We start from the raw sequence: 72,089 nt of genomic DNA, 5'->3' as shown, positions 1-72,089 counted from the left end.
CGGGCGGGCGGCGGCGGCTGAGGCTCTCCCGGGGCCGGCGAAGCGGGTTGCCTGGTGGCAGCGGCCGCCCATCGCCTCAGCCGCCGCCGCTGCTGTGTCCTCCTCCGCCGCCAGCATCGGCGGCCCTGCTCGGGCCCCCCCGCGGGCTTCCTGCTGTCCCCCGTGGCTGTGCTGGACCCTTCCCGCAGGCTGCTGCCGCCGCTGTCAGCTGGAAGAGGAGGGCTACCTTTGGAGGCAAAGAACGAAGCATGTAGAACGCTCTTCTGTCACCGCGCTGTTGTCCCCGCGGTGATGACGCGCGGTGATGACGTCGCGACTTTAGTGACGCGATTTAATCTCCGCTATTTTGCGTAGCGCGGTTTTGTCGTGCCACGGTCTTCTCCAGCACCTAGTTCAAAGGTCTCAGTTCTTTGGCACTCAGCCTTTTTTATGGTCCAACCTTCACAGCCATACATTGCAACTGGGAAAACTATTTCCAAGATTATTTCCAATCTTTCAGAATTTGGAATTTCCAAGATTATTATTTATTATTTCCAAGACAGCTTGTTCCAAATAGAAGCTGCTCATCTAAGGTGTGTAGAGGGATCTTTTGACTATTCCCAATATTGCTGAAGGGCACGAAGAGCAGAGTTGGGGGTGAGCATTCTCAGCAAGAACTCTCCTCCTGTGGAATCTTTCAAACCAGAACTAAGAACTGCACCCTCCTTTCCAACATTCAGGAAGCTTTTAAAAACAATGCATTTGGGAACTGAGAGACACAGTCTCTCAGAGACTGAGAGGATGATGCTTGTAATTTGGTAATGTACTGTATTGTGTAATACTCATTGTTCTGTTATTATTATATACATTATTCATTAAACATGAAATTCAACCAACTGAACATTCAAAAATGCATTAAAAATACCAGTGACTAGTGCTAATGGTTGATACAGTTTTCTGCCAGCGTCCTAGGTATCAACTAAGTACTTTCTTAAAATATAAGATGTTCCGAGTAGCGCAGTTTTTTGCAGATCCGCTGTTGTTGTTGTTGTTGTTGTTGTTGTTGTTGTTGTTGTGTTAATCTTTGGTGAGATTCACAGCCTTTGGGGCTGGTTGGTAGCTCAACAGCTCGAGTCCTAACCAAGGACCTAGGAACTGTTAAGGTAACGTCGGAGGATATACGCTGTTCCAAGTAGGGCAGTTTTTTTGTAGAGTCAGAATGTTCAAGTCAGGTAAATTTAGAATTTTCAAATAACGAGGTAGCTCTTTGGGTATTGCTCCAAGGGCTCCAATTACAATCAGGACAACACACGATTTCTTTTTCCACAATGGTTCAACCTCAATTTGGAAGTCCAGGTATTTTGTGATTTTTTTCTTGCTGTTTATCTTCAATTCGTGCATCTCCAGGTATTGCAATGTCAATGCACCATACTTTTTTCTTTTTAACTATTGTTATGTCAGGTGTGTTGTGGGCCAAGTGCCTGTCAGTCTGAATTCTGAAGTCCCACAAGATCTTGACTTTCTCATTCTCTAAAACCTTCTGAACCTGATGTTCCCAGTGGTTTTTGCTGTACTCAAATCCAAACTGCATACCAATGTCTTGGCTAAATTATTTTGTGCTTTCAATTAATAAATTCAGTTCACCCACTGATCAAGTGGTTGACTGCCTCGTCTTTCTCATTACAGAGGCGACATTTGCTGTTGGTGGTAATATGTTGAATTTTTGCCTTCATGCAGTTTGTGGCTAAGGCTTGTTCTTGAGCTGCCAAAATAAAGCCTTCTGTTTCTTTTTCAGTGCTCCTGATCTTAACCAGTTCCAAGTTAGCTTTTGGTCAGCTTTGCCTTCAATATTTTTCAAGTATTGGCTATGCATAGCTTTGTTTTTCCAATTTTCAGCTCGCTTCTCAATTACTTCTTTCTTATATTCAGCTTTTGACTTAGTTGTCCTTAAAAGGCCTCCTTTATTTACTTCTTTAATCATTGGTTCATCACTTTTCTGGATGTAATCATTCAAGAAGTGTTTTTCTTCTTCTCCAGTCTGTTTTACTTGTAAGGAGTCTTCGACCACCCTCTGCTCTTGGTAGATATAATCGGTCAACAACACTTTTAGGGTGCATTCATTGTCATAAGCTTCCTTGTTTTTCTATCTAAATTGTCCAACTCCATTTGGGTCCAATCAATTATTCCTGCAGAGTATCGAATCACAGGTATAGGCCAGGGATTTATGGCTTTTATGATGTTTCTTCCATTCAATTTGGACTTTAATATCTTGCGAATTCGTTGGATGTACTTGGCTGCAAGTTAATTCCTTGACTTTATTATGCATTAAGTCAGAGGCCTCTAAAATCTCCAAGTACTTGTAGCTTTCTTCTGGTTTTACTGCCTTTATCATTTCTTCATTCTCAAGTTCTATTCCATCATCTTCTATGACCTTGCCTGCTTTGGTTGTCATTGTTGCACATTTGTCAATTCCAAACTGCATACCAATGTCTTGGCTAAATTCTTTTGTGCTTTCAATTAATAAATTCAGTTCAGCTTTTGTTTTACCAAAGAGCTTCAAATCGTCCATGTTCACGAAGTGCGAGATTATCAGTCCTTTCTTTGCAAGTTCGTATCCACAGTTCGTCTTCTTTAAAATGATTGTCACTGGTAGCATTGAGAGTATTAAAAGTAGGGGTGAAAGGGAATCACCCTGGAAACTGCCTCGTTTAATTTCAACTTCACAGTTCTTCTTCATTAGCTATAAGCTTCATTTTCCAGAGGTTCATTAAAGTTTCCATGAATTTTTATATGTTGCTGCTGATGCCAAATATTTTCAGGCATTTCTTGATCCAGCTATGGGGAATTGAATCAAACACTTTCTTATAGTCTATCCAAGCCATGAAAAGGTTGGTTCGTCTTTTCTTTGAATTCTTTAGGATGAGCTTGTCAATTAGCAGTTGGTCCTTTGTTCCTGTTGAATTTTTGCAGCATCCTTTCTGTTCTACAGGAAGCAAGTTATTTCTTTCCAAGTATCCATAAATTTGGTTTGCAATTATACCAGTAAGGAGCTTGTATGTTGTTGGCAAACAGGTGATTGGCCTATAGTTTCCAGGGTCCTTTCCTTTTTCTTTATCTTTTTGGATCAAAAATGTCCTTCCAGTTGTCATCCATTCATCATTTTCAGTGTTTTTAAGATCTGGTTCATTTGGGCTGCCAATCTTTTGTGCACACTTGTAAGTGCCTTTAACCAGAAGCGGTGTAACTCATCTGGTTCAGGTGCACTCCAGTCCTTCACTTTTCTTGACTGTCTTTGCACCATTTCTTTTGTTATTTTCACATCTTCCATTTTATGCACTTTAATAGAATTCTCAACCTGCTTGATCAATTTTGCATTTCTGTTGTGCTTTTTGTTGTTTTCCCACAAATTCTTCCAGAATTTCAGAGCTTTCTCTTTATCAGGCTTTTCACTTGTTGTTACTCCATCTCCACTTTCTAAGTTTTATAAAACTGGTGCTGATTTGCTCTGAACTGTGAGTTTTCCTTGAATTGAGTTACTCGGTTTTCATATCTTTTAATCTTTTCAGCAACAGCAACAACCCTCTGCTTCAGCTCTTCAATTACTACTGCAATCTCCTTATTCTCCAATTCATATCTTACTTCCAGGCTGCTTTTGACCTGCTTGTTCTTTAGCTGACCTTGCCTTAGGTTCTTCAAGTCTAAGTCTACTGCTATATTCAAGTTGCTCAAGTCTCCACAAAAAATTTTGATCTTCAATTCCCACTGAATTGTCCATTTAGGCTTCCTCTTCTTGCCTCTTTGGTTCTTTTGTATTTTCAAATCCAATTCTTTGGTGGTTATGAAGGCTGTTGCATACATCAGCTGGTTTGTTTCAGCTAATATAGTGGTTTAAATGGTTTGCACAGCCTCATTGACCTTTTGAAGTGCCTTTCTCAATTCTTGGCGCTAGTTGTCACTTATAAAGCCCTTCATGGTATTGGACCTGGGTACTTGAGAGACCGCCTGCTGCTAATCACCTCCAATAGACCGATTAGATCCCACAGATTAGGCCTCCTCCGTATTCCATCCGCTGGCCAATGCCGTCTGGCAACCACCCAGAGGAGGGCCTTCTCTGTGGCTGCTCCGGCCCTTTGGAACGAGCTCCCCATGGAGATTCGAACCCTCACCACTCTCTAGGCCTTCCGCAAAGCCCTTAAAACCTGGCTCTTCTGACAGGCCTGGGGCTAATGAGTCTTGTCCCTTCCTCGAATGGTATGGTTGTTGTGTGCTTTTAAAATATGGTATTGTTTTTGTCTGTCTTTTTATTCCTTATTCGTACCCTCCCCCTTGACTTGGGTTGTGAGCCGCCCTGAGTCCCCTTCGGGGAAAAGGGCGGCATACAAATGTAATAAATTCAAATTCAATTCAATTCTTTCCAATTCACTTGATTCAGCTTTGGCAAACGTGTTCTTTCAACATCTTTCATTTGATGCTTTATTTTCTCAGCTAATTGAGCAATATCTGTTGGTGTTTGTTCTTTAGTGCTTCCTTGTTCTTTATCTTCATCCATTTCAGCATTCTCTTCCTCCCTTTCTTCCTCAGTTTGCTTTTGAGTCTGCAAATCATTCTTGATGCTACTCTTCTTTGTTGGTATACTCAGACCATTAGTTGCTTTCTCTTCGATTCCTATTAATTCTGCTGTAGTGAAAAATTTGTGGCTTAGAATTACACATCGTTGGTCCATTAGCCTTTGTTCACTGATATTATTATTATTATTATTATTATTATTATTATTATTATTATTATTATTATTAATAATAATAATAATAATAAAAATTATTATTATTATTATTATTATTATTATTATTATTATTATTATTATTATTATTATTATTATTATTATTATTATTATTATCAGCATCAGTCAGCCAGATATTTAGACTGGATTTTTTATTTTTAATCTATCCTGTTTTCCTGAAAATAAGACCTTCCCAGATAATAAGCCCAATTGGGCTTTTGAGCACATGTGCTAAAATAAGCTCTCCCCTAAAAATAAGCCCTACCCAAAAATATTGCAACACAGCAGCAGCCATGAGATTCCACGTTCGCTGCCTCCTGCACCTCAAAAAGAATAAGACAACCCCCCCCCCCCAAAAATAAAGGCAAGTGCTTATTTTGGGGGTCAAAAGTGTCTTATTTTCGGGAAAACATGGTACTTATTGAGTCCTTCTCAAGAACTTGAGATAGTCAGACATTGCTTGATAGTGTTAAAGTATTGTTGCAGGATGTAAGCTGTTTCAAGCACTATTACTGGTATTCTGGCTTGTTGCACAATCAGCCAGATGTTCAGACTGGATTTGGCATGTTTATCTACTTATTGAGTCCTTCTGGAGGACTGTTATTAGTATTATTTGTTCCTTTAAATCAATGTTGACTCCAGGCAACTGCAAGATTTTGGAAGCAGATTCCTTTTGCCTCCTTTCAAGAGCGATGGACCAAAGGCACCTAGCTGGCCTTGGGCTTAAGGTGCAGCTCAGAGGTGGATTGCTCCTGGTTTGGCCTGGATCAGGCAAACCAGTAGTACCAGTGGCAAGATGTTCTGTCCACCCTACCAGACACTTCTGCGCATGCACAGAAGCATTACACATGTGGGAGCAAACCGGTAGTAAAAAAAATCAAGGTGTCCCAGTTTCTAGCCTAGTGCCTTAAACACTACAACTGTCAGATGTATCTCTCCAATATTATCATTATTGTTGACTGTAGACAAACAGACTGAGAGATAGATTTTAATAATTAGTGAATGTAGTGTATCATTATATATTTGCTGTTGCTTGGAAGCTGCTTAGCACCATAAAATCATGCACTATAAATTAGAGCAACAGAAAGGTACAGAGATAGAGAGACATGTGATTTTGAGTGAATCCAGCTGTTGTCTCCAAGGGTTTCTAACTTGCAATGTTTTCACAAGAGCTAATAAAAGGACAAGGATGACTTGGAATTATTTGTTCATCTCTCAGCCTCAGTTTTCTTCCTCAAAAGGAAGACCAATGCCAATTGATTGCTTTTGATTGGGTTTTTGTTTTGCTTTGTTGACCAGGTTAGAGTAGGTTTCCACCAACCCCTACCCACCCACTCTGATTTAGATGTAGATTGGGGTGTTGATGGCTGACTATTAAGTTGTTGGCTATTGTTTCCTTATGCTACCAAGCCCCCTGCCTCCTAAATATTTGATAAGCTGGAGGTAAATCAGGACTCCTACCAATTGATGAGGGGCCTGTTTCCCAGGCTTCAATCATATGCCTGGCTATTTTTGTATCTGTTCGTCCAACAATCTTAGTAGCTTAGAAGTTTAATAGCTGCTCTATGATTGATAGAGTTCAGTATTATAGTAGAAAACAAACCAGCTATCACTCTTATTCTAGGGTATCGATTTAGTTATCAAGAAATGAGTACAATGCATGTTACCTGCTTTTGAGAGGCAAAAAGAGGAAGAGAATGGGAGAGGGCAGTCAGAGGAAGAGAGATAGCACTTCCATTGGCTTTCCTGGCAAAGCAAAATGGCTCTGCTTGCACATACCTGGACATGTCTGTTTCAATGCTTTGAGGAGCCCTGTTTGAGTTGGGCCTCTTTCAAATGCTTTGCATAGCCTGTCTTCAATATCTATATCTATTTCACTGTATGTGCACACAGAGACACACACATACTGTATATTCTAGAGAAAATTAGAGAAAAGTCCATACAAAAAATATCCAAAACCAACACTAAGTTGCAAAGCTAGGGAAAATTGAGTATAAAATAAAGATTAATTTCTGCCCTTTGCGTATGAGTAAAAAAAATATATTGCTGCATTAATGTGATTGCCCAGATTTATATGTAAAAAATAGCAAAAAAAAATTGTCCTCAGTGGCAGGTGCAATAAAAATAAAATACCCTTCCAGTGCCTTTTTTCCCATTTTATACTATGTCACAGTACATGCAGTATTCAGTACACCCAGTACACTACACAGTATGGTAGTAGCCATTGCTAGTTTTGATCCGTCTCATGCTGTCTCTCTGAAGATTGTCAAAAAAACAGCCAGGCGTATGTGTGTGTGTGTTGAAGTCTGGCACAATGTATGACTGGCGGGTTTCTTTCAGCTGGATGTCTTGCAGATGGTGAATGACTGTTTTGTAGAAGGCGATAGTTTGGGATTGGCTCTTTCAATTTCCAGACTAGAGAAATCCCTGATTATAGCATCAATCATATTGCTGGAGCTTTCTGTGGTTTCCCCCTGCAGTTCCTGGCCCAGTGATTGAGAAATCTTTGCCTGATCTCCAGGGTTATCAGGCTAACCCTAGACAGATTTGCCAGCTCATGAACAAGAATTACATTCCACCACCAGGTCATTACAGAGTGGAAAACTAGACTGTAAACATTTATTTTTCAGATTTGGCTTGTAATTAAGAACCTGGATAATAAAACCTTGCATCTTCCACCCCAGACGTGCCTGAAATTACACTGTATAAACAGTAATCACTTCATCCACCATTAAATAAACGACTGCCTTCGCCTTTGTCTGATGACAAGGCATGCGCCGAACAACAATCCTCAAAGCGAGGAAGAGATCCTACTACAGGGCCTCTTCCATCCATTTAGCACCAACAAAATCAGAAATTTGCAAGCATGGCAAATGCATCCAGTGCACGCCGTCTGCTTTGATATCCAGTGTGAATAATCTGGGCAGAAAGTTAAAGTATGTAAATTAGCTGTGTAGAGAAGAGGAAAAGCCAACAGAAAAAGGTGATAAGATGTAGTCATGATGAAAAAGGCAAGATAGGGAAAAAATAGTGATGCCTGTTCGTTGAAGAATTCTGGGAGCTGAAGTCCACGCTTCTTTAAGTTGTCAAGTTTGAAAAAATGCTGCCGCAGAGTGAAATGCAAAACTGAAGCAAACGTGACTTCACCTGCATAACTCCCAAATGAATAAGCCCTTTTACAAATGTAAAAGTTGTCTGGGCCAAGTGAGGCAGGGCATAGTTTTAAATCGGTGTCTTATTGCTGTTTACAAGATATTACTCTGAAAACAGCTTCAGTTATTTGCACAGATGTACTTTCCCTTGTAGAGTTATCTTGTTCGTGTATCAGTCTGGATACATGCAAGATTTCTTCCCTCAAGACGTCTTCCCATATGGTTTGGCTCTCTGGAAGGTATCCATATCCTATGTTAATGTATTATGCATTCATGTATTAATATATTAATCTTTGAGACAGATCAGTTACGGTTACAGAGTTTGTGGGTATGCCAGGAAGATGAACAACAAGGGCAGAAGTCTGTATGCACATCACCAATGCCAGGGGTGGTTGTGGGACCTCAGGCTTTCATTAAAATGATGAAAACAGCATCACAGTGTTGCAGTGCAAGCTTGCCTTCTGCACATGTCACACATGAAGGTGATTATACATGTCCCAGGATAACGTGGCAGGATTCAATCTGGTTCAGTCACCAGAAATTTAGTCTTCCAAGCTTTTGGACTCCTGCTGGAGCCCATCTTCAGGGAATGTCTCTCTAGCAGAGTGTGTGGAGGAGAAGGAGTGAGAAAGAGATGGTCTTAGAGCATCAAAAATCCCTCGCTTCTCTTCCACATAAAAATAAAAGAAAGGAAGATAAACTATGAACCTTCCATACCAGGCAACAAACAACCAAACAGATGCTTTGTCCATTGATGGTTGCCTTCTGTAGATTCTGGTCCATTTCAGGCCTTCATGTGGGTTGCAGAGTTTAAAAGAACACTTGCAGACAGTCATGATGGTACAGATAAATCCTGACTGCTTTTTATATTTTGCATGGCAACATGACTTTGCTTAGCTATAGTCTAAAAAATTCCAAAGTGTTGCTAAAAGAGAGATCTATCACGCTGTCATGCCAACTTCCCCTTGAAGAACCTGTGATTGGAAGAGACATGGTTAGCTGAAACCCAGGAGCCACTAGGTGGGTTGGACAGCAGTTTTGTCAAATGCGAATGCAGATTGCCTAGAACAAGCCTTTTTGTAAAGTGTGCCAAAATTGTGCGCGGGCGCCCATACCAACTCAATACCCATCTGTGCATGCACACGTGACCCCTCCGCACAGAGGGGGGTGAGTTTTCTCCCTTTTCAGGCTCTGGAGGCTTTCCTGAAGTATGGGGAGGGCGAAAAAGGAGCCCAACAGGCCAACCGGAAGTTCGGAAACAATTTGTTTCCGGCTTCCAGATGGCCTCTGTGGGACCGGGAGAGGCAGTTTTCGCCCTCCCCAGGCTTCATGAAAGAATGTAGAACTTCAGCATTGGTTATGGTGAAAAAATTTATTTTCTTTGTTTGGGTTATGTTAATCAACTCAGTTGTCCAACATGCAAGATGTTATGACATCACTGAGGATCAAAGAACTGATTCTGAGTCTGGAGTATGCAAAGAACTTATAAGAATATGCTACCACACAAGTAAGACTAAAGGTAATTAAACTATTTGTCTCTCATGCTGATGCTGGCTCAAAATGAAACTGGCACAAGAGACTGCTGTCTAGATGTCAAGTTTTGCTCATGTGTTCTGTTCAGATGAGAATTACCCCAGTCCACAAGTGGAAGGGAGTGGGAGATGTCTCCTATTTTTTTAGCCCTACTCCGTATGCCAGGAAAGTGTGATCCAATCACTTTTCTTTTGTGGGTAGGTCTAGGGGGACATATGGTTTCCCTCTGAGTGAGCAAGGAACATCCAACAGAATTATAGGATGACAAAGGTGAAAATAGCTTAAAGTAATCTGGTTCAACGCTCTGTTCAAACTGAGTTTTTTACCAGTCTACATATGAACCAACGGGAGCAATCAAATATACAGATTTTCTCCATGACAATCTATCCCTAATCTCTTCTTTCAAGTCTCCCAATGTCCATGGCCAATCTAATTGAATCCATTCACTTTGCTACCGGTCATCCTTTTCTTCTCTTTCCTTCCACCTTTCCAGTGTTGGAACCTTTTCCAGAGAGCTAGGTCTCCGCATTATGTGTCCAAGGTAGGGTAATTTAAGCCTGGTCATTTTTGCCTTGAGTGAAAAGGCACAATCTGGATTTGGTTTGTTTCTTTGGCTGTCCTTGGTGTTCTCAGAAGTCTTCTCTGGTGCCAAAGTTCAAAGGCATCAATAGTCTCCCTATTCTGCTTCTTTAAAGTCCAATTTTCATTCCAGAGAGTGCCACTGGGAATAGCACAGCTTGCACGATTCTGACCTTTGTGGGTATAGACCAGGGATGGCTAACCTTTTTGTCATCGCATCCCATAATGCAATGTGTGCGCAACCCTGCCCCACTGTGCAAGCACACATGGCCCCCTGTATGTGCCCCACCCCTGTGCAAGTGTATGTGACCCCCCCACCGCTCCACCTCCCCTCCCCCATGCATGGACCCCACCCCACCCGTCACCCATATTTTGCTTCCAGGTTGGTGCAGGAGGCTTTCCAGGCCCAAAAAAGGGTGCATGGCACTGCGTGTGCCCTCCCGTACCCCATTTTGTGCCTGGAAGGCCTCCTAAAACAACCTGGAAGCCAAAATGGAGTGCGGGGGAACGTGCTCCCCCTGGGCCCCATTTTGGACCTGGAAGGTCTCCTGCACCAACCTGGAAGCTATAACAGGGCATGGGGGAGTGCATGCACCCCCCTCCACCCCATTTTGAGCCTGGAAGGCTTCCTGCACCAACCTGGAAGCCAAAACGGGATACAGGGGTATTGCATGAAGCCCTAAAATGCAATCCAAACACCCCCTTGCATGTGCCCTGCTCCCCACGCATGCATGCACCCCTCCCCCAGTGGTGGGTTTCAAAATTTTTCAGAACCTCTTCTGTAGGTGTGACCTGCTTTGTGGGAGTGGCTTGCTGGCCATGTGACCAGGTGGGAGTGGCTTGGCAGTCATGACACTGGGTAGGTGTGGCCAACTGGTAAAATATGGTGAAACTCACTTAACAACGCTCTTGCTTAGCAACCAAAATGTGGGCTCAGAAACTGGCATTTGAAGCACGCAAGTCTTAAAGCTGTCAAGTTACAAGACCCTTGCACCCCTAACCCTTTAGAAAAAAAAACCAGGGATGTTCAAACTTGACAGCTTTAAGACTTTAAGGTTTAGATAGGACTCTTAGAGATGGGTGGGGTGATTGGTGAGCCAGCCAATCAGTGAGCAGTGGGCAGGGCAAGCGTGGTACGAATGGGTGGGGGGAGGGAGCTGGAACCGGTTCTAAACGGCACTGTAGATTTGTGGAACCTCTTCAATAGAAGAGGTTAGAACTGGCAGGAATCCATCCTTGCCCTCCCCCCATGCATGCACTGCAGAGACCCGGAGACCAGCTGGCCAGCGGGAGGCATATACACATGGAGCTGGGCTGGGGCAACAGCTGTCATGCCTGCAGAGAGGATTCTGAGCGCCACCTGTGGCACACTGCCATAGGTTCACCATCACGGGTAAATATTTCCAAGGTCTTCACAGCTACTGTGCCAAGTGCTGGTCTGTGGTATATTTCACGGCTGTTTGTTCCTTTCAGGAACCATTCCCCCACCCCCCATTTTGAGTAGAGGGAAAGGCTGGAGCATCTGGGTCTCTGTGTATGTGAAAATGTACATAGATCCCTTTAAAGGGATCTATGTGTAAAGTACAGCATCTCTATTGAATTGGATTGCAAGCATCTTACATTGGAATTACATGATGGGGGAATAAAGATCACCAATCACCTCTCTGTCAGCTCCTGAAGACTGTTTGTCTTCCATTAAGAGCTGTCAGCTTCTGATTCTGCTCGCATCTCAGCTATCTCACCTATGAACTGTGGCAAGAAATATAGCCACTTGATTGCCATTGATAGAGGCCCCTGTGTTTAGATTAATGAAACATTTTATCAGAAAGGAGGAAGAGAATTTTAAATGGTCATGCATAGGCAGTCAGAGAATTAAACAAGCCACAAGAGTCAAGAATGAAATCCTGGCCTTAGAAATGGAGGGAAACTAGCAATAAAAAGAGTGAATCATTTGGGCAATATATTCTTTTCATCCCAAAAGCTAAGTAAATATCTGTGTCACAAGATCGTATCCCAGTGCTATTTTTTTTTCTGTCCAGAAGCTTAGGATATCTAGAAATAATGCATGTTTACAGCTTTTATCTTTTACTTTCTACAAAAAGCTTCAGTCTTTTTAATATGTACCCTATCCATATCTATCCTACTCAAAGCCAAGCTAAATTCCAGTTCTACAAAAAAAAAAATATGAGGCATGAAACCATCTACAAACAGTCTCTGAAATACTACAATTCCCATCCACTTGTATCATCTCCTACAAAGTCTGGTTAGTCACAGCTAGGAACTTTTCTCTCATCTTCTGCTCTTTTCAACCCTGATGCCCGTCTTTCATCCAATGCATGTTCTTCTGAAACCTAGTTTTTGAGAGTCATCCTTTATTTTCCTTAGCCATCCTCAAAGTTGATATTTTTCTATAAGATGCATAAGCTGATTATTTTCCAGGAAAAAAGCCTTTCCATTTCTATAGCCTGTTTTGAATGGCTTCATCTTTTGCACACTTCCATTCATGGTACACACAAATGTATGCGGCAAGATACATAATATGAATAGGAATGAAATTACTTCCTTTGTCTTGATTGCTGATACCCATGGGTCCAGGAAGTAAGTCAAGAATGCTATTCGATTTTTAGTATTTAGGGTAGTCAATAATGCAGCTATGTTTCTGGATACCTATTATTTTTTTAGTAAATGGGTTTATATATTAATGGGTATAGAGTGTGATCTCCAAATAATTTGTCTCCAATTCAGAATATTACAGATATGCAGTCAGTTGATCAAGACGCCAGCAAATTTCTGTAACTTCTCTCCAGCTTGCTTTCCATCACATTCCTGCTGATTGCTTTGCAATTACAATCAGTTTTCAAATCAACTGGCTTGGAGATAAATATACCATAATATAGAAATATGAATTTCTTCCTGTTGATGACTATTTTACTACTTACTGTGTTATCCAATCAATCAGGTTTTTGTTTGATGAATATCTTCAAGTTTCTATCTTCTCAATTGTTTCTTTCCAGTGTTTTTGTCTCCTTTTCAGACTTAAAAAGCTCCTAGTTTTACCAAATCACAAAATATTGCATTATTGTATTGCTTACCAGAATACAATTAGCCAATAATAAGATGGTGGGTTCTTTTCGCTTGATATGTTTCTTTTCTTGGGTGTGTTCCCATGGGATGCATATAAAGTCTTCTCATCGTTGTGTTAGGCTATTAAATAACAAATTATCAAAGTGGAGAATGTCAGACTATGGATATGAGCAAATAGCTGCTCTCATCTGCATATACCTCCTCTTTGGAAAATACTTATGCATCCTTGAAAGACTTCAGAGAAGGCTTAGGCAGCTGAAATAAGAGATGGGAAGATTAATGTGCATGTAAGGAAAAGGATGCAGTTCTGACTGCATTTTAAGAAAAAAAAACACAGAATGGAAATTCTTCAAATGGAAGCCACTTCAAAGCTTTTGTGCGGGAGCTCAACAAGGCTGATTTGAGATGCTCTATCTCAGTGATGGCTAACCTTTTTGTTGCTGTGTACCAAAAGTGCATGCATGCATGACAATGCACACACACACACACCCATAATGCAATGCGCACATGACACACACACCCTGCGTGCCCCGTTTTGGGCTTAGCAGATCTCCCTACAGCCGCCTCGGACCAAAAATGGGCCACAGGGGGGCACACCGCACCCCCGTGCCCCATTTTGGACCTAGAAGGCCTCCCTCCTGGGACCAAAAATGGCCGCAGGGGGGCATGCTATACCCCCCTGCCCTCCCCCCCATGCATGAGCATGAGAGCCCACACCTGCATGTGCCCTGCCCCCAGTGCATGCATGGCAGAGACCTGAAAATCAGCTGTCTGGCGGGAGGCACACACACATGCGTGGTGGAGCTCAGCTGGGGCAACGGCTCACGTGTCTACAGAGCAGGCTCTGCATGCCACCTGTGGCACACATGCCATAGGTTCGCCATCACAGCATACACAGAATCAAATATTTCTCTTATTTCATACTAAGTTCCTTTTAGATATGAGGCGAGGCGTGAGGTGATTTCCAGAAACTTTATTTAACAGGTTTAACAGCAACAACTATTCAGGACTCACACGGGGACAGCGCCGCCTGACAGCTATTTATATGGATAGCTGTCAGGCGGCCAGCCAATGGCAGAGGCGCAATTCTCCCGCCGGCAGCCAACCGCGCCTGGACCAATCAGGTTGCAGCATGGCGTGGCTTGGCTGCCGGCTGCGTCAGGAGGATGCAACAGTTCCCCTCACACATATGTGCTAGTCATTCCCGACTCTAGGGGGTGGTGCTCATCTCCGTTTCAAATCCGAAGAGTCAGCACTGTTCGAAGACCTCTCCGTGGTCATGTGGCCTGCATGACTAAATGACAAAGCGGCACGGAATGCTGTTACCTTCCCAGCAAAAGTGGTCCCTATTTTTCTACTTGCATTTTTACATGCTTTTGAACTGCTAGGTTGGCAGAAGCTGGGACAAGTAACGGGAGCTCACTCCATTACACGGCGCTAGGGATTCGAACCACCGAACTGCCAATCTTTCTGATAGACAAGCTCAGTGTCTTAGCCACTGAGCCACCACATTCCTCCCTTTTTTTAAATGGCCACGATACAAGTATAAAGATGAGAACTAAGGATCTGAGGAACCCCAACAGCAAAACCAGTAAAAACAAAACAAAAACCAAAAATGACATTTCACCGAAGCTCAGATCCCTCCAGATGAGGGTTGTTTTAGAAGTCTGTCCTGGAAGGGATGAGGTGACCAACTCCAGGTTCTAATGACATTGAATGAAAAGCCACCAAAACCATGTAGAATAGGACTAGAATGATAGTGTGTATGTTTGTCGGCCAGAGTCCTTGGTGGGTCTTGTGATAATCCCCGTATAGTTGAGCAAGAAAAAAGGCCTTTGAGTGGGTGAATCAGTGATGGGTTACGACCGGTGCACCCCAGTATGGTAAGGTGCCCCGGAGGGCCTGCCCGCTTGCACTCCTTACTGGTATTTCAGGTTTTCGGGGCTTCCATGCACGGAGTTTATGGTGCCTGCGCAAGCGTCGCGGGCAGTAAGTACGCATGTGTGTGCTGCGTGCATTCATGTGGTGGACGCCTGGCCCCATTGCACCATACCGATTGCAACAGGATCCGGAACCCACCACTGGGGTGAATCCAAGCTAAGCGGATGCCAGAAAAGACCGAGATTTCTTTCCAGCAAGGTAGACTCAGAAGAACTTAAGAGAGACTGTTGTAGAATTCAGTCACAATTTATGGCAAGCTCAGCAAGTACAAGTCAAGCTATATGATCTATACTGTTTGGTCTTTCCCCGCAGGACTTAATATCTGAAGCAGCTTCTTTACTCTGCCCAACAGAAGCTTTATTGTTAGTCGTGTTCAAGGGAGGGCTGTGGGGGTTCGCAGGAGTTCAGGAGAACCTCTAGCTAAGATTCTGTGCAGTTTGGAGAACCCCCAAATCCCACTCCTGGCTGGCCCTGCCCACCCTGCCCCTCCCCTCCCAGGAGTCTCCGCATAGCCCATTTAGGATGCAGTTAAGTGCAGAGCACGCACGGAGGCTAGGGGAGGGCAAAAAATGGGCCTCCCGGAAGTTTGAGAAGGCTGGAAATAGGCCCATTTCTGGCCTCCAGGGGGGCCTCCAGAGCCTGGGTAGCCCATTTAAAGCCTCCAGAGCCCAGGAAGAGCAAAAACGCCCCCCCCCCATGTTGGTGCAATAGCAATAGCAATAGCAGTTAGACTTATATACCGCTTCATAGGGCTTTCAGCCCTCTCTAAGCGGTTTACAGAGTCAGCATATTGCCCCCAACAACAATCCTGGGTCCTCATTTTACCCACCTCGGAAGGATCGAAGGCTGAGTCAACCCTGAGCCGGTGAGATTTGAACAGCCGAACTGCAGAACTGCAGTCAGCTGAAGTAGCCTGCAGTGCTGCATTTAACCACTTCGCCACCTCGGCGCAGAAGGCAGATTAGGCCACGCCCACCATAGCCATGCCTACCCAGCAATCAGAACCTCTTGCTAAATTTTTTGAAGCCCACCCCTTGGTCGTGTTGGTTACTTACTGCTGTATTTTAGGGGAAAGTATTGTTCCAAATCTAACCACTTTTCTCCCACTTTCTAATTGAATCCATCTACTTGAAAAATATACTACACAAACAAACAGGTTTATTTTAATGAATATTATTTTATAGATTGCTTTTGAATAGCATATATGACCTTGCATAACACTAAGCATCTGCAAGTGGCATTTATTTTATAAAACCATGACATAGATTGTTTCAATCAGTCTATATGTCATCTGATACTTTTACTTATGCCAACTTGGGGCTTTTTTCCCCCATCTTTTATATCTTTTCTAGTTCAACATCCATTTTCTTCAATGGATGGAAACTAATCAAGGAGAGAAGCAACCTAGAACTAAGAAGAAATTTCCTGACAGTTAGAACAATTAATCAGTGGAACAATTTGCCTCCAGATGTTGTGAATGCTCCAACACTGGAAGTTTTTAAGAAGAGATTGGACGACCATTTGTGTGAAATGATATAGGGTTTCCTACCTGAGCAGGGGGTTGGACTAGAAGACCTCCAAGGTCCCTTCTAACTCTGTTATTCTGTTATTCAAGATGACTATTACCCCTGTCTGAAAGCCTTTTAATAAGGTAGGAGTTCTCCTTTTCATGTACCCTTCTCTCTATTCCCCCACCTCCAATTGTATTCTGTATTTAAATAAATAAAAAGACTGCTGGAAACAATGAAGGTTGAGAAAGGCAGAAATCTGGAAAGAAAAGCAATATTAAGCCCTCTTCCTCTGGACAAGACAAATATAAGGTAGTCCTTGACTTACAACCACAACTGAGGCCAAATTTTATGTTGCTAAGCTAGACAGTCATTAATTTTGAGTTTTGCCTCATTTTATGATTGTCAGCTCCTCTCCATTAATTAATTAGGAAAGAAAGACCACGAGACTCCATGTGTGGAAATCAAGTGTACTTTTACTAATTAAGAATGATTAAAGGCGTAGCGTAGCGAAGTCTGATTATTTAGGCGCGAAAGCGATTGATATATAGAATAGCCCATTCCCCACCCTCTTGGCATCATAGTCCCAGTCCAATCATAATTCTTCCAAGTGTCAGGTGTGAGATAACTTCAAAAGGCATCACGAAGATGGAATGTCGGTGCCGTTAGTCCTGGTGGGAAACACCCACGCATGCGTAGTCGGATCAGTCGGTGAACTCCAGAACCTTCCTCCAGCACAATGAGTAACCCCTCCCAAATACCATGCCCTCCCTCCCCGTTTCATGGCAGCTGAAGCGAGAGCAAAGCAGAAGCTGACAACGATCTTCCTTGCCACAGCCGTAAAGTGAATCACTGCACTTGTTGTTAACACGGTTGTTAGATGAATCTGGCTTCCCCATTGATTTTGCTTGTCAGTAGGTCAGTGATCACATGACTCTGGGACACTGTGACCGTCATAAATATGAACCAGTTGCCAAGCATCCGAATTTTTATCACGTGACCACAGGGATGCTGCAATGGTTTTAAAAAGCAGTCGTGTCACTTTTTTCAGGGTCATCGTGACTTTGAACTGTCGCTAAACAAATAGTTGTAAGTTGAGGACTACATGCAAACATGTACTTTGGGGGTTGAATTATTAGATCTCACAATATAAGCTGAAACTTGATTTCCAGTTATTTTGGACTACAAATCCTATCTAATCCAACCAGCTTAGACAATAGTGAGCTAAGTCTAAATAGATTGCTTACCTCCTGTAGGAAGTTAAAACCCACCCCTCTCCTAGAAAATGAAATATTTTAGGAAATATTAAAAGGGAAGAATATTTCCTGTAAAAGGGAGGCAGAAACTCAGCTCCCCCACCCCACACCTTTGTCAATGGGCCATTAAGGCCTGAGCCAGTCTATTCTACATAACAAAGATCTACCCACTTCAGGGAGAGCCATCATAACAAAGATCTACCCCCTTCAGGCAGAGCCATCTAGCAAACAGAAACTCACCACAGGGCACCTAGGAAAATCACATCAGCCAGCAAGGCAAAACAAGCTTGGGACAGCCTACAAAGTTAGCTAAGACCCCACCCCCCCCACCCCCCGTCCCCTGGCAGTCTGACAACCAATCAGAATGCATTTCTTACACAGGAATGGAAATATCTGGGGTGGGACCCAGAGAGGGCATAAAACCAGGACACTCTCAGTATCTCCTCCCTTTTTCTGCTCAGGAGCTCAAGCCATGTGATCCTGTCCACCATTAAACCATCATTCCAAGCAGCCTCCGTGTTTCCGGTGTCTTTTTCCCCACTTGGAAGTGAACCGAGAAGGACATTTCTTCCAACAATTCCTTACACACCACAGGCAGTTCTCTCTTGATGATAGTAATTGAGACTGGAATTTCAGTCACTAAAAACTGCAGTCGTAAACTAGGACATCATGTGACTACATTGTTTAGTAGCAGCAATCCCAGCAGTCTTCCATTGCTGTTGTTAAGCGAAGAGCTCTTTGCAATTTCCTGACGGCTTCCAACAAGCAGAGTCAATGTAGGAGCTGGCAGGAAATTGTATGCCCTAGGTGGCTTGCAAATTTCAAAGAAAAAACAGAACGTCCATTTGCATCTTGAAAAATCACATTTTGGGAGGCCAGTGGATAAATTCACACAACTCCCTAGTTTAACAAACTAATGTGGCTAATTTGTGGTTCAGTGTGGTGTGCAAAATGACAACTTGCAGTGTGGTGTGCAAAATGACAAATGATTTCCTGCTTTCTAGCTAATTTAAATCGCGTGGCACAGCGGATTCCCCTCCTTTGCTGTTCTACTTATCTTTCAAGCTCCGCCCACCCGCCCGGATGTCATCACGTCCGTTTTTGGCTCTCAGCACATGCGCGGAAGGTCCTGCGCATATGCGGAGGTGGCGTGCTCTCATATTTGCGAACCGGTAGCGAAGGTAAGTAGATTCCACCCCTGCAGAAAATTGCTTATTTTCCAAAGCAACATAAATTAGCCTACTCTGTCACTATGAAAAGTGCTTTAAAATGATATTATTTATGTCCTCTTCCTTCAATATTTCTCTCTTTTTTAATAACTGTGGGAGTCTTACATCTCTACACAAGGCAGCAGTTAATCAAAGTGTTTGAAATTTGAGAGGTAGGGTGAACTATTTTACATCCTACTTTCTTTGGGTATTCCACTGGGGCCCTTTTGTGGGGGGAATAACTTCCCTGCTGCCATTCACCAGTGGCTAAAATGCCAGTAGAAGCAGAGTCTGATCCAGCCCTGAGCATATCCATTTCTTTGCTGCAGTTCTGCTTCTAATGAAATTGAGTTTTATGGCTAGAAGGTGGATTTTTGACAACATCTCCCTCTTGTGACTAAAAGGGTACACTGCAATGGGCTTTAAGGGATAATAAATATGTATGTCTGTTCTACAAAGGGAGAAAAATGGCTTGTGCGCTTCCTGCTTCCTATTTTGAGTTACTCATCCATGGGCAAATTCAAAATTAGCATTTTTGTCCTTCAGGATGAAACTGACAAGATTTGGGAACTTAATCCTAGAAAACATGGGTTTGTCAAAAACAGATCATGCCAGACTAATCAGAGAAGAGCAACAAAGATGATTAGGGGACTGGAGGCTAAAACATACGAAGAACAGTTGCAGGAACTGGGTATGTCTAGTTTAATAGAAAGAAAGACTAGGGGAGACATGATAGCAGTGTTCCAATATCTCAGTGTTCCACAAAGAAGATGGAGTCAAACTATTCTCCAAGGCACCTGAGTGTAGAACAAGAAGCAATGGGTGGAAACTAATCAAGGAGAGAAGCAACATAGAACTGAGGAGAAATTTCCTGACAGTTAGAACAATTAATCAGTGGAACAGCTTGCCTCCAGAAGTTGTGAATGCCCCAACACTGGAAGTCTTTAAGAAGATGTTGGATAGCCATTTGTCTGAAACAGTATAGGGTTTCCTGCTTAGGCAGGGGGTTGGACTAGAAGACCTCCAAGGTCCCTTTCAACTCTGCTATTGTATTATTGTATTATTGTAAAAACTAAATACTGTGTGTAAGTCACATTGTCATGCTGGTTGGTACTAATATGAATATTGATTGAATATAATATGAAAATTGCAGAAGGTACCAAGTTACCTATCCAGGTTTCAGCTTTATTTGCAGACGCCCTTCAAGAGTTTCTCCATGGCATAACTGAAAATGGAAGAGAATTAAAGATGGACATTCTGTATATAGATGTGATTCTTCCCATTGATTATAATAAAAATGAAATGTATCATGCATTGATTATATGCCATCATATTGGTGTTGATTCATAGTGATCAGACAGCTAGACATCCTCCATGATTATTTGTCTTCAACCTTTGGTCCTTTGGATCATCCAAAGGGCTACCCATCAACACTGCAATCGAATCTAGCTACCTTATATCATACATGCATTGCATATAGATACATATATCATGTAAAAAAAGGAATTTTTAAAAATCAAGCTCCATATTCCACTGATGTGCACAAAGGTCAGACTTTCCATCTGGGCATTCGTGGACTCTGTGAAAGGGACCAACTTGTGTTAGGCTTTTCAATGCAAAAAAGCAAGCCTTGTGCTGAATTAGGGTTTACTTATGTTTGAAGTTCTTTGTAAAGCTAGTTATTAATTCTACTGAAAGCTCAACACAAATTTGCTGAATTATGCGCCTTAAGTGAGAGTATGCTGGATTGTATAGTCTTATGACCTCATTCTCATGTTTTGTCAATGGTTAGAGAGGTTAGATAACTCTGCCCAACATCAGACTTAGGGAGGGAGGGAGGGAGGGAGAAAGGGAGGGAGGGAGGGAGGGAGGGAGGGAGGGAGGGAGGGAGGGAGGAAGGGAGGAAGGAAGGAAGGAAGGAAGGAAGTTTTTTTCTGAACATTATCATCACAAAATATATTGTGTTTCCCCAAGAATAAGACAGTGTCCTTTTTTCTTTTGATCCCCAAAATAAGCAGTTGGCCTTATTTTTGGGGAGATCTTATTATTTTTGAGGTGCAGGAAGCTGCGAGTGTGGTCACCTCATAGCTGCTGCTGTGTTGCAATATTTTTGGGGAGGGCTTATTATCTGGGAAGGTCTTATTTTCAGGAAAACAGGGTAGTTTCAAGTTGAGATACCCATGTAAACTTTTAGAGGAGGGAGACTTAACAAGTAATGTCAGGCCAAGTTAGCAATTGGAAAATTCCAGGATGGCATAGTAGACTCTCTTGAATGGAAGACCAGTAATGTAGAGAATATAAACAAGCATTCCTCAATAAACAATATAGAGGTTAGAAATGAGGAAATCTTAGTTTCCTGCCCTGAAAGAATGATGCAGCAAACATACTGAAGAAGGACAATGGTCTTGAAGGACAAGGAAGATCCACTACCAAGGCAACAATGGAACAAACTTCAATCCAGATCAAGAAAGAAATTTGTGAAAAACAGTTCAGACAAACCCCCCTTGGATTTATGGCTGTTCATCTAACGGCTGTTTGAATTAACAATGGCCTTGGAAAGGATGCTTTACAACTCATAAAGCACATTCCATCATTAAAATGTCACACACATTCCCCTCACGGTCAAGGGATTGTGATCTGGGCTCTTGGCAATTCATACCCCATACAAACATATGATCACCATTTGCAATCTTCCATGTCAGCTTGACTAGAAAGCCAATGCTTGGATTTTGACAGGGTGGATTTGCAGCCCTGAGCAGAGAGACATTTGCTTGCAGCTTCTACCAGGCCTCTCCCTACCCACCCCCAACTCCCCCACCCCCGGACTCTGTATTGCTTACCTTACTGCTTACGATCTTAAAATCCTGCTTGGATTTTGGCAGGGAGCATTTTCAGCCCAAGTGGAGGAGATTTGCACATGGCCAGCTCTGGGCTTCTCAGGATTGCCCCCTCCCACCTCTGAGGACCCCACAAGATTGCTTAGCAACCACAACCAGGAGTGTCAGGACTGTGGTCATTGAATGTAGCAGCCATGTGGTATCTCACTTAACAACCATTTCACTAAATGACTTGAGATTCAGGTCCCAGTTATGGTCATAAGCTGCAGAGTACCTATAATTTTCCTGAAGATAAAAGAGGAAAGAAAAGTAGATAGCAAATTCCGATTTACAAGTTCTATCACTATAGCTAGTAATGGCTAGTATTACTGTAGTTATATTAGTAATGTTATAATAATACTATAGTTACTACTATCATGGATAATAAGCCCGATCGGGCTTTTGAGCACATGCGCTAAAATAAGCCCCCCCCCAAAATAAACCCTCCCCTAAAATATTGCAACACAGCAGCAGCCATGAGGTGACCATGCTTGCCACCTCCTGTACCTCAACAATAATAAGACTTCCCTGAAAATAAAGCCAAGTGCTTATTTCGGAGGTCAAAAGAAAATAAAGTCCCTGTCTTATTTTCAGGGAAACACAGAATAGTTTCAAAAAAGTACCTTTTGCTCTGTTCAGCCAGACTTGCCTTACAACCACAATTGAGTCAAAAATTTATGTTGCTAAGTGATATGGTTTTTAAGTAGGTTTTGCCCCGTTTAACAATCTTTCTTGCCATAGTTATTGATCACTGCAGTTGTTAAGTTAGTAACACGGTTACTAACTCTGGCTTCCCCGTTGTCTTTGCTTGTCAGAAAGTCGCCAAAGATGATCACATGACTTTGGGATACTGCAACCATCATAAATACATGCCAGTTGCTAAGCATCCAAATTTTGATCACATGACCATGGGAATGCAGCAACGATTGTATGAAAAAAGGTCAAAGGCGGTGGTGGGCTCCTGCCAGTTCGCACCGATTCTCCCAAACTATATGTTAGTTTTCTGAGCAGTTCGGAGAACTGGTTGTTGGAAGAAATATTTTCCCACTTTACAGGACTAATTCTGCAAGGAACGCAGGAAGGAAGGGTTCTAGTGTGCCTCTACTTCTAGACTAATCCTTATCTTAATTGCTGCCCCTGCTGCTTTAAGTGTTTTCAGAAACTGCCTCAGGGTTAAACTTTGTTACATTGTAACAGCCTTAATGGTTCTTAGCAGTATACCAAGACTTTCTGTCTGTAGCTGATTTTCTCTGAAGTCCCCCGTGTCCCATCTCTCCCCCCCCCCCCCTGAGTTTTTTGTTATACTTTTATTCCTAGGGCTTGAACAGCTATTTACAGAAGGGTTGGCATAGCCATAGAAGAAATGGCTGAAAGGCAGGATGCAAGCTTGGCATTATGTCTGGTTTTTTTTAACTGTCTTTTCTTTAAATCTGGATGATTATTTTAGGATATCTTGTGAGGTGAGTGAGGACAGCTGGTATCTTTAAGTGGTGCAAATGGACCTAATGATTGCTTCTCCTGGGTGCTTTATCAGTTCACTGAGCATAGCAGTCTCTTGTCTATGGGGATTCTTTAGTCACCCAGGTCATGGTTGTCCCATAGGTGCTTTTTTCCAAGAGGCAACAGGACTTTCTTGGTTTCCAAAAAGTCCAGTTGCCTCTTGAAAAAGGACCTTTGGGACAGGAGTTTCTTACATTGCTTCAGAGTGGCCAAGCTACGTGATTGCTCACTGATAATAAGTGGATCCTCCTTCCAATTTGTTATAGTTTGCTCTCATGATATGGCATAGTAACAAGACACCAATTGTAGAGTTAGTACCCACTAACCCGCTCCTAGAAGAATAAAATATTTTGAGAAATATGAAAAAGGAAGAATATATTTCCCTGGATGAGAAATGGAGAAACATGTTTTCTTAGAAGGAGAAAGCAGCCCCCACCTTCCCTTAATAGCCCACAGCAGATGTCAGCACTTGAGATAAAGAAATAGATAGCTATATTCATAGGCAAAAATTCCCTGCAGCAAAGTCTGAAGAAAGACACATGGGATAAGCCCTTATTCAAGATATTAATATGTTATTTTGTCTCTTTATCTCAGCATTTTGTAGCCCAAATATGCCCACCCACTTTCTGGAGAGCTTAAACGACCTCTCTGCTAAAGAGTTTCACTTTATGAGCAAGAGTTGGCTGTATTTTAACTATTTTAATTCCTCAATGTGCTCTAGCACCTTGCCTGATTTACAACTCTGGGTTGCAAGTATTGCTGAGGAAAAGCAAGTATCAGACAGAATGGTTTAGCTTTCCATCTTCAGTGTGTATTCCCCTACTTCTAATTAATGATTGGTATTTAGGGCAGCTTTTTGCAAGCAAAGAACCATTTTGTATTTTTCTACAGGTAATCCTTGACTTACAACAGTTCATTTAGTAACCATTCAAAGTTAGAATGGCACTGAAAAAAGTGCCATTATGACTGTTTTTCATACTTACAACCGTTGTTGCAGCATCCTCATAGTCACAAGAGGCCAGGCGAGGCTAAGCACCCCTCGACATGAGTGACATCAAGTTGGCCACACCCAGTGACATGACCACCCAGCCACGCCTACCCAGCCAGTCATTAGGGCAGAGAACTAGTTGTTAAATTATTGGAAGCCCAACACTGGTCGTAAATCACTTTTTTCAGTGTCTTTGTAATCTTGAATGGTTACTAAATGAATGGTTGTAAGCCAAGGACTACCTATCTAGCATTCCTTTCTTTGTCTGATTTACTGATAGGGTGGACAGCACTAATGTTTGAAGACTCATAAATTCCGAATTACTACCTTTGCTTTCTCAGAAACTGTGAATTATCTTACACGGCTTTTTTCCTAGACTGCAAAAAAATATAGTTTCTAGTGGTGTTTATCCCTGTCTCAGTGGGACTCTGACAATATGACAGTTTGACAGGCCAATAACAGAACACACATTTTGCAGAAATTTAAAAAAATGTTGTCTTGTAAAATATTTGGAGGGTAATACAGACTCCAAATATTTCCTTCAAAAGACTCCTCATTTCCAGCTAACTCTTCGCTGTGATCTGTAAGTAAGAGATGATGAGATTTATAGCTTAATTCATCTGGAAAGATCAGGTTAGGAAAAATCTGCCTTAAGGATATGCCATAGAAGAGAAACAACTCCGTTTTTTTTGTTAAAAAAAGGCTATTTAAATTTAATAGTTATCAATATTTTACAGGTATAATACAAAATTTGTTCGGTCTAAATATAAAAATAACACAACAAAACAACAACAACAAAAGAGAAGTTTGGAACCCATTATCGCTTACTTCAAAAAGGGAAAAAATGGTGCTCGTTCATAGCTCAAAATTCTGGCCCATTAATACATTTATTTTTTTCCCCCTCTACAGAACTTCTCCTTGCAATGTACATTTTTAATGTCTGCTTGTAACCCTGGAAAAGCAGAAGTTTACTCAAATCACCAATGCAGAGGATATGCGCCGTGCATCCTTGCTTCGAGGCACATAGTTTTCTCATTCCAAATCAAGTGACTTAATATGGAAGAAAAGTAGGTTTCATCCCATCCAGATGGAGACTCTTCACCCAGAACTCAAAAGAATAATTAGTTCACGCTTTGTACTTTTCATCCCCTTGCTTTAAAGCTTTGTGATAATGAGTATAATCGCGATAGAGTTCCTTGAAAACTTCTCTCACACCTGCTGGTAGAGAAACATTTAAGAATTTGATGTCCCGTTCCTTGCAGAGATCTATGATTTGATAGATCCCTTCTGTTAGATGTTTCTTTACAGCTGGATGCAAAGTCACCTAGAGGGAATATAAATGAGTTTATTAAAGCTTGTTACCAGTGATTAATGACACATATACACTCTCATTAGGGAAGGCACTGGAGAGAAGCATTCATTCATTATCCCACTTGCATTAAGACAAAGATTGTGGAGATATAAAGACTCCAACCTTAACATAATTAGAACAGAGGAAAAGATCTGTGGTGTCTTTACCAAACTGTAGCCTATTTTTATTGTCAGTTTCTTTTTTATGTATTTTTATTCCTCTGTGGGTATAATGAACAACTTCATTATTTAGCAGCCAAAATACAGAACAAAAATAAATATTGCTATAGGAATGCCTGGATGTATTTGTTTATCCATCTCTTTTGAGAAGACTGACATATTCAGATATGACAGCCATTTTTCTTCCAGTTTGATCAGGCTATACCAGGGGCGTCAAACTTGCGTTATCACATGACGTATCACAACTTCCCCCCCTTTGCTAAAATGGGGGCGGGGCTAGCACGTGACACATCTGGCCCGTATGCTGAGAATGACACCCTTGGGTTATTCCATGAGAGAATGACAGAAATGTCCACATCAAATGTATAAACAGTAAAAAAATATAACAGAAGAGATAAAGCAATAGTAAAACTTCTACAAGGATATACAGGTAGTTGCTGACTTACAACAGTTCGTTTAGTGAACGCTCGAAGCTACAACAGCGCTGAAAAAAAGTGACTTATGATCTTTTTGTCACACTTACTGTACGATGGTTGAAATATGCTCATGGTCTCATGATCAAAAGTCAGGCGCTTGGCAACGTTTATGACGGTTTTCAGTGTGCCGAGGTCATTTGCGCCCTTTCTGACAAGCAAAGTCAATGGGGAAGCCAAATTCATTTAACAGCTGTGTTACTAACTTAAGAACTGCAGTGATTCACTTAACAACTTTGGCAAGAAAGGTCATAAAATGGGGCAAAATTCACTTAAGAAATGCCTCGCTTAGCAACAGAAATATTGGGCTCAATTGTGGTCATAATTAGAGGACTACCTGTACAATAATCAAATGGTTCAGTGATTAAAGTGTACCCTAGATATATTGCAAATATACAGGAAGTAGATCAGGATCTAGTAGTAGACCCCCTGGGTGATGTCAGATCCCACAACTGAGAAATTTTGGCAGAGGTGGACCCATTCCTACTCTTCAAAACCATGGGTCCTTATGAGCAAATAAGATCGTATTGAGTCAATTACAATACTACATTCAAAACACGCCCAAATAAACCTTAAGTTAAGCACACTTTTTATTTTAAAAGACAACGTTAATCAGGATACTAAAACCTACTTGACCAATGTTCATTTTTTTCCTACGCAGGCATGGTTTAACCCTATTTGTATTATTGGATGAAACACTGAATAACGTGCATTAAATAATAACACTGCTATGGTCTTCCAAAGACATGGTTTTGCAGCATGAAAGATTGTTTTATAAAGATTTGCAGACTATTGAACAATGATGCATCCAAGTATATACTCAGTCCAGGAACTGATCACTTCGAGAACCAACCTCTCTTTTTCTTTTCCTGAATATAAATCATTACTGGCCTTTTCTATCCCTCTTGGCTCTTTTTTTTAATAAATGTAACTTTGAAAGCAACCATTAATTGCTATGTTTCTCACACAGGAAAGCCAAAAGCTCTAGTCAGCCTACTCAAATCAAAAGGATTTATCAAGCAATCTTTCAATATTAAAACCAAATTTTAAATCTATCTATCCATCCATCCATCCATCCATTCATCCATTTGTCCACACACACACACACACACCCTTCTCTCACTGCAGAAATGCCTGAAATGATACATTTTGAAAAGAGTAGTTTTCAATAAATTTCATTGTCACCCTTTAAGGTCTAGAAAATATGTACCAACAACAACACTTAGACTTATATACTCCTCCACTGTGCTTTACAGCTCTAAGTGGTTTACAGAGTCTGCATATTGTCTCCCAACAATCTGGGTCCTCATTTTACCAACCTCGGAAGGATGGAAGGCTGAATCAACCTTGAGTCAGTAAGAATCGAACTGCCGGCATCTGGCAGTTTGTGATATAGTCAACTAGTTAGGTCATCATCAAGATAGAAAATGTGCTTTCTGGTTGAGCTCTTTTAATTCCCCCTCCACCCTCTTGGCTTCTAATTCTCCTTGGGGTGGGGGGAGAGTTGGGGGATTCCTGAAAGTTTAGGGAAGAAGAGGAGGAATCTGCAATGTGTCATTTATGAACAAAATCTCTTTATCCATTCCTAGATTGTCAAGCTTGAAATCAAGATATTCAGTTGTGCCCTCATTTGTCTACCGAAGGACTCCTTCTAGATGGTTATATTGGGTCCATTACATTTTGTTTGATTAATTTTGGATTGGAAAAAAATATTCCCAAAACTAAGGCTGCACTCATGTGGTTAGCAATTATCTGGGAAAGAATCCTACTAAGTACTTATCTAAGTCTACAAAATTCAATCAGGGGTTTGGGGTTTTTTTTTTTGAACCGTCCGTTCCAGTACTAGTATTCCTCACCCCCTTTTATCTTTATCTGCTCAACTGAGAAATTCATTATGTATTTCTTTGTAATCCAAAATGTTCTCATGCAGTCCAAAAATTTATAACGGTAACATCACCAACACTAAAGATAACCCTGGGAATCAAACCTATTCTACATGACTCCTGGCCTGTTCCTTTTGAATTTTAGGACTGCAAGGCACTATCTGAGTAAAATGCCAGCTCTGGCAACATTTTCCTGCTGTGGCTGCCTCAAGAGGCAATCTTGCTATTTTTATCACCAAAAGTATTCCCTCCCTCCATGTGCCCAAACCCCGGATTAGTCTCATGCTGCCAGACATGTCATACTAACTTCCTAGGAACAGAAATTAAAGAAAGGGCTGTCATTAGCATTAAAGCTTTTTTTTTTCTTTTCTTCTTCAGGCGAGTAATAAAATGTTTTTCTGATGAATTGAATTTCTAATTACTATGACGGCACAGTACGGGGGGAAAAGGAATGTCAGTTTATCATCCAAGGTAGCTGTGAACCCATTCGTACTGTGAAAATGGTCCATTTTTCTTACAATTTTTAACAGTGATATCATCCATGTTAACATAAAACCATCTTTAAAACCAGCATAATGCTGGGTAAGGATTCTGTCGTTAAAGAGTCTTTAAAATAACGTATTTTACGGACTATAAGATGCACCGCTGTATAAGATGCACCAAGATTTCAAAGAGGTAAGTAAGAAAAAAAAGCTTTTGTCATCCCTGGCCCCCAGGAGCACTCTGTAAGCTTCAGCAGGGTTGGGGGAAGGCAAAAATGCCCTCGTTTTTGTGAAAAACAGGCGGAAAACAATGCCTCCGTTTTGGGGGGGGGTTGCAAAAATGGAGGCATTTTTGCCTTCCCCCAGCCCTGCTGAAGCCTGCAGTGTTGCTGTGGGCTGAGGGGAAGGACAAAATGCCTGTTTTTGCAAAAAAAAAAACACAAAAAAAACCAGCCTGTTTTTGCAAAAAAAACCAGCCTGTTTTTGCAAAAAAAAAGCCTGTTTTTCCCAAAAATGAGGTATGGGGGCGGGGCTTCAGGATGCCAAAAATGGCTGTATTCAGTGTATAAGATGCACCAACATTTCCACACCCTTTTAGATGCTCCTTATACTCTGAAAAATATGGTACTTGCAGGAAAGCTCAAATGGGTTTACCTAGGGTTTTTTTAAAAAGCTTTTCAAAAAGTAAACTAAAATTCTGCATGAACGACATGCTTTACTACAATTGTCTAATTAATAATACAGGTAAGGTAAAATGCATCTGATTTATATATATTGGTCTGAATGCACTGGTTTGCTTGCTTTATATAAACATTACAATAATAAAAGGGAAGTAGAAGCAGTGCTGAGAAACTGAACCGAGGTGGCGCAGTGGTTAAGGTGCAGTACTGCAGGCCACTTCAACTGACTGTTATCTGCAGTTCAGCAGTTCTAATCTCACCGGCTCAAGGTTGACTCAGCCTTCCATCCTTCCGAGGTGGGTGAAATGAGGACCCAGACTGTGGGGGCGATATGCTGACTCTGTAAACCGCTTAGAGAGGGCTGAAAGCCGTATGAAGCGGTATATAAGTCTAACTGCTATTGCTACTGCTAAACTAGAAAAAAATCAGATTTAGAATACAGGTCCTCTAAAAGAAGTGCAAAGACCCCAATATTGCATGCATGATTCTTTAACTAATGCTTATGCAGAAAAATCTCATTTATTTTCCAGCTCTTTTATATTTATGTAAATATTTAGTTTAAAATATATTAATATTTTATAAAATATATTCCATATGTTTCTTTTATATTTGGTCCAGGCTGCCTGATGAACCAATTCATCCCTCTAGGACAGTAATGGCTAACCTTTTCCGGACTGAGTCTCCAAAACATGCGCATGCCCAAACCACCAAAAGGCAATGCGCATGCAGGCCTCCTGCCCTCCCCCCATGCATGCAAGGCAGAAACCCGAAGACCAGCTGGCCAGTGGGAGGTGCGTGCGCAAGTGCGGCAGAGCAGAACTGGAGAAACGGCTCGTATTCCCACAAAGAGGGCGCTGCATGCCAACTCTGGCACGCATGCCATAGGTTCGCCATCATAGCTCTAGGACAAGCCCACCTTATTCATGCTAGCAGAGATGACCTACCACGGATCCCATTGGTCAAAGATCTCCAACTAGTGGGATCCAGAAGAACCTTCTCTTCCATAGCACCCACACTTTGGAACATCCTACTTGCCAACAGGAAATCTGCCTCCAGCCTCCTATCCTGAAGACCTGGCTTTGCTGGTTGTTGGCCTGGGAACCCAATGGGAGAGTATCCGTACTGGACGTAGCTACTAGGTTATTAGCAAACCCCACCTAGCCCCTGCTTCCTCACCCACTAATCTTTTATTCTCATATTGCTCTATCATGCTACATTATACAACAATATGGGGACAATTTAATTTTGTTGTAAGCCATTGAGGCAAATACATTCAAGAAACAAATAAATGTTTGCCTCAGGGGATGAGTGTTAGAAATTTGCCCTTGGTCAAGGAGACATTATACTGAATTTCCTTCTTCAATGTGACATCATGACGTGAATCCCCTTCTTCAATAGAAACATCATGAAACACTGAGCAAATGCAAAATGAGAAAATATGGGAATGAATCAGAGTGCCTGACGAAAGGAAACATGCTGATCTGAAGCACATTCCCTCAGGCCAAACTAATACTTGTCCTAGGTTAGCTCAACTGAGTCATTTTCTGAAATGCCAACTAAAGAAAAAAACAACAACTGAGCAATACAGTACAAACTATGTTAAAAACCAGAGTCACTTGCAGTGATTAATTTCTCATTGAAAGAAGAGCTTGCTACTCATTAAAAATAATGACTGAGAATTCTAATTACCATAAAAGGACAGAGGGCCAATCAGGAGGAACCCAGTGAGCAACTGAAATATATTTAGTGTCATGCCTCTATCGGAGCCTGAATCTGTGGGGGAAGATGAACAGGAACTGGAGCCAACAGAGATCGAGGGGGCAGCTTCGTTGGCTTTGGAGGAAAATGGGGAAGAGCAGGTCAAGTCAGGCCAGGGCTTTTCAGGAGTAGGACGGCTTATAGGCAAGGAGGAACAGAGGCAGGATGATGAGGAGAGGTTAAGCAGGGAACATGAGAGACAGAGCTCAAGTGATGAGAGGGACCGCCCCTTCCTGATCCTCAAGTATGAAGAGTGGAGAGAAGGCACAAACAGCTAAGACTGACTCAACTACTCAGGAGGAGAGTGCCCCACCCCTCTTCACAAGGCACACCTGGGGACTGAGACTTAAAGAGACACTGTAGGGAGGGGTATTTGTCAGGAACAAACGCTGAATTCCTGGAGTGTTGAGTGCTGTCTGTCTCAGCGAAGATCTCTCCTGGAAAATCAACACAACCCAGGTAGCCAGAAAGGCCCAACAGAGACTCCACTTCGTCAGGGTCTTTCGAAAAAATAAAGTGGAACGACAACTCATGACCTCCTTTTACCGGTCCACAATAGAGAGCATCCTCACTCACTGCATTATGGTGTGTTATACTGGCTTGACAGCCACAGACCAGTGGTGGGTTGCTCTTACCTTTGCTACAAGTATGCTGCTCGCGGTCCGTTTGTGCACGCGCCGGATGTGTGCTGTGCATGCACCAGACGTGCCCTGTGCATGCAAGCACACTCCATTGCCCCTTCGAAACCCAGCTGCTCGTCAGAGGTTGCGCAGGTGCCCAGTTGCCTTAAAAACCGGTAGGGAACTCGGGCGGGTGGGTGGGCCAAACAAGCCATCATACCAGTACCGTGGCCACTGCTCCCGACTTCTACCAGTATGGTTGTACTGGGCCATACTGGCCTGAACCCACTACTGCCGCAGATAGAAAGACACTACAGAGGGTGGTGAGCACAGCACAAAACATTGTGGGCTGTCCCCTGACACCACTAGACGAGATCGCTAGAGATCCCTGCCTTAGAAGAGTGAGGAAAATCATCAGGGATGACTCACATCCTGGTCAGCCCTTCTTTATTCTCCTACCATCTGGAAGGAGATCTAGAAGCATAGGCAGCCACACAAATGGGCTGAAGTTTTTATCCATGGGCTGTCAGACTCCTGAACGAAAAATAACTCCACAACAACGTAATACGATTGACTTGCAGGGTTGGCACCAGGGGTGGGTTCCTCCCGGTTCGCACCGGTTCTTGCGAACCTGTTCGTCAGTGAACCCGGAAGTAATTAACTTCCGGGTTCCTAGCTCCTAGCCCCTGTCGCTGGGTGCCTGCGGGGTTTTTCTTTTTAAAAAAACGCCTCTCCGGATGATCTTGAAATCCTGCAAGGTTGCTTTGGAAGGAGACAGATAGGCAGATTCCCCCTGCCCCCCTCCCAATTAAGAGAGAAGTTCTTAATTGCTTTTACTGTTAAGTTTCGGAAGCTTCCAAGGCTACAGGCAATCAGGAATGGGGTGGGGGAATCCCTCGCAGGTTTTCAAGATCGTCTGCAGAGGCATTTTTAAAAAGAAAAGGGTCTTCTTGGGAGGGGGAATGGGCTGCGCTCCTGGTTCTGGTAGCCCCCCCCCCCAAAAGACCAGCTTCCCATCTCTCCAAATCTTGTGGCTTTTCAGGATTTTCTTTTAAAAAAACGCCTCTCCGGATGATCTTGAAATCCTGAAAGGTTGCTTTGGAAGGGGACAGATAGGCAGATTCCCCCTGCCCCCCTCCCTGGGTGCCTGCAGCCTTAAAGCAAGCGTTTGCATAATAAAGAAAATCTCACGAGCGAGAGAAGTTCTTAATTGCTTTTACTGTTAAGTTTCGGAAGCTTCCAAGGCTACAGGCAATCAGGAATGGGGTGGGGGAATCCCTCGCAGGTTTTCAAGATCATCTGCAGAAGAGTTTTTAAAAAGAAAATGGTCTTCTTGGGAGGGGAAATGGGCTACACTCAGAGGAGCCAGCGCTTGGGGCACCCTGAAACAACGCATCCCCGCCGCCTCGTTCTACTCAGCAAGCGGGGACATCCCATCTGTGCCCACTTCTGCTGCCACCACCTCCGCTCCCAAACGCAACTGTCAGCTGCGAGCAGGTGACTGAAGCTGCTGCTTGCAGTCATTTACTGCTGCAGATAGATTGTCCCTGTAGCGGGAAGCTCTTCGCCCTGTGAGAGCTCCTCTTTGGTAACATCATCAGTGCTAGAAGGGAGTGGGGTTGGGGGGGGAGGAGGAGAAAGTTAGGACAAAAAAGAAAAAGATAAGGAGGGAGAGGACTGTGGGGTCCTTTGGTGTTCTCTGAACGTGGTGGTTTTTAATTAGTTTAGGGAATTTTTATTTATTTATTGTTTATTACAAGAAATGTTATTCCTTTTTGCAAATGTTTTATTTGTGATGCAATATGTTGCTTTTAAGTGTTTAGACCAGGTTTATGTGTTTCAAAGTGGCTGCTTTTCTATGGGCAGGCCAGGTTTCTTGCAAGGCAGTGTGTTTCACCCTCATTGTTTAGGTAATTCTGAGGTGGTTGATGGTTCTGTGAGTGCCTGTCCTTTATAATTTTCCACATTGCCTTGATGGTTTTTATTCCAGTGACTTTGTCTTTCCTGTTCTTAGGCTTAGGAAAAAAAAACTGGTTTCATTGGCAGTCTTTTTTTTTGGGGGGGGGGGGGATTTTTATTTTTTTGGTGTTTTCCTAGCACTGTCATAGTTTGTGGGTGTGGGTGGGTGTGTAATGTCCCACAGTTATCTATGCATTAATAATGATCTAGTAATATTAATAATATCTAGTAATTAGTAATATCTAGTAATAACATCGTCTTGGCCACTCCCACCAGGTCACATGGGTGGCAGACCACTCCCATCCGGTCACATGGGTGGCAAGCCACTCCCATCCGGTCACATGGGCAGCAAGCCACTCCCACAAAGGAGGCCACGCCCACAGAGTAGGTTCGAACAATTTTTGAAACCCACCCCTGGTTGGCACCATGCAATATGTTCACATGGTGCAATAGGACTGGGTGTTTGGTGGTAGGATTCACTGGGCTAGGGATTTTTTGTGAGTTGTGTTGGGAGGGGGATGCACAAAGGGAGGCTCAGCCAATCTCATTGTACACATGTTGTACTCTGACAATAAAGGTTTGAATTGAAGTGAAGTGAACTGATGTTTGAACTTCCCTGGATTCCTTCTTGATTTGGGATTCTTGCCTTGCTTCTTGGCTTTCTTTCTTTTTTGTATAAAGTTTTTTTTTTCCTTTCAAGCACATTCACAAATATACATTCTTGTAAATACTATTAACATTTATCTATTAACTATTAATATTTATCACTAACTTCTTACAAATATAGAAAACACAGTTGGGGTCACTTTCTTAACACCCCGTATCTCCATCTTATTTTGCAAGAACCCTACTCCTTCCTTCTTTTCAACCTTCTTATTTTCTCCTCTCCTTCCTCCCTTCCTTTTTTTCCTTCCTTCCTTTTCTTCTTCCCCTCTCTTTCCCCCACTCCTTCTCTCTTCTCCTCCTTCTTATCCTCTCCTAGTCTTACTTCCACTGTTTTGCCCTTCTTCTTGGCTTTCTGAACTCTTTTTGACTTGCCTGCTGATTTTGCTTGCAGCCTTGGTGCTCACAGTATTGGACTATTTGCAGCCACAGGCAACTGAGGTGTATGTATGTGTGTGTCATTCCTTGGCTCTGGGATTTGCCAGAAAGGTGGGAGCATATGAGGGGAATTTGGAGCAATAAAGGGGCGGTTTGAAATGCCAGCTGCCTGTGTTGCCCCTGTGCCGTGCCCTGGGTCATCACATTTTGTTTCTCACAGGGTGAGAAGGCTAAGGAGATTATTGCTCAACAGAAAAATAAGTAAGGTGGAGCAATCAGAAGTTTTACAAAAACAGAATTTTCTTTCTCAAAATAATATAGATTTTAGAATTAAAAAGGTGTTCAAGACAAATACTTATTGCACCTATCTTCATTGTGACTCTAGGTGCTCTTTACGAAAAACAAATTCTATTGGTTTTAGTAAACCTGATTTCCAAGCAATGGGGATGAGCATATTTAAGTTTCTCTCATCTAGTCTAAGTATCTTGGAAGTACCATAGACTCGGGTATCCTAATCATTTTCAAAACTGATTCAAAAGTCTTTCACTATTCTAAAATACAACCTCTTTAACTCTAATACACTTCAGATACGTAGAAATACAGTCACCAATATAACGAGCTAGTATCGTGGCTCCCAAAAGACTTACCAGTTGAGGATGATGGAAGCTGTAGTCCAACACTGCTGGATTTGGACCAGCTGTCTTATGACATGAGACTCAATAAAGAAACATGCCACTACATTTTTCTCATACATCGGTTTCAAGGTATTCCTCACTTCTCATTTTTTAAAACTAAGAACTATTTATTTGTCTTTTGACTGAATAGTGGGTTGTTACCTTTTGCAATTCTATCACATATTGGGCCACAATGAAGGCTGACATCACAGTGAAGTCTTCTGTTTTTGCAGCAATATAACTATACATCCGCTCCACCAACTGAGCACATTTCAATATATCTTCAAGTTCATCCACGGACCCTTGGAAAAGAAAATGAATTGAGATTTAATGTTGCATTGGATGGGAGGAGGAGAGGTAATTTGGTTTCACCCATCCCTCGGCAAATCATAGGAGCAAATATAGGTAGTTCCCAACTTACAAGTTTATTTTAGCGACTGTTCAAAGTTACGGCACTGAAAAGTGTCACTTATGTCCCCATGATCATGAGATCAAAATTCAGTTGCTTGGCAACTGACTCATATTTATGATGGTAGCAGTGTCCCAGGGTCATGTGATCACTGGGGAAGCCAAATTCACTTAACAACCATGGTACTAATTTAACAACAGCAGTGATTCACTTAGCAACTGTGACAAGTTAATAAAATGGGACAAAATTCACTTACTATCTCAGTTAGCAACACAAATTTTGGGCTCAATTGTGGTCATAAGTTGAGGACAACCTGTATACTGATGGTTATATGAAAGCTTTCTGTAAGCAGCTCCTCATAGTTCTGGGTCAGTTATAGGCTGCAGTAACACTTAATAATTAGTTCCCCAGCATGCTATTATGGGAAGGAAGAGTGTATACGTTTTAGGGTGATATATGTATATAATTAGATCCTCTGTATTTTGTTCTTGTTGCTGAATTTATCCTCTTACATGTGTGCCTCCTGAAATGATGCTAGTAAGACTCAACTCTGAAATGCAGAGGATGTAATAAAAAGCAATAATTCAACATGGAAATACTTTAATTGCATCTAGACTTCTATAAGCCTTACACAGCAAAAATTAAAACATAAGTAATAGGAAATGTTTAGGGAAAAATAATCACATTTACTGTTATGTTTATGCTTATTCTGTTGGGGGCAAATGGACTTCTGAGATGAAATAATTGGCATCCAAATAGTGTCTACGTTTTTCACCTTTCCCTAATGTATACCATTGACGGAAAGCACTGCATGGTCTAGATAACTGTTGACCCAATCCTATGGATATTCATTCAACATATTGAATGGGCTTTATTTCTAACGGGAGGTATTAAGATCACAGCTTTAGGTTCCAGTCATATACATGCTAAATAAGTGATGAATTCAATTCGAACCCAGTAAGACCTTCACACAGAACAACTCAAATTTGGCTAGGTAGAGTCTTCCTGTGATGCAAAATCATTTTACAGTCAGGAAAGGACAGGAGTGCAGAACAAGATGAAAATGGAATATCAAGACAATAGATGTCAAACCTTTGTCTCCTTTTTGTCTCCCTTCATGCATCACAGAAATAACCAATCGATGGAAACTGTTCAGAAAAGACGGAGCTGCTTTCAGCATCACCTGCATAATAAGTACATTGGTGTTAAAATGCAGAGATTCAAAAATCCATACTTAGAGTAAATAAGAGAGATTGAAGGCCAGGTTCAAAGCTATGTCTGGCTTTTGAAGTCTGGCTTTTGAGAATGCAGAAGGAATGGTCTTTTATTTAAGTATCTATAATCCATAATCATCTATCATCTATTCCAAACATCAGGACAGGGTCCTACCAATATGAAGCCACAATGGCAGCATCCACATACAGAAGGGGGGAAAAAACAGTTTGAAGAAATTCCAATACATTTTTTAAAAAAAATATTACAAGGGAGATAATACTCTAAAGCAGTGATGGCAAACCTTTTAGACATTGAGTGCTCAAACTGCGCTCGTGTGCATGTCCAAACTGAAAGATATGCATATGCAAACATGCATGTGGACATATGGACATTCGTGCATGCACAGCAGAGACCCAAATACCAGCTGACCAGGGGGAGGCGGGGCAACCCAACACCGACAGCACGGCAAGAGATAAGATCTTTTTCTTTTGTGAGCTTCTGTTTTGGCGCTTTCAGAGAAACAGCTCACGAAAGAAACACCATTGAGATCTAACCTGGGCAATGGCGCGCATGCCAGCAGAGAGGGCTCTGCATGCCATCTCTGGTACGCGTGCTGTAGGTTTGCCATCATGGCTCTAAAGAATGGAGCAGCAGTGATGAGGAACTGGAAAGCAGAGGAGATAAATACAAGATTGAGGCAGAAATGGAATCGACTTTATTGGTAGAAAAGGACAGAAATGATAAAAGGGTATGCAAAGAACCTTCTCTTGTTGGGTTATATCAATTTCTGGCTAACGTTGCAAACTATTTTAAAACATCCAAAAGATGGAAACAAGAGATTCCGACAGAAATGGATGAAAAGCACACAATATATTTAGATAGCTCTGACTCATTCTAAACTAATTCCTTAATAAGAATAGGAGGACCCCTTCTAAGTCGAATTTCAAAGCAAATGCAGTTTTTAAAGCAATTGTATTTTGGGATGAAGGGAAATGCCTTGAGAACTAGGTGATCATGTTTACAGCATCTTTTTTTTTCCTTCAGATCCAGGATTGCTTCTGGGTTTTTTGAAATGTGCCAGGAACCCTGGGCATGTGAGAAGCTGTAAAGAGCAGGTTTAAAAGAGAAAGTGGCTCTGGTCAGAGTAAAAACAGCCTTTGTCTTAATCCCCATCCAATAGTTTCCATTAAACTGATCCCCCCCACAGAGCCCCAACTTTATCCAACCTGAAAGCCACCAACCTTCATTTTCATTTATTTTTCCAAACTTGAGGTTTGGAATGAACAATAGCAGAAAAAGCCTAATGGGGAGGTATAAATTGTGTTTCCCCGAAAATAAGATAGGGTCTTATTTTCTTCTAACCCCCAAAATAAGCAATTGGCCTTATTTTCAGGGAGGTTTTATTATTTTTGAGGTGCAGGAGGCAGCAAGAATGGTTACCTCATGACTGCTGCTATGTTGCACCTGCTGCGGCAGCAAGGCCCGATGCTAGGCCTGGCGTTTTTTTTGCAGTGGCAATTAGCATGACAGAAGGGGTGCAGTGGCTAGGGTTGCGGGAGTGGCTGTTAGGTAAGGAAGTTTGGGGTGCGTGGGGCATGTTCCCCCTTGCCTTTCCCCTCCCCCTCTAGCCTCACCCTGTGTTATTTGCATGGCAAGCAACCAGAGGAACCAGCTGCGCGTGCGTTTAAACGTTTTCGGGGAGGGCTTATTTTAGCGCATGCGCTCAAAAGTCCGATTGGGCTTATAACCCGGGGAGGTCTTGTTTTCAGGAAAACAGGGTAGTTTTATCCCTCAAATACTAGGTTGCTTTCATGTTTTTCAAGCCTGCTCCTTACCTTAGGATGACACTGCAGAATGGAAAAGAGCACTTCATGAATTCCCAGAAAGACGCTGCTGTACACCCTCTGGTCAAGAGGGACAGTCAAAAGAATATTAAAAACAAGAGCAACATGATGTGGGTTGGAGAGAATCCCTTCCCCGCATCTAAGCAGAAGAGCTGCTGCTTCCAGGATAGGCACAGCAAGAACAGGGAGCAGGACTGGATCTTGAGAAGCCTCTTTGATTTGCATCTACATCAGGAGAAAGGAAACACAAACAGTAGGACACACACTCTATGTGTTGAGGCGTGCTTCTCCAGCCTCACAACCCCGTTTTCACATCACACGACTGCTAAGCCCTTTCCGGTATGGTTTTCTGCAAAGGCCGTAATGCCAATAAATCTGTGAATATCCACAATCTTTCCTTGCCACTGAAAATTTACTATACAGGTGGTCCTCAACTTATGATGTCATGCCTGCAAGCCATCTTTTATTTTGGACTTCAGGCCTGCCACGCTTTCTATTGTCTATGGGCCTATTGGGCTTGGGAGTGCTGGGGCAGGATCTTGAACTTTCAACTGGGCGGGAAAACCGGGAAGTTTTCAGATTTAGGTTTTCCCAGATATGACAATATGGTTCTTTTAATAGAAATAGCAGTTAGACTTATATACCGCTTCATAGGGCTTTCAGCCCTCTCTAAGTGGTTTACAGAGTCAGCATATCGCCCCCACAGTCTGGGTCCTCATTTTACCCACCTCGGAAGGATGGAAGGCTGAGTCAACCTTGAGCCGGTGAGATTAGAACCGCTGAACTGCAGATAACAGTCAACTGAAATGGCCTGCAGTACTGCACCCTAACTACTGCACCACCTCGGCTCTTAATAAATAATAAATTAATAAATTAATAAATTGGAACTTTGAAAAATCTTTTGCCTCGGACTCTGATTTTATATTGGATGCTATTTGGGACCCTGACATATGACTACAATTGAACCCAAAATTTATGTTACTAAGTGAGATATTTGTTAAGTGAGTTTTGCTCCGTTTTACGGCCTTTCTTGCCACAGTTGTTCAGTGAATCACCGCAGTTGATAAGTTAGTAACCCGATATTAAGTGAATCTGGCTTCCCCACTGACTTTGAGAAGGTCGCAAAAGGGGATCCATATGACCTTGGGATACAGCAATGATCATAAATTTGAAGCAGCTGCTAAGCCTCTGAATTTTGATCACAGGATCATGGGGATGCTGCAAAGGTCATAACTGTGAAAAATGGTCATAAGTCACATTTTTCAGTGCCATTAAAACTTTGAACGGTCAGTAAATGAATTGTTTTACGTTGAGGATTGTATTTTTGATTGCTCTGGCTCTGGCCTATGCCAAGGACATAAGACTATGTATTGGAATGAAATTTAGAACTCTTCCACACAATCAAGTATTTTTGTTATTTGTTCATTCACTAACTCATAACTGGTTTTCACAACTCCATGGACTGTGGCATGTCAGGCTCCCCTGTCTCCTGGAGTTTGCCCAAATTCATGTTCACTGCATCGATGATACTATCTAACCATTTCATTCTCTACTGTCCCCTTCTTTTGGCTTCAACCAAATCAGTTTTTACCCACATACAATTTATTCTTCAGCTGTTTCAAGACTGCACATTTGAGTCTAGGATTACTGGATGAGGGTTTTGTTTAGTTTTTAACCTGGACAAGCATCATGTTTCCCCAAAAAGTTGCTTTCGGGTTGAATGACTGAATGGGCTTCAGACGAAGCGAATCGAGTGGTATGATATCATTTAATGATGCCATTTAATGATGTAATTTAATTCTCATTTGTGTGTTATTTTGCAAAAAACCAAGTAAATAAATATAATTATAGACATAAATATAGTGTAACCATATACAACCCAAATAAGCTAATCTCACTTTAAAAATAAAACATTAAGGCAAGAAACAAGGCTTCTATTTTTTTTCATTCGTAGTTTTATTTCATAATGTAAGTTTCTTTTAACTAACCCTATTATGGGAATGACTTTAAAAAGACAAATTGGAATTGCAAAATAGGAAAGTAGTTCCATCCATAATATGCCTACATTCCATGCACATTATCTTATTATTTTCAGTTTCTTGGAGATTAATTGCTATCTCGTCTAGCAATATAACTACAACATAAACATACACAAAAAGAGTGTACAAAAAAAGAAGACATGCGTTAAAATCTCTGCTATAGTTTTCCACCTTCCATCTTCTGTGCATTAGGTCGGTGTTTTACATCTTTTAAGATGTATGGACTTCATCTCCCAGAATTCCTCAGCCAGCATTTCCCAGTCCACATATCTTAAAATTGTTTTGAAAATACTGTACAGTATTGAAACTTCTGACCCCAGAGTGAACTGCTCCAAATGTTCTGGAAGTGATCTGATCCATGTGTGTGTGTGAGAGAGAGAGAGGGGTGGGTGGATGGGAGGGAGGGAGAGACGGAGGAACGGGCGCACACATGCGCGCGGGCCCACACAGAGGCTAAAAAAACAGAAGACAATGAGTTCTAGTCTCACTTTAGCCATGAAAGGCAGCTGGGTGACTTTGGGCCAGTCACACTCTCTCAGCCCAATCCATCTCGCAGGATTGTCTTTGTGCAGAAATTAACAAAACAGCAGGAAGGACATGTGTGGGATACACTATATCGCCAAAAGTATTCGCTCACTCATCCACATAATCAGAATCAGTTGTGAGCGAATATTTTTGGCAATATAGTGTATGTTCTGTGCCTTGAGTTATTAGTTATAAAAATTAACAGACTTATATACAGCTTCATAGTGCTTTTACAGCCCTCTCTAAGTGGTTTACAGAGTCAGCCTATTGTCCCCAGCAATCTGGGTCCTCATTTTACCCACCTCGGAAGGATGGAAGGCTGAGTCAACCTTGAGCCGCTGAGATTTGAACTGCTGAACTACACCTAGCACTCAGCTGAAGTAACCTGCAGTACTGCACTCTAACCACTGCGCCCCCTCAGCTCTTAATAAATTGCCTTAATAAAGACAGGATACAAATAAATAAAAGAATGAATGAATGAATGAATGAATGAATGAATGAATGAATGAATGAATGAATGAATGAATAAATAAATAAATAAATAAATAAATATCCAAAAGTGTTTGCTTGCCACTAACCTGTATATTTTGAACCAGAAGTTCAAAACTGTCAGTGGTCTACAACATGTAATGGAGCACAGGATATCACTGCACTGCCAAGGAAGACAGGAAGTCTGGCCATACAGGAAGCTACAAACAGACAGTAGGAATAATACCCCATGTGCTCTTGAAGTAACTAGACTTAGAAAGCATGGAACACCGAGATAGGGGTTGATATCAGCTATGTAGTTTTTCATCCTCAGACTTAAGGCTGCAGTACAAAAACTCGAATGCTTCTTTTTATGTCTATGTCTTCTTGGGTGTGTTTGTGTGTGTCAATAGCATAAACATAAACAGTGGCCTCAATTCAGTAGCATATACCAAATCCAGCAGCAGAGGTACTTACAGCTAAAGCAGTCATTATCTGGGGAGTAGAAAACCAGAAAACTTTCTCTTTCTCTCCACTTAGAGGACAGTTGAGTAGCACTTTCAGTAAGGTAACAGCTGATAATACTATCTGTACGAAACATACCAAGGAAATAAGAATAATAAGAGTGGTGACTTCAAAAAAGATAAAAGATACAAGCAAAATGCAATGTTAAAAATAACAAGTTAACCAAGGTTTTATAAAAGTAAATGGAATTTAAGTACACAAAATACAGGTAGAAATGAGTCCATTAAGATGCCCATATACTGATCATATTTTTCAAAGAAATTTTCTGAAGCTTGCCAATACGTAGGCAATTGGATAGATAAGCACATTACTTAAGCATTAAATCAACAGATTAAGACTGCAGCACTAAAAATATATTCTTTTTCTGAATGGTGCTCTTTAAATTTGGTCATGCATGATAATTAGCTTATACAAAAATTCCTAAAAAAATAATCCTCATGTAACTCAGGAACTACCTATAATATAACATTTGGGGGCAGAGTACACATTTTGTATTCAGAAAGTTTCTGGGTTTATACCCAACTCCTTCATGTAGGGGGCATAATGGCTTGGACGCTGAGCTTGTCAGCTGGAACTGACAACCTGGGTTCAAGATCTGAGTGCCTAGCAATGGGATGAGCTTGAAAGCACGCAAATGCGAGTCGATAAATAGGTACCACTTTAGTGGGAAGGCAATAGCGTTCCATGCACTTTTGGCATATAGCCATGCTGGCCACATGAGCACAGACATTGTCTTCGGACAATGTTGGCTCCCTCCGCCAAAAAACAGAGATCAGCACCACATCCTAGAGTCAGATATGACTAGACAGGGACACCTTTAATTTTTATCTTCTTCATGTAAAAAAAATACTCCATGTAAAAAATACAAAACAGAAAACCTGTTCAGCAACAAACTAATTCAAAAGAATGGAACTATATGAAGGCAAATACTAAGCATTATTGATTCAAATACATTTTTAACCAAAAAAATAACATAGTTCCTACTTCAGAATTTTGTTTCCAAAGATTGCAAACATTCAGTCCCTCAATCAGCAGTCTCAACATGGTAGAAAAGTCATCAATGGTACCATTCTCCACCAGCTGGGCAATCAATTCAGTTAAGGGAACATCTAGATCTTGAATCAACTGGCCTTTGATTTCAGGACCTGCAAGAGAAATCATCACCCAAACTCTTAAGGCCCATAAACTACTGATAGATGCCAAACCATTATAGCACAAAACTTGCCCTTTACCTCTCTTTACTTCTCTCATTTATTTGTCACTTATTGAAATGACAAACCATCCCATTCTTTTTCTTTATAGTGCAATAGACTTAACAGCATTTCTCTCACACCACCAACATCTCCTTTTCTGCATCCAGAAGGCAGGAGCAGGATAGAAAATCTAGCTTCTCCTGTCCTGTGAATGTTTTGCCCAAAACTCAAATTATTTCTATCAATAGAACTTTCTGTAAATTATAAAATATAATAGCAAAATTTCACCCAGTGGAATAGTTGCGCCCGGCAGGAGACATCGCAATGCCACTAAAACTTCCTTTCCAAGATTAATAAAAGAAAAGGGTAATTCTACAGATACTGTTAAACTATCATGCTAAATATTCTTTATCATAAGCCATGATCGTAGAAGTGCCAAAAGCTGCAATTCATTTAGATAGCTTCTAAAATAGGCAGGCTACTACCATTATCAGGTAACTACTGTATTCCACACAACTCTCTGCTTCTATTCCTGCCAGTATGGCGGGTTTTGGGATACCGGGGTGGGGGGGGGGGAGAAGCAATATTTTTCATGCTCAGCAAAGAGATCTAACTAAATAATATCTCCAACCCAGTTAGCTATCAGGCAGCAGTGAAGAAGCCAATGAAATCCTACTGCAGTCAATCAACTGGCAGTGATCAACTATATTTTCAAAGAAATTAAAATCTATGATTTTAGGTAGGCGATTCATTTTGGTGACTTCAGTTCTTATTTCAATATAAGATTAAAATCCGCAGCACCTCACTTAGACTCCACCCCAAAACAGTTGGAAACCAACATTTCGGAAACATTTCTTTCTTTTTTTTTTTTTTGTCCTAAAGAGAGGGGATTAGGATTCCTTTTTAGGTGCCAAACAATATCCCCTAAAAATTCTAGGAACTGCCAGAAAACTAGGCAAATTGTCTTAAGCTCATAAAAAAAAAAAAAGATCTTCAGTGCACTATGTTAAATTCATATCACCGAATGTGTTTTCAGCAGGCTAGGAAGTACATAAAGGTGAAAAGGATATGATCAAGATTCTGAGCTCTGGAAGAGTCACTGGGTTCTCTTCTTCACTAACAATCTATTGGACTTTTAGGGTCATATCATAGTCATGATAGAAAAAGCATTTTTAGAGAGGCCATTAATCTGCCATTGGTGGCCATCCAGTAATAATTCTGACCTGTCACCTCTTTCCTGATCTCTATTATTCCTATGTGCTGATTTTTGATCCTTGCTCAACACTGGCTACCTGTAACTGTTTCTAATCTACATTCTCCTTTCAACATTTAGGAGAGAAGTGAAGAAATAAGAATTGCATTTCCTTACCTGCAAGTAATTTTCTGACCAAATTAAATACGGCAATAGAAGTCACATGTGGGGGATACAGTTCTGGCATGGAACAGAAAGCAGTCAAAAACTGCAAAGCAGAGTGAAGGAACTGGAGGTTACCATCTGCCACGTCAAGTTCTCTCAATATTTGAACACAAAAGCTTTGATATAATTCCTTGTGAAAAAGCTGCCTGTTTTTGTCGGGTTTCATTGGCTCTTGTAGTTCATTCTCACCAGCTGCAGGAAGCATAGATTGAAAACAAAATGAATCTGCTTTTAGAAGAGTAGTAATATGTGGTATAAAAGCCAAATGTAATGGCTGGCCTTTTGTCTTGTTTCTAAGGCAGAACTTGATAGTCGCTCCTGTTTGCAACACGGTCTGTTTAAGAAAAACAGGTAGCATTCCTGAAATATGTAGTTTTCCATTGGGTTGCTGTTGCAGGTACGTAGCCAAAACATGACACAATGAAATTAATGCCACTAGAAGAACCTGGTCAGCTGCAGGGCTCCAATGCTCAGGCTGTCCAGAACTTGTATCACATGGTTGGCAACTTGTTATAAAAGACAGGAACTTTTCCAGGTTCAGTTTCACACTCTGCCTCCTTTCTAGGGTTATCTGAAGATAGTGTTCCAAAAAGAGTTGGATCTTGTGAAGAAATTCATCCCAAGCATCAGTCTTCAAGACACAGCCAAAGGTCTTACAGACTGCAAACATAGAGTTGAGGAGAGCTTCGAGAACATCACTAGCATACAAAACCTTGAAGGATGAGTTTGCATGTCTTCCGGCCTGTAAGCATGCTAGAAGGTGGCAGCAGGTTGCCAAAAACTTTAAAGACAAGGCCTTGTTGCAAGAAATGCTTGCTCTGGTATTAACAGCCAAAGAAACCAACAGAAGAAAGCATCGTGTGAAATCCAAAGGAAAGAAGCCATCTACATTCAATGCTGAAATGACCTCTAGTATACTCAAGAGCTCTTTGATATGTTCTTCCTCCAAGGTAGCGTAAGAACTATCTTTCACTAATTGCAGTATATTGAAAGCAACTTTCTCCATAATTGCCCAGGAGACTGAAAAATCATTGCTAAACCTTACGCTGGCCGCATGACCCGAAGGGATAGCTTCACACCACGGAGTATCTCCTGCACACAGCAACTGAAGAGGCTGATTGGCAATATTTGGAAATGTAGACGAAAGAACACTAGCACAGTGCTGGATTATTTGGCTTAGGAAAAAACAGTGCAGCATCTGCAGTTCTGGGAAAAGGGAACTGTGCAATAAATCCCGAGACAGCTTCTCCATCGTGAATGAAAAATCGTCCTCATCAGCAAAAGTTGACTGCCTTTGCTTAACCAATAGTGTTTTCAGCAGCACCTCTGCAATGTACTCTGTATCATTCTCAGAAAGGTAAGGAAACAGGACAGGGAGATTTGAGACTACCAGGTGCCAATGTGCCACGGGATAAGTAAGAGCGGTGATACTACTTGCACTGCCATCCCAGGGTTCCGATTCTTCTTTGTTCATGGAAGCTCTTCCAGACTGAAGGATGAAAGCCCCAGCACTTTGCAAAGCCTGATGCGGTGCCTCTGTCCAACAGGTGGTATGCATTAGCATCTTCTTCATTTTTTGAAGCACCAGCCATTCGGTACAATAGCTGCTCATTGGGGAGGAACATTTTACCAGCTTATTTATCTTCTCCCAACATTCTGCATCTAAACCAGAAAATATGGTTGAGAAGTCCCAGTTTTCTTCAGAAGGATCATCAAGCAACGGGGCTAAGGGAGAGCTATACTGCTTGCAATTTAAGGCAAAAAGAGTATCACTTTCTATGCACACACAAGCCAGAAGGAGAGCTGAGTTGCTGACCTTCTCTGTCCAAAGCTCAAGTTCTGTTGCTTCTGCCTCAGAACTTTTCAGCAGGTCAAAGAGAACTTGGATGACATTCTTCTGCACTGTCTCCAGCAGGTTTTGAGTGCGATGCACAACAGACAATGGAGTGGAATCATTTAAGCTCTTCATGTGGAAGAGAACCGAATACAGCAATGTGCTTATGGACAGAAGCTTTGAGGCCACGTCGGCATCCCCCTTGACATGAGGAATGACAAAAGTCTGACATTTCTCCACCGCGAGAGCTACGATATCCAGCACCTGATTGGATGGCAGATCCAAAAGACACTCACATAGCTTGGCCCTGATACTAGCTGGCAACAGTGGCAGTCTTGATTCCTCTGCAGCAGGACGTAAAACGACTGATAAAACTTCTTGGAAGAGGTTTTGGAACTGGCGCAATTTGGCGTAAGTGGAGAAGACGGTGCTAATGAGGGCTGTCTGAGCCTTCTTTGTTCGTGGCTCAGAGACCTCTGCATCAACCCAAGCCAAGGCCACTAAGTCATCCAAATCGGGATCCACAATCAAATGATTTAATGAAATCAAGGCCTTGAGACATCTAAACCAGGCAGGTATGGTGGCCTGTGAATGATTCATCAGCAACTGGGCTAATTGACGGTAAAAATTAAACTGGACTGCCTTGTGCCGAATCTGATCAGCAGCCACGTTATAAATATTATTGCTCAGCACCAAATTGAGTAGCTGCTCCACCGCAAGCAGCTCTGGGCTCCATTCTGATGCTGGAAGCTGGTTGTCCCAAAGATTCCCTTGCAGGCAAGAAATCCGTAAGCAATCGTAAAGTTTGGTAAGCATGTGAAAGCAGACCAAATGGTCTTCGGGCTTATTGTAAGTCTCTAAAAAAAGCTTGAAGAGCAAAGGTACTGAATGCGCTACCACCTTTCCCCGAAGAGCTTGTTCGCAAAAGGCGGCGTCTCTTAAAGAATCTTGAACTGTATTGGCTGGGAGAAGCAGATTTTTCAAGCCTCGTTTCTTTGTGCCAACAGATTCCTTCTCTTGTAACAGCTCTTCTCTGTAGGACGACAAGAGCTCCTGTTGGAAAATGCCAGCCTTGAGCAACGTCTCTACGTGATTTCGGACTTCCTTGCTGAGTTGTGGATGAATGCGATCATCATCTGCATCAGTCCATACTTTCATTGTTAACAAATATCTAAGCAGTAGGCATGGCTGCAGCAGTTGCTGGATCACTTGTCCAAATACGCGATTTGCATTGGTTTGCTGCCGCTGAATTAGAAGGTACTGCCTGAGGGTCAGTTGAAGGACTTCAAACAACTGGAGGGACACAGCATTTTCTGATGATAACTGCCAACAGGTTAGCCAGGACAACTTACTCAAGAGATGTACCAGCAATTCAAATTTTGCAGTATAAACTATTGAAAGAGGAGGTTTGGAGAGGATGCCACTACAACAGCTTAGCACTGCCTTGACATTCTTCAGTGTTTTTTGATTGTAAGCAAGAGAAAGATTTTCATTTATGACCTAAACACGAGACAAGGGACAAAACAGAAGTTGTGTTCAAGGATCTGTATCAAAGTTAAACACAGTGTCTTCCTGTCTATTTATTATTATCTGATAAATCACGTGGTATAAACAATTTTCTTTCCCTCCTTTTACATTTTACTGCACTACCTAAACAATCTGTTCTGGCTCTTTATAATGACAGTAATTATGGAAATTCAGCCTCATCCTGAGGACCCAAAAGCAGACAGACAAAACATGCCTTACAAATGGATTATAGATAAGGAAGAGTCTATGAAAGTGAAAATCAAATCAGGCAATGACTTAGTAAACAATTTTTTTATCATTCTAGCACAATCTGATTTTTAAAGCAATGTGTATCTTAGTGGACTTTTACTCCAAAGAAGTATTTCTTATTGTCAAGCCCCACATAGTTGGCACTAAGAAGAAAGAACCATACCAGAATTCAGAGAGGCATATTCAGAGTAAAAATATAGGTGACCCTGAGGGCATAGATAAACCTCCAAGTGGCCTAAACAACTCTCAGAAAGAGTAATAATGACCAAATAACTGCAAGGAATATAAATCCTTCCATTGGAAAGATAAGAAGCAAAACATCTTCAAGCAAAAACAAAGGAAGTCCAGTTGCCTTCTGAAAAGTCATCTTTGGGACAACTGTGACCTGTATGACTGAGAATCTCCATAGACATTCATGTAAAAATATAATCTTGAAATCTTAAAAGTCCCTAAACCAGTGATGGCTAACATTTTTGCCATCGTGTGCCAAAAGCGGGGGGAGCGCAGGGGGATCATGCGCAGGCGTGCCCACACCCATAATTCTATGCATGAGACACACACAACCTGTGCATCCAGCGCGACCCTCCCCGTGCATGCGCGTGCAAACTCTGCTTTTTGAATGTGATGGTCTTTTTTTCGCCCTTCCTAGGCTCTAGCAGTTTTCTAGGAACCGGGGGAGGGCGAAAACACTCCCCCAGACCCTCTGGATGCTTCAGGCTTCCTTGAAGCCTCCGGAGGGCGAAACTATGGCCAACCCGGAAGTCCATTCCTGAACTTCCGGTTTGCGTGTTGGGTTGTCAGGGGAGCCTCCGGAGGGCAAAAAACGGCCGAAAATGAAGGCCAAAGTCAGCTGGCCAGAACGCGCATGCGCAATGGAGCTGACAGGGTGACACCTCGCATGCCCTAACGAATGGCCCAGCGTGCCACCTGTGGCATGCATGCCATAGGTTTGCCAGCACAGCCCTAGACAGTCTTTGGAGCATTTCTTTTATTTACCCTCCTCCCCATATCCAGATTGTGCTGCCTTCTTTCACATCAACCGAATCCTCCATCTGCTTCTCATAGTCTCTCATATTCTGTCACAAAAAAGCCAAACATCTTTTACCTATCCTCAGAAGACAAAAATGTTATGCTCTGTTAAAACTTCACAACAGTTAGTGGGATTCTGTTCTTGAATAACATGTAAGATGATCAAGTGTAACAAATCAAATCAAACCTTTATTGTCAATGCACAACATGTGTACAATGAAATTGAATTAGGCTCCCTTGGTGCAGCCCCCCCCTCCCAAAACACAAATTACATTTCAACAACTCAATAAATGAAAGAAATAGGCTCCCTAAACCCAAATAAATAATAACTAACACACATTCCTATATACCTATATGTATGTAACATTATATTATATTACATTGGTATGAACATGTTACATGTTGCGCTAGCCCTGCAATCAATATTATTTGTGTGGGAAGACATGGCATCTAGTATGAACATTTTAAAGCATAATGTTCTAAATTCTCATTCACTACTCTATCTTATGAAGATACATATTCTTTTAAAAAACACCCCTATCTATAGCTACAATGTACAATAGTGATACTAAGTTAAAATGTCCAGCTATTGGCTAGTTTGCCAATTTGCACTTCTCTGTGAACATATTAGTATCAGACAATATTCTTGCAAGTACTATGTTTCTATGTGCTAAACATACACACCCGCTTATAGATGTTTATAAATGACTGCTGGATCGTAATAGTATTGCCCAAGTTGGCATCTTCCAGATGTGTTGTAAGAGCAAACAAAGAATTCTCTTGCTGGAATTCTTTGAGTTGCCACCGAAACACAATTGGAGGCAATCAGATTATTATTGAAGAATTGCAGAAAAATTTGCAGCAGATATTGTGATGTAAAGAGAAAAGATTCAGGATAGTCAGCAAGAGCTCAAAGCAACCGGACACTATTCCCAGAGGAAGATGGATCTATGTAAAAGTTTGTTTATTTATAAACAGACCTGTGCAATTGTAAAGCGCAGAGTGACTGTTTTTTCATTCTTGAAGAGATCCTGCAGCTTTTTGCTGTGAATGATGCTGTCCAGGTAAATCCAAAGCTTCTCAATTATCTCATCTGGCAATTCAAGTTTCTTATTGTAGCAGGAAATCAAGCTATGACTTACCCAATCAAGTAAGACCTGTATCCCCCAAAAAACCCATGGAGACATATTAATCATGATTATTTTAGATAGGATAAGGACAGTTGGAACACAAAGCAGTTTGAGGCAAATAATATGATTCCTAAAAATAAGCAGTTCTGTTTCACTAATACAGGACATGGAAGGCCAACTCAATACTTGTGTGTAAACGCTAGGCTTCCAGTATTGTGATTAAAGATGACAGTGGCAATATGAAAATATAGAGATTCAGTCTACCTCGTTATTAGCAACTCCCTCATCACCTTGCACATCTGTTATATAACTTGCAACTAAAGCTGCCTTTACTTGTAGGACTATATCTGTTCTGTCCCAGGCTTTGTTAGAAAGCAAGAAGCAAAGTCTTGGTCCTGACAAAATCTCTTTTATTTACACGACTGTGAATTCCTTTCATTCACAGTCAGCAAGGCGTTAGCAGTCTTTCAGAGGAATGTTTATCCACACGCACCTTATCTCATTTGGAGCGCTGCCAGATCACTAGTTTCCAAACACATGGCAAAGCAAAACTTGGTACTTATAATGATTATAAGACTCTCATATAATCACAAACAGAACTTTCCAGACCGAATAAAGGAATTGTTTCCTGCAAAAGCCCACTCCCTGTTTGTTCCTCTTTTGTTCCTATGGGAGGGGCCAATTACCTCCAAGGTGTGGCTTTACTCTTAAGTCGACCCTGCTTTCTTTGTTGTTCTTGTCTTCTGGCAGTTCTGCACATGTGCACACCGGAAACAGGCTCCAACTGTTCCTCTGCTTCACTGTGTCTAACTCCCTCTCTGCCACCAAGGCAGAGCCCTCGTCTGAGCTTTCCTCAATTCCCAGAACTGGCCCATGTTCCTCCACAACCTCCTCACTGTCCAACTCTGCTGCCAGCTCTGCTGGTTGCCGATGGGCCACAACATTTGGGAACACATGTTCTTTTTCTTTTCTTTTCCTCACAATCAAAGAGACATTTCCCAATTTCCAAAATGCCCATAAAATATTATTTAAACGTATAATTTGGATTCTATGTTTATTAGATGTCCATGGGTGGGTGATGTGTCCCTTCCAAAAATATACTAAGGCTACATTTTCATACGGGTGCAGACATTAGGAACTTCAGTGGGATGGCAGAATACATTTAATTTTACATGAGAAACAAAAACATAAATAAGACCTACTAGCATAAAACCGTGTAAGTGATATCCACTCTTACATTCTAAACCATTTTGCAAAAGAGTAGATTTTACAAGTAGTCTGCCTGCTGACCAACTACTCTCTATGATAATTGGTTGCAACATTTCTTAGATTTTTCTAGATTAGCAACCAACCTGGAAAATAATGAATTATTCTCCCAAATTACAAAAGCTTTCCTGCTACTAACAGACCCTTAACTGTAGATAAGTTACTATGTACGGACTTAACAAAATCCAATCCTGTATAGCATACTAAATCACGTCTCTGGTTTTAGTCAATATTGGCCTTGTGTGCCCAGTGATATGTCCTATATTCCCAGGAATATCAGTGGTGCTATTAAGAATCCTACATAGTACCTTTACATTTTTTTTAGTTTGGTTTTGAAGGACAATGTACAAATTTTTAAAATAAAACAATAAGATCTACCCTGTTTCCCTGAAAATAAGACCTTCCTGGATAATAAGCCCAATCGGGCTTTTGAGTACATGCACTAAAAAAAGCCCTCAACCGAAAATAAGCCCTCCCCGAAAATATTGCAACCCAGCAGCAGCCATGGGGTGACCATGTTTGCCACCTCCTGCACCTCAAAAATAATAAGACCTCCCCAAAAATAAGGCCAAATGCTTATTTTGGGGGTAAAAAAAGACCCTGCCTTATTTTTGGGGAAACACAATACTGTATTTTTCAGAGTATAAGATGCTCCGGAGTATAAGATGCACCTTAGTTTTTGGGGAAGAAAATAGGGAGGGGAAGTCTGATTACCAGGTATTCATCTGGCTAGCGTTCTTAGCTTGGTCAGCTTCAGCAGATTAGTTTGCTGGTTCAGCACATTAGTCGCTTTGCTTGTTGGGGCTGAAAGGCAACTTCTAAAGCACAGCTGATCATCTCATGGAGCTCGAGTTAGTAAAGCAGGCGAACCACAGAAGCAGTAAGACAAGGCAGCAGCTGTTCCAATTTGCTGTTTTGGGCTCTGAGCCTCATGTTTTCAGCCTCCAAATGCTCCGTTTGAGACCCGTTCAAGGATGTGGGGATCGCCAAAGCATATCGCTGCTGATCACCACCTGAAACGTGATGCGCAGAGACCAAAAATGGGGCGTGCAGAGGCCTAAAACACGATGTGCAGAGGCCAAAAATGTAATGCGCTGAGGCGGAAATTGGCAGCAATGTGCTCTGGCAATCCCAGCAGCCTTGAACGGGTCTCAAACGGAGAGTTCAAAGGCTGAAAACACGAGGCACAGAGCCCAAAAACGCAAGTCATTGTCTGTGGCAATCTCTGCAGCCAGGAAGGACCCGCAGAGGCTGAAGGGTGGGGGCCAGTGGGTGGGGAGGGCTACATTTGGCGTATAAGACACACCCAATTTTTTAGCCTCTTTTAGTGGGGGAAATAGTGCATCTGATACTCTGAAAAAATGGTATATTTGCCTGGTACGTTGGTATTCCTTGGATGAAATCTAATTTTAGGAGTACATTTCTGCTTCAGTAACAGATCTTTTCTTTCTCCAACCTTCTGCATGTCCTCAAAATCTTTTCATAAATCAACTGCAAAAAAGCAAGGAAATCTCCCTCTTCTTTTTTTAAAAAAAGATTTAAAAAAATGAATAAATGTGGTTAAAATTGTTGTCATCCCCCAAATATACTCCTCTTGACTAGGGAAAGAAATATTTTTAAGAAAAGCAAGGTAGCCTTAGGGATGAGTAAACTTTAAAGGTAAACTTTAAAAAATGGTGAAAGAATGGCACTAGATGTTTATAGAAATATCCAGTATATTTATATTTCCTTCCAACACAATTTCTAACAATAGAAAAATATAGTAAGAATAGTGTGTTGCGATAAAAACATCCTCTCATGAAAAAAAAACACAATTTAACGTTTGTGCTATTCAAATGTTTCTTCGATTATCAAATGAATAATCAGCCATTTTCACTTAAAGTTGGAAAAAATAAATGATAAAAAGTTTTGAATAACTAAGTTCCCTTTTAGCTGAAGAAAGAGTGTCAAGCAGGTTCAAGACTTCCTAATATAAAAACAGCATTTAAGAAAAAAGCATCTAATGAAATACATTACTTGTTCTTTGTTTGGAAGGAAGCACTGATGAGAAATCCATGCAAACCGAGCCAACTTGAGTTTGTCCTCCCAAGAGGTCTTTGAGCTTTTCAGCTTCAGATGAATGCCAGAGTAAATTGCAGCCATGGAAGGAACACCTGAAAATTATTTAAAGCTGAATATTAATTATGTTTCTAGCCAAATTCTCATAACACCTCCTTCAAACTGCTGTGTATATGTTCTGGTCTGCAATACAGTTGATACAGGTTGAAAAAGGGAAGTTCTATCATTCAGTTCTCATACCTGCTAAGAATTCGTTGATGGTACAGATAGTCCTCAACTTATAACCACAACTGTGACCAGAATTTCCATTCCTAAGCATGTTGTCGTATCACATGATCACAGGGATGCTAAAACAAGTCACAAGTGTGAGGATCGGTCATAAGTCGCTTTTTATGCTAATGTAACTTTGAACAATCACTAAATGAATGGTTGTAAGTCAAATACTATTTGTAGTCATTCACAAGTTTGCTTTTACACTGCCTGTCCATCATTGTAATATTGGGATAAAAATAAAGAACAAATGCTAATCAACTTTTAAGGGTTATTCCAACACCGCTGGCGGGGGTGGGGGGGCAATTCTGATTTTTTTTTTGTACTTAAGAAATAAAAAGAGAGCATCTGCTAAAGGAAAACATAATCTCATAATAAGAGATGCCTAGATTTCCTTTCATAACCATTTTAGCAGAATAAGCAATGTTTTGAAGGATCTTTCCTGATTAGAATCAAGCTATAAGCCAAGGGAGGGCAACTATGGCCCTTTTATGACATCTGGACTTCAATTTCCAGAAATCCTGAGGCAGCCACTCTGGGAGCTGAAGTTCACAGGTTGTAAAGGCATTATAGTTGCCCACTCCTGTTGTAAAGTACCAAGAGACATCTGATACAGAAACAGAATAACATAATTGGAAAGGACCTTGGAGGTCTTCTAGTGCAACCCCCTGTTCAAGCAGCAGACCCTATACTATTTCACACAAATGGCTGTCCAGTCTCTCCTTAAACGTATCCAGTAATAAAGCACCCACAACCTCTGAAGGCAAGCTGTTCCACTGGATAATTGTTCTGTTGGGAGATTTCTCCTTAGTTCTAGGTTCGGAAGAGTGTTCGGAGACTCCAGCTGGTCCAGAATGCAGCTGCGGGAGCGATTGTGGGTGCACCCCGGTACACCCACGTTACACCTATCCTCCGCGAGCTGCACTGGCTACATATTGGTCTCCGGATACGCTTCAGGGTGCTAGTTATTACTTATAAAGCCCTACATGGTATTGGACCTTGGTACTTGAGAGACCGCCTTCTGCCGATTACCTCCCACAGACCCATTCGATCCCACAGATTAGGCCTCCTCCTTATTCCATCTGCCAGCCAATGTCGGCTGGCAACTACTCGGAGGAGGGCCTTCTCTGTGGCTGCCCCGGCCCTTTGGAACGAGCTCCCCCTGGAGATTCAGACCCTCTCCACCCTTCAGGCCTTCCGGATGGCCGTGAAGACCTGGCTGTCCCAGCAAGCCTGGGGTTGAGTTCCCCCCCCCTACTCGAATTTGCTGTATCTGTTGTGCTTTTAAACTGTTCGTATTGTCTTTGTCTTTGTCTTACTTTTTGTAATTTCCCCTCCCTTGGCTTTTGTTCAGCCGCCCTGAGTCCCTTCGGGGAATAGGGCGGCCTACAAATTGAATAAACTAAACTAAACTAAACTAGGTTGCTGCTCTCTTTGATTAGTTTCAATCATCAAAAATCATCTTTTATTTCTTATCTTGCCTTCTGGTACATTGGAAAATAGTTTCAGAGAAAATCTGAGAGTGAAAAGGGCGCACAGGCATTGTTTAGAAAATGAACTAGCTAGCCAAGTGCACCTAAGCATAGTAAATCATATGAAGATTGTAACTGCATTCTATGGCAGCCTTCTCCTACTTTTTCCTGTCCTTATAGCAGAAAGGTCTGTCCTCAATGACACTGTGCATAGAGATTAAATATATATCAAAGCTGTGCAATACTTCAAATGTACTGTCCAAAAAGGGATTGTAGCGCTCAGGAAAAGGTACTGATTCTTTAAGCTAAAGATAAATGCTATATTCATTTTCCTGCACACATCATGCAAATATGGGGATGTGACTGTTTCAATAAAAAATGTTCAAATCAATAAAGTGTCTCATCTTTATCATTGCCAAACCTCTGTTTACTATTGAAATTTGTATATGCACATTAACTAATCAGATTCTTACTACCGTGTTTCCCCCAAAATAAGACAGGCTCTTATTCTCTTTGGACCTCCAAAATAAGTGCTTGGCCTTATTTTGGGGGAGATTTTATTATTTTTGAGGTGCAAGTGGCCCTTTAACTTCGTCCCGCAGATCAGCTGATCCAGAGAGGGTCGGAAGTTCTGACTCTGTTTCTAGCACACTCTTGCCAGTCCTAGTTCTTTTTGCGACCGCCACTAAGAAAAGGGGCGGGAGTTAGAGTTTGCAGAGCGGCCTCCACAAGGCCATTCCGCAAGGATGGCAGGTGCATGTGGGGCATGTTCCTCCCTTCCCCCAGGAAATGGAGTGGACCAGCTGTGCATGCATTTAAATATTTTTGGGGAGGGCTTATTTTTGGGTGAGGGCTTATTTTAGTCCATGCGCTCAAAAGGCCAAATAGGCTTATTATCTGGGGAGGTCTTATTTTCAGGGAAACGGGGTACTGATTTGCTGATAAATAAGTACTGCTTACTTATTATAGACTTTATAATAGATTTACTATCCTGTCTTTCCCCCAGACATAGAAAGAACTTATTATGGGTCTACTAAAATGGTCTCTTATTTCCAAATTCATATAGGAAACACATATAGGAAGCATTCTGCTAGTACTTCCCATACAGCAACCACAATCCCACCCCAGTATCATTCAATTCCAATGCTAACATCAGGTTTTCAAGTGCCCCATGAAAATATACAATCAGCAGGCATATCTGTGCCCTTTATGTCTTAAACTATAATTTCTATCCAACCTAACTTTGCATGACTTGCAGCAACATTTGACTACGTTTTTCAGAATTCCCTCTGGCAGCACAGAAAGCTGCAGTTCAAAATATCTATAATATATTTCATATATTACAAAATATATCATTATATATTAATCAGTGGAACTGTCAGCCTTTCTTCATTCAATAATCAGGAAAGAAAACCACCAGACTCCATTTTGTTGAAATCAAGTGTACTTTTACTAATTATAAATGAACAGATGCAAAGCTAAGCTAAGTCTGGTTAATTAGGCGCGAAAGCGAATAATATAATGTATAATTCATTCCCCTCCCCTTGGCATCCCCATTCACAGTCCAATCATAATTTTCCCAAATGTCAGGTGTGAGATAACTTTCGAAAGGCATCACCAGGATGGAATAGCAATAGCAATATAGCAGTAGACTTATATACCGCTTCATAGGCCTTTCAGGCCTCTCTAAGCGGTTTACAGAGTCAGCATATTGCCCCCAACAATCTGGGTCCACATTTTACCCACCTCGGAAGGATGGAAGGCTGAGTCAACCCTGAGCCGGTGAGATTTGAACCGCTGACCTGCTGATCTAGCAGTAGCCTGCAGTGCTGCATTTAACCACTGCGCCACCTTGGCTCTTGGAATACTGGACCATTGGCCTTGGTGGGAAACACTCCTCCTCGACATGCGCAGTAAGGTGGTCAGTTCAGCATCTAGAAACTTCCTCCAGCACAACAATGATTCCCCTCCCAAATACCATGCCCCCCCTCCCCGTTTCAATGGCAGCCGAAGCAGTAGCAAAGCAGAGGCTGACAGGAACAACCTGCCTCTAGAAGTTGTGGGTGCTGCTTTAACACTGGAGGTTTTAAAGAAAACATTGGACAACCATTTGTCTGAAACTGTAATAGGGTTTCCTGCTTGAGCAGCAGGTTGGACTAGAAGACCTCCAAGGTCCCTTCCAACTGTTAATGTATAAAATCTAGCATAAGAGAGCATTTCATGTGCTGTCATCTGCACCTCTATAACTGTCTGGTTTGGTTCTGCAACCCAACAAGGCCGACACAGACTTCAAAGGATAATTAGAACTGCAGAAAAAACAATTACTACCAACCTGCCTTCCGTTGAGGACCTGTACACTGCACGAGTCAAAAAGGGGGTTGTGAAAAGGGGGTTACGCAACAGTTTATGTCGCATCCTGAACATAAACTGTTTCAACTCCTACCCTTAAAAAGACACTATAAAGCACTGCACACCAAGACAACTAGGCACAAGAACAAGTTTTTTCCAGAATGCCATCACTCTGCTAAACAAATAATTCCCTCAACACTGTGAAACTATTCACTAAGGCTGCATTACTATTACTATTAGTCTTCTCATCCTTCCTATCATTCATCTCCTCCCACTTATGACTGCAGGACTGTAACTTTGTTGCTTGCATCCTTACGATTTATATTGATATTGTTTCCTGATTGCTTATTTGTACCTTATGACTATCATTAAGTATTGTACCTTATGTTTCTTGTTGCATGCATCTTTTCATGTCTTTTTATGCTTTGCACCAAAGCAAATTCCTTGTGTGTCCAATCACACTTGGCCAATAAAGAATTCTATTCTATTCCTATTCCTATTTCTATTCTATTCTAGCATCTGCCCCTTGCTAAGGATCCATGCCCCTCCATCATCTGACCCCCCACAAATTAAGAAGCAGTAACTTCAGAGCAGTCTATATAACTTCCAGGAAAGCTTGCCTTCTAACACAAGAAATAAGAGGGCTTCCCCGTGGTTTCCTCGGAGCCGCTTATCTCAATTGTTACGAAGTTTGCAAACTCACATCCAATCAGAACCGCTTAGAAATCCTCTTAGAAGCCTTGCGCACAAGATCGGTTTCTAGCTGCCTTCCGAAATTCGCCGCCCTGCCGAATAACAACAGCTTCCAAGAGTCCCTTGCTGGTTGAGGGCTGAGGAGTAAAGAGAATTGGGCTTCAACTTCAACTTTAGGCACAAGCTGAGCTAGCGAGAATTGCGAAGGACCGTAATGCCACACAGGCTATACGGCTATTCTGATGACATCCGCACCGTTTTCCTCGGGAGACCCCGGCAGGCTTCCTCCGCCCCGCGACGCTCCACGGCGGCGAGGACACCTCCTCTTCCCACGAGTTTCCCAGATGCTTCCACGCACGTGTTCCTCCTTCCGGAACCTCCTCGTGTCCTCCTCTGTCACCTAATTATCCGGATGAAAGGAACAGGGCAGGCCTTCCTAGCTGAGCGTCGAAAAGAAAGAGCGCCTTCCCATTGGTTAGAAGGCTACGCCTGCGCAGTCGCCTTTCTCTCGGCCCACCTCCCCCCCCCTCGGTCCTCCTCCTCCTCCTTCCCACCCACCCCCTTGCCCTCCCCCCCCCTCGGTTTCTCCGAGTCAGTTCCGTCAGTCATGGAGCGGCGGTTTTCAGCCGCGACAGTCATCGAAGCTGCTAACGCCGCCGGAGCTTGCAACGCGGGACGTCCGGGCCAGCTGAGTTTGCAGAAGGCTCCCCCAGGAGGAAAAACTGCTCCCGCCACCACCGGAGCCCGCGATCTCCGCAACACCAGCAGCAACCGCGGCGGAGTCGTCTCGCGCGGCTGGGCGCAGTGACTGACGGCGCGAACCCGGGAATTCTGTCGCGTGCCTGCATCAGGAATCACCCACGTTCGCCGCGGCTCGCGCGCCCTCTCGCTCTCTCTCCCTACTTCCATGCCTGCAATGCTCCAGTGAGTATATTTCTTCCCCGCGGAGCTGCTCCTTTGCTCGGGCGGGTGGAAGAGAGTCGAGGCAAGCCGAGCTGCGCGTGGCGCGCGGAAGCGCTCTCGGGCCCTCCCTGGGTAAAATCGGGCTCCGTGTCTTTGGTTTTCCCTTCTTCCCGCCGGTGCAGCTGCCGGAGCGGCAGGAAGAGCTGGAAGGGTGGGGAGGTGCTTCCCGATCGTGTATGGACCCCCGATCATCTTTTACTATCCCCCTTTTCTTTCCTTCCTCTCCCCGTGTTTCTTTGGGGGATTTTTTTGCAAGTGCTTTCCCCGCGGACGGATGTGGCGGAAAGGCAGGGAAACGGGAGGATGGTCTGTGCATCTTTCCTTGTTACGTTGGGAGCATGAAAGCCACAGTTCGTGAAACTTTTGAATAAGTGGACTTTATATTTGGCCACCGTGTATTGGGTTCTGTTTTATCTTTTGCTTTCTTGATGCTGAGTTATCGCTGGAGATAAGCAAATAGAAGCCTGCATGGAGCTTAGACAAAATAGCCACAGTAGAGATTAGCAGTAAATTTAATTCTATCCTACTGTTTGAAATATCATTATTGTTTATTGAACACAAACTCTTGACAATCCAAGAGTGTTGGTCCTGTCAGGAGTAGTATTTAGGGAGACATGTCTCTGATTGATGGATAGAAAAAACTGAACAATTAGGAAGGGAGGCAACAATTCAGCCTGCATGGTAAGTTATGAAAAGCCACACATTCCCACCTGTGAGATCACGTAGAATATTCATCATCAATAATACCACATAGTGTTGAAAAATAATTTGCAAATAAAGATTTCCAAGCAATTTAATATTTGATGGGTGCCATGAAATCTAAAAAGTTAGATTGTCAGTGAACATAGCAATTATGGTTTATTTGATCAATAGACTGGTTAAAAGCATTGTTTTATGTGATTTGTAAATTAGGCCAGTGACAATTTGAAGTCTTCATTGACAAAATCCTTGCTCAACATTTAGTTAAGGTTTTATTTTAAATAATCATCAAACTATTTCATTGTCCATCTCAAAATGCTGAAGTCTAAACACTACCTCCCAATATTGTATGAGTTCTCTCTGATTGAAACATTGCAGTGGCTTGCAGTTTCCAATAACTTACGTCTTAAGAAAATGCTACATAAAACTCATGGGTTTTACTGTTTCCTTGGAATTAGAATTCTGCTTCTCTTTCTTTGAAGGTCATGAAACGTGTACGCACCGAACAGATTCAGATGGCTGTTAACTGCTATGTCAAACGCAGGCAGTATGTAGACTCAGAAGGTCCCCTGAAACAAGGGCTGCGCTTATGTCACACAGCTGAAGAAATGGCAGCTAATCTAACAGGTAGGCAAAAAAGAAACAGTGAACTTATTTTTATAACACTACAAAATGTCTAGGGATTTACTTGGAATGAGACTGAACATAATGAATCGAAGTCAGCAGCATTCAGGTGGAGGGGGACTCAGAAAAGTCAAAATCCCATCCTTTTTTACATGCATTGCATGAGCAGTGCATTTAAGGAGTGGGGTTTTTATTGCATGGTCACAACTACCGCCTTGACTTATTTGATATTCTCTGCAAATGTCCGTGTAAGCAAGTATGTAGTTAAAATTATTTATTTATACATATTTTCATAATTATAAATATAATAACTTTAAAAAATAAAATCATTTTAATTTATTGTATTCCATCTTAATTATTTTTACAAATAACTCAAGGCAGTGAATATATTCCTCTTATTTTATCCCTCCAACAACAATGCTGTGAGGTGGGTTGGGTCAGAGCTGAGAGAGAATAACTCTCCCAATCCTGCTAAGCCTTTTTATGGCTAAAAGGTGGGACTAGAACTCACTGTATTCTGTTTTCCAGCTGGTGCCTTAACCACTAGACTAAACTGGTTCTTTATCTAATCAGTTAATATTTGCAAGAAAAACTTTCTAGAGATTCTGAAATAAGAAAATATAATGAAACATCTAGTTAATATAACTGCTATTGCTGAATGTTTGAAAGTGATTCATTTGGGAACAGCATCTTTAAATTATTGTATATCGTGATATATTGAGATAAACTGCACATGTATTGATTTAGTTGATTAGTTAAATTAACCACTGAATTGGAGCATTTATTTCATAAGTGAAATACAATTATGGGAAATTGTGTGGTTTACAAGTGGTTAATATGTTCTAAACCTATGAGCTAATAGCATACTTAAAATCTTGGTGTGGTAATTCTGGGTTCTATGGATATATTAAATTAATCTAAATAATTTAAGGATGTTATGTCATTTTTGGACAGTTCTATATGAAATAACAGCATTTTAAAACAAATAGCAATAAAGTGTGCAACTTGAAGTTATGATTGGGGGTGTGGGGGAATACCATGGACCATACATATATAAGCAAGTACCTGAATTAGCTTGTTGGAGGCATTATTAGCGTATGTAAGTGTGTGTATATAAAAAAGAGTAAAAATAGCTTCAGAGGAAAACAGGTGTATACACTGATCTTATTTATTTATTTATTTATTTATTTAATTAATTAATTAATTAATTAACTTGTATGCCGCCCACTCTCGGAAGACTCAGGGCGGCTTACAAATAAGAAGGGAAAGGGGATATAAAAAATAAAAAAAACAACAGTTATAAATTCAACAACATTCATAACATAAGATGGGGCTGGATAATTCAACAGCCCCAGGCCTGCCGGAACAGCCAGGTCTTGGTCGCTTTGCGGAAGGCCAGAAGGGTAGTGAGGGTCCAGATCTCAATGGGGAGATCGTTCCATAGGGCCGGAGCAGCAACAGAGAAGGCCCTCCCCCGGGGGGTCGCCAGCCAACATTGGCTGGCAGATGGAATCCGGAGGAGGCCTAGTCTGTGCGATTTAATAGGTCTCCAGGAGGTAACTGGCAGGAGGCGGTCTCTCAGGTAGCCAGGTCCGATACCATGTAGGGCTTTAAAAGTAACGACTAGCACCTTGAAGCGTGTCCGGAGACCAATGGGAAGCCAGTGTAGCTCGCGGAGGATAGGTGTAACGTGGGTGTACCTAGGTGCAGCCACAATCGCTTGCACGGCTGCATTCTCGACTAGTTGAAGTCTTCAAACACTCTTCAGGGGCAGCCCCATGTAGAGCATGTTACAGTAATCCAGTCTTGAGGTGACAAGGGCATGAGAGACTATCTGAAGGGCCTCCCGGTCCAGATAGGGTCGCAATTGGTGCACCAGGCGAACCTGGGCAAAGGCCCCCCTGGTCACAGCCGACAAATGATGTTCTAGTGTCAGCTGCGGATCCAGGAGGACTCTCAAATTGCGAACCTTCTCTGAGGGGCATATAATTTCACCCCCCAGGCTAAGAGATGGAATAGCTGGACCATCCTTGGGAGGGAGCATCAATATCATTCTTGTTTGCAGTGATGCTGGAATGCATGTTAAATAACCTTAGCCACATCTTCAGAATTCATAATTTTTGTATAACATATAAACCCACAGAAAATAAATGCAAGACCCTAATTAAATTAATAGAATTTAAATGATGTATGATTTGCATGTCGCAAGCTGATTAAGATATATTCCTAAAATGTCTTTTCCCATTTTTGAGAACTATTAGCCAACTTAACTGCAAAAGTTGCTTCTAGGTTTCTTATTGTGGGACTTTTATGGAATGCTAACAGTTAAATTTAGGTTTCCAGCTTGACAGGAAAATCTCTGACAATAAGTAGAACCTGATAATGATGCTGAGCCAAAGACCTAGCCATCCTGAGACGTTATTTGTAGACATAATCTAGAAAATTATGTTGGTGGGGTAATAATCACAATGAGGCGAATCTAAACCAGTGCTCAAGAAAGAAAAAGGATTTTAATGCCTGTCTGACCCTCTCAGTTCTTTGCTTGTCCCGAAGGTGGAGAGGATTCGCTGAAGGAGATAGGCTTCCTAAAAATCAGACAAAAGTATTTTTTGATAGGAGCTCTGATATCAGAGTGTCTGTCTTTGCCTGAAATCCCTCGTTTTTGCATCTATTCTCATGCTACAGTACATCGTATACAAATGCCTCAGTAGAATTTCAGAGGATAGGGAAGGTCTCCTTCCTTCATTCCTTTCACTCATGTTCTTTTTAAAATTGTGTAAGGTAAGTTCATACAGTTAGTGATTCCCAAGCTTAATTTGGATTCTAGATTGTATAGATCAGGGGTGTCAAACTCGATTTGCACAAACCTGCATCAGGATTGTATTTGACCCAGGGGGGGCTCAACATCACTCCTGTCGGGGGCGCCTATGGTGGCCCAAGCGCTCTGCTGGTGAAAACAGGCTTTTGGACTCTGTTTTCTGCTGCCACTGCCTCCTGCAATCCTCTGCCCAGTGAAAACGGAGCTCGAGCTTGGGAGTCTGTTTTCGCTGGCAGGTCTTTCCAATGTTTACAGGGCAGCCCCACGGGCCAGATCTAAAAACTCCTGGTATAGTTATACTCAAGGTAAAATTAGTACAAGTACCGTTCTTTGGATTTATGGCAGACATTTAGATGGACATCTAAAAATGATAGTGGATTATTTGATTATTGAATAATCTATTTAATTTAGGAATGGACCCAGCTGAAAGAAATAATGGATTCTGATATTTCATGTGTCATTAATTTTCTGTAATAGTAATCACTGATAACAAGCTATATCCGTGATGGCGAACCTATGGCTTGCAAAGCCATTTGTTAGGGCATGTGAAGGGCCAGCTGACTTCGGTATTATTTTTCAGCCGTTTTTCGCCCTCCGGAGGCTTCCCTGAAGCCTCCTGAGGGCAAAAAAAAAACCAACGCACAAACCAGAAGTTTGGGAATTGACTTTGGGGTTGCCCGTATGGCGATTTTTCACCCTCCGGAGCCTTCAGGGAAGCCTCTTGAAGCCTTCTGAGGGCCTCCAGAGGGGGCGGGGAGGATGTTTTCATGGTCTCCAGGCTCCTAGAAAGCCTCTGGAGCCTAGGGAGGGCAAAAAATGGGTCCATTGCAGACCAAAAGCGGGGGGGGGGGGAACAGGGATATGTGGACACATGTGTGCAGGGGGGGCTCGCATGTGCATGCATGTGGGGGGTCGTGTGCATAGCATTATGAGTGTAGGCACACCCATGCACACACACCCCTATGCCCCCCCCCCGGCTTTTGGCACACGATCTGAAAAAGGTTAGCCATCACTGAGCTATGCTAAATACTGAAGTTTTTTTTTTTGTGGCATATTTAGTTTAGTTACATGTGTGAATTATTCTATATCATGAAAAAAAACCTTAAACTGGATTAATAGAAATATAGGCCATTACCTTAACAATCTTAACTTATTTCTAAACTTTATATACAGACAAGAAGTATACCAAGCATTGTGGATTATTTTCAGACTGATTGGTACCCTTTCCATTTGTCCTATAAAAATAATGGAAACTAATGTTTACTAGATTGTTTTAAAAATGCAGAAGTTATGTGTTTCGACATAAAAAAAGCAGAAAGTTACATTGCAGCATTCAATGTCTTCGAAAACCAATTGTCTTCATTCTTGTTTTTTTTTAGTACAATCTGAATCGGGTTGTACAAATGTGATTTCTGCTGCACCCTGCTTAGCAGAGCCCCAACAATATGAAGTACAGTTTGGGCGGTTGCGCAACTTTCTGACAGGTGGGTAAAATCCAGATTGGAGCCATAGATTTGTTAAGAGAAAGGTTCCTGACATTGTATGCCAGATTTAAGGGTCAAGCAGATTTCTCCAGGACAGTTGCATAGCTGTTGTATTCATGCATTTGAAAATGTTAACATTCTGGCTAGGGAGTACTCAAAACAACAATGCACAGAACAAGTCAGATCAACCAATCAGCATGCAGGACACACATCTCTGCTTGAATGGGGAGGTGTTCGCGTTGGGCCCGTCTGCAGTCTTTTGCAACCTACGTTTACCCTCTGCTATCTAGATATGTGGTAATGGCTACAGGTAGTTGCAGGCAACTCTAAACCAACCTTTAGTCATTAGGCCAAGAATGTGATTTTTCAAAAGCCATTGGAATGTTAGTCCCTGCAATTTCCATTTCTAACTCTTATCTCTGCTCTGATGGCATTTTATTCTCCATCAAAGATGCCATAATAAAGTAAAGAAACTGAGAATCTTCCTGATTGGAGTTCGATAGACAGAATGGCATTCTGTTACCAGAGCAAATGTTTTAAAGGGCTAGAATGTCTGCCCACCCCAAATTCTGCCATAGACAGGATTCCTATGTGAGTTTTAGAATTACCCTGTATTTCTTAATGAACAGACAGTAACGTTGGATATTCCCTGCTTATATAATCAAAAGGCTATCTGCAAAAGGGGTGGGAGCTGGCTTGCTTAATTTTCACTCTTAATATATCTGCTGAGCACTCAGTGAGGAAAAATGTCGTTTTTCTTTATATTTGATGTTTAGATTCAGAATCCCAGCATAGTCAGGAAGTGATGCCTCTCCTGTACCCCCTCTTTGTCTACCTCCATATCAACATGGTCCAAAATGGCCTAAAGAGCACAGTGGACAGTTTCTACAGTCGCTTCCATGGGATGTTCTTACAGAATGCCAGCCAGAAAGACATCATTGAACAGTTGCAAACTACATTAACAATTCAAGACATCCTGTCCAATTTCAAGCTTCGGGCATTTCTGGACAATAAATACGTGGTCCGCCTTCAGGAAGACAGCTACAACTTCCTCCTCCGCTACCTCCAGAGTGATAATAACAGTGCTCTCTGCAAAGTCCTATCCTTGCATATTCACCTAGATGTGCAGCCCGCCAAGAGAGTGGACTACCAGCTCTATGCTAGTGGTGGCTCTTCACGCAGTGAGAGCAATGGCCTGGAACCTACTGATATGCCTGCTTCCATCCTGCAGAATGAAGCAGCCTTGGACCTCCTGCAAGATAGCATTAAAAGAGTCAAAGATGGGCCACCATCCCTTACTACCATATGTTTCTATGCATTCTACAATACTGAGAAGTTGCTGAATACAGCAGCGATCTCACCAAATGGCAAGCTGCTGGCTGCTGGTTTTGACAATTCCTGTGTAAAACTGTGGAGTTTGCGGCCCAAGAAGCTGAAATCTGAGCCTCACTTAGTAGATGTTTCCCGAATTCACTTGGCCTGTGATATCTTGGATGAAGAGGTCAGAGCATTTTCTTATCCTGATTTTTTATTGAATCATGGGTAGAATGTATTACGTTTATATTGAAATGCTTTATGTGGAAGATTCTCAAAATTGTCATGTTCTCACAATCAAATCAATAGCAAAGTCTGCCTCACATTGATGCTTTCCTTCTACCTATTAGTCACATGGGTAGGCTGGACAGTGAGAAATGATAGGGAGACAACAATAGTTTGCCTGGGAAAAGATTTAAGTTAAAACTGCCCATTTTCCCACCTCTGATAATAATAGAACTGATCAAATACTTGTCCTTATTAAATTGAACACTTCATTAGCCAATTGTGACTCCTTATGGTGGCAATTTCATTCTTCATTTGCATTTATGGTAATACACCAGTGGTGGGATTCAAAAGTTTTTACTAGCGGTTCTGTGGTGGGCTTGGTGGGCGTGGCAGGGAAAGGATACTGTAAAATCTCCATTCCCACCCCACTCCAGGGAAAGGATACCGCAAAATCCCCATTTCTTCCTGATCAGCTGGGACTCAGGAGGCATAGAATTGACAGGGGCGGGCCCAGTCAGAGGTGGTATTTACTGGTTCTCTGAACTACTCAAAATTTCCCGCTACTGGTTCTCCAGAACTGGTCAGAACCTGCTGAATACCACCTCTGTAATACACCTCCACCTTTCAAAGGCACAAATCAAGATGAGTTATAATATTTGAATCAGAAAGGGAGACTCAGAAAGTGCTTTAAATTATAATCTCAAATTTGCTCATGAGAAGGAAAGCTACTTAAAGGTTGCATGTACCACTGTATGAATTCGTGAATGTTCAGGGCGGTTTTGAGATAGAATTCAATAAGATGCATGATTAACCTAGCTATTATTTCTACCACTACTGTATGTGACATAACTGCCTAAACACAGCAGTTTTGCAATTGCCTAAAATAATTCCTAAAGTAGTTTTGTGCAACTAATGCCTAGATTGGTCAATGATCAATTAAATGGAGCGCTTGCTGCTCCTGCAAGTGAGGTTGTGCATTTGTGAGCTCGCTGCCCATTTCCATGGCCTGGATGTAAATCCCTCAGCCCACTAGTGGGCCATGGCGCACAGGTTGGGGATCCCTGACTTACAATAGAGATACGCTATATATAATTTTATAGATTTGTAATAGAATTGAAGGCAAGAGCATCTTGCTGAAGGTAAGGAGGGATCTCTCAGTCTTCTGATTATAGCACAAGATTTGTATATTTTGATATATTTTTCTTTAAAAACAATGGTACGGAATCTTTTGCATCATTTTTCTGTCTGTAAAAACAAATAATGCAAGCAAGACCCAGTTACATGTTATTATACATCCAGCTGTTAACATAATCCAAATAATATATTTGCAGAAGATGCAAAGCATCTTAATTCCTCCAGCTGTTGGTGTACAGCTGCACAAGAAGTTATTATGGTTTAGTAAGATATGTACATAATTTTTTTTGATCTGCCAGCAGTTTTAATATTCCAGCCATGGATCAGATATAGAAATATAGAATATAATGGAAATAGCAGTGCCTGTTTCCATCCCTCAGGGACATTTCAGATCGTACTTCTTAAGAGACAATTGCTCTTTGAAACGACAGCTACTATATGATGTCCCTTGCAACTCCATATGATTTTCAGTGTTTCTCAACATCTGCATGAAACTGATAGAGAGATCATCAAGGGATTTGAAGCTGGGTGTTATCAGTATTTTGTTGATACCCAGATCTCCTTCTCTATAAAAACATTGGGTAATGAAAATGATTCATGTAAATGCCTATTAATGGTAGTTGAGGGCAATGATATTGGATTGATTAGTCTCCGAATGAGGTATTAATTCCATGGAAGCCATAGTTTTATAGCTTCCATTTAAAACTATAGTTTTATAGCGTCCATTTAAAACTAAATTTCAATGGGCCTATATTCTCCCAGAAAGACAATCAGTAGAAGCAGATGCATTCTCTATGCTCTTTCTTAGACTAAAATTATATTGGTGGTATACAAGCTGAAAATACCCAGGCTTCATTTCTCTTCATATGGCTGCTTTTGTATTTGATCCACAAACTTTGGTTAGTATAGGCTTTGGCAGCCAAGATGGTCTTTGAAAAGGACACTCAAGAAGACCATTTTTTTACCAGCACTTAGGAGTTTTTCATTGACAGCCTTATTTATTTCTGTTAGTTGCAACTGGTAAAAATACTATTATTGCTTTGATAAGGCCATTGAAAAAACAAAGCTTAGAGAAAGTTCGTCTGAAGAAACCTCTTTATTCTTTTTACAGGCTGAAGATGATGATGATATAGGAACTGAAATGAAGTTATTAAGAGGGCACTCTGGACCAGTGTATAGCACAAGTTTTTTGTCAGACAGCTCAGGATTGCTGTCATGCTCTGAAGATACAACTATCAGATACTGGGATCTTGGATGTTTTACAAACACTGTCTTGTACCAAGGACATGCTTATCCGGTGTGGGACCTGGACATCAGCCCTTGCAGCTTGTACTTTGCTAGTGCTTCTCAGGACCGTACAGCCAGACTCTGGTCATTTGATCGGACGTATCCCCTACGGATATACGCGGGCCATTTAGCAGATGTCGACTGCATCAAGTTTCATCCAAATTCTAACTACTTGGCAACAGGATCTACAGACAAAACAGTGCGGCTCTGGAGTACCCAGCAAGGAAACACAGTACGTCTGTTTACAGGTCACCGGGGTCCTGTCCTGTCCCTTGCCTTTTCTCCCAATGGTAAGTACTTGGCCTCAGCAGGTGAAGACCAGCGCTTAAAATTGTGGGACTTGGCATCTGGAACGCTTTACAAAGAACTGCGGGGCCATACAGATAATATCACCAGCCTTACTTTTAGTCCGGATAGTAGTTTGATTGCTTCTGCATCAATGGACAACTCTGTTCGAGTCTGGGATATTCGAAACACTTACTGCAATGCTCCTGTAGATGGCTCTTCCAGCGAGCTAGTTGGAATATATACTGGACAGATCAGTAATGTACTGAGTGTACAGTTTATGGCCTGCAACCTTCTTTTAGTGACTGGAATTGCACAAGAGAATCAGGAACATTAGCCTTTTTGAAAATGGGACAGAAGATGTTATTGAAAACTAGAGTCTATTATAAACTGAGAGTATATATAATTGACTGTGAATTTTTCCCTCTCCCTTTGTTAGACATCCAGAATGATGGAAGTACTGTATTTGAAAGTATCTTTTATTTTTGCAAAAATGATAGGAAGGGAGAGCAATAGGAGAATTTCACCGTAGTTCTACATTAGTGCAAAATTAGGAAGCAATGTAATAAGGTGAACAGCCCAGAATATTTTGATATGGGGTAGTCCAAAACCTGGCCCAAACAAGTAAAATCATCACTGGAGCATTTGCACTTAAATATCCTGCATTGATGGGAACATCCTAACTTTTTCTACTACTGACTTGTCTAAATAGCAATTATTTGGTACAGTTAACATCAACTTGAGTAGAAAAATATATTCTGTTCTGAGGATGTTTCCAAATATATAACGTTTCAGTAATGTTTAAAGTAACACCAAAGGACAGTTTCCCAACTCATTAGCATAAAAGATATGAGATTAGATCTAAATAATAATAAAAAACTTCCCTTCCGTGGGATCTCTTTGATCCAACAAAGAGAACCAGGTGAGTGAAGAGGAAAGACTATTTCCCACTGCAATCTCTGGGATTTCCCAACCTTCGGCAGTTGATTTTCAAGAGAGTAGAAGGGGTTTAAAGAGAAGGAGTGTTGCCATTGTATTATTTTTTAATATATATATATGGCAGTTGTTGTCACTACCAAATATATGAAGTGGTTTTAATTCTTTATATGGACCATAACATTTGCAGCTATTCCTAGATCAAAAATTTGGGGTTTTCCTGGATTTGTTTGCACTGTGATGATGATATAAAATACTAGATTAATCGATGAAATAATAATTAGCTGTGGAAGGAACCAGCAAAACATGGCTGAATTTGTTGTAGCAGATTTCAACTCCATGTAGAAAGACAATTCCCCTCCTCAGAAACATTATCTCCAGATCATATGAACAAAGATATCCAGGGAATGGAAGCTAGTATCATTACATCATTAATTAATAGAAGCTTTGTCAATATCTGAAATGAACATTTCTGTAAGTGTTCATATACAAGTGTCAGCATGCAAAATGGAGCGGGAGATGGGAACAGCAATTTTAATTTCTTCATTCTAAGAGAAGATCAAATATTTCTGCTTTCGGGGAAAAAGATTTTGTATTTTTTTTAATTAAAATGTTTAGCTTAAAGAGAAAAGTTTGGCATCTCTGTATGGAATTCAGATTTTATGAAGCAGATAAATCTAACTTTGTCACATGGGTGAGGATCTTTTTTGTATTTTGTCCATGTCAATCTAACAAATATACAAAAATCATCTCTTCAGAGTTCTATACCATTTTGCAAATTGATTTTTTTTAAACTGAAAACATTTTTGTATCCAACTTTCCCTAACATACTTTTTACACATCTTGTATGCATCATTTCCCCAAATATATTAATTTTTGTATACGTCTTTTTCAGCCAAAAATACTTAAGTCAGATGTTTGCAGGCTCTGAATTTTATGTCTGTTCACATTGTGAACTCTGTGTTGATGGATCGCATAATTTGGCTTGAAATAAAATCCATGACAGGATTTCTTACCCAGATATATGCTGCAAGCGCTATTCATGTTTTATGCACTTATTTTATATATTTTGCAAAGTGGAGGCTGAAGAAAGCAGATTTTAAACAAAGCTAACATACAAGTAACATGTTTTAAATTTCTGATTGCTATTTTGAAATGCAGTAAAATGAGCAACCATTTCTTATCAACTTTAATACAAGTATACAAAAGTTTCCGATGCTTAAAAAAAACCGATGCAATATAAATAGCTGTATCCAGGAAGCAAATCTAATTCAGGGTTTCTTTTCGTAATATATGAAAATTTATTCCCTCAGCAGTCTTCAAA

At 41.6% G+C, this 72,089-nt stretch overlaps 2 protein-coding genes across 4 annotated transcripts; one reads left to right on the top strand and one right to left on the bottom strand.

The window, feature by feature from the left end:
* Window positions 1-25,071: 25,071 nt before the first annotated feature.
* Window positions 25,072-59,459, bottom strand: URB2 (URB2 ribosome biogenesis homolog). 3 transcript variants are annotated; one of them, XM_014059826.2, is made up of 11 exons: window positions 59,249-59,458; window positions 59,004-59,130; window positions 54,168-54,304; window positions 50,736-50,912; window positions 45,069-48,450; window positions 43,491-43,651; window positions 42,459-42,569; window positions 38,941-39,174; window positions 36,983-37,073; window positions 35,644-35,783; window positions 25,072-25,705 (listed from the first exon to the last, which is right to left on the bottom strand). In XM_014059826.2, the coding sequence occupies exons 3-11, from the start codon at window positions 54,291-54,293 to the stop codon at window positions 25,508-25,510; spliced, it is 4,620 nt and encodes a 1,539-aa protein (XP_013915301.2). In that variant the 5' UTR covers window positions 54,294-54,304; window positions 59,004-59,130; window positions 59,249-59,458; the 3' UTR covers window positions 25,072-25,507. The 3 variants fall into 3 exon arrangements, with proteins under 3 accessions (XP_013915301.2, XP_013915302.2, XP_013915300.2); XM_014059827.2 differs by lacking the exon at window positions 59,004-59,130 and having other exon boundaries at window positions 59,249-59,459; XM_014059825.2 differs by having other exon boundaries at window positions 59,004-59,458.
* A 110-nt stretch (window positions 59,460-59,569) lies between these two features.
* On the top strand, window positions 59,570-71,786 carry TAF5L (TATA-box binding protein associated factor 5 like). Its single transcript, XM_014059834.2, has 5 exons — window positions 59,570-59,917; window positions 61,138-61,282; window positions 65,477-65,581; window positions 66,358-67,082; window positions 69,369-71,786. The coding sequence occupies exons 2-5, from the start codon at window positions 61,141-61,143 to the stop codon at window positions 70,164-70,166; spliced, it is 1,770 nt and encodes a 589-aa protein (XP_013915309.1). The 5' UTR covers window positions 59,570-59,917; window positions 61,138-61,140; the 3' UTR covers window positions 70,167-71,786.
* The last annotated feature ends 303 nt before the right edge of the window (window positions 71,787-72,089 follow it).

This window comes from Thamnophis sirtalis, unplaced genomic scaffold (assembly GCF_051295495.1).
Source record: "Thamnophis sirtalis isolate CommonGarterSnake01/CBP01778 unplaced genomic scaffold, rThaSir2_p1.2 scaffold_6, whole genome shotgun sequence".
NCBI classification, from domain to species: domain Eukaryota; kingdom Metazoa; phylum Chordata; class Lepidosauria; order Squamata; family Natricidae; genus Thamnophis; species Thamnophis sirtalis.
The sequence above is the reverse complement of the archived record's forward strand: the minus strand, read 5'-3'. Positions and strand labels throughout refer to the sequence as shown.

Coding starts and splice junctions, on each gene's coding strand:
- URB2 (XM_014059827.2), bottom strand. CDS start 54,293: ATGGCTGCAATTTACTCTGGCATTCATCTGAAGCTGAAAAGCTCAAAG. Junction 42,570..43,490: donor TTTGGAAACAAAATTCTGAA/GTAGGAACTATG, acceptor TGTTTCGTACAG/ATAGTATTATCAGCTGTTAC. Junction 39,175..42,458: donor AGATAATGACTGCTTTAGCT/GTAAGTACCTCT, acceptor CTCCTGATGTAG/ATGCAAATCAAAGAGGCTTC.
- TAF5L (XM_014059834.2), top strand. CDS start 61,141: ATGAAACGTGTACGCACCGAACAGATTCAGATGGCTGTTAACTGCTAT. Junction 65,582..66,357: donor GTTGCGCAACTTTCTGACAG/GTGGGTAAAATC, acceptor TTTGATGTTTAG/ATTCAGAATCCCAGCATAGT. Junction 67,083..69,368: donor GTGATATCTTGGATGAAGAG/GTCAGAGCATTT, acceptor TTCTTTTTACAG/GCTGAAGATGATGATGATAT.